The sequence below is a fragment of the Mytilus californianus genome, unplaced genomic scaffold, assembly GCF_021869535.1.
Source record: "Mytilus californianus isolate M0D057914Y unplaced genomic scaffold, xbMytCali1.0.p SCAF_1, whole genome shotgun sequence".
NCBI lineage: Eukaryota > Metazoa > Mollusca > Bivalvia > Mytilida > Mytilidae > Mytilus > Mytilus californianus.
In genome coordinates this window covers 83,900,775-83,972,863 of record NW_026262581.1, presented here as the reverse complement: position 1 = coordinate 83,972,863, position 72,089 = coordinate 83,900,775, and the positions used below count along the sequence as shown (strand labels likewise).

Genomic DNA, 72,089 nt, shown 5'->3' with positions numbered 1-72,089 from the left:
GACGACATTGCCTCTAAAATGGCCATTATCATTAATGCCTAGACCCCTACGAGTTTGTCAACAGGTTTGTTTTTTTGGGGGGGGGGGGGGGGGGGAGTCCTGATATTCTGATGCACATTGTCCAACTGGACTATTGCCGGCTGTACACACCTATAGATTATTCACGTTGGTCATGGTACCAGATGTTACCGCTAACTGTCTCATGATACATATGCCCTAAACCCGTACGACTTTTTCAGCATAGGGTGGAGGTAATTGGTTTTATCTTTAGTCTGAACTGTTAAATATGGTTGAAATCAATTGTATATAATATGAGAACTGTATAATTCTGAAAGTGATTTAAAACCAGTAAAAAATCACGTCGGCATGTAAGAGAATTTAATAAGAACCATTTTGTAATCATATATGGAATGTGTCTTTACTAAGAAGCATCTGTAGATTGTATTTTTGGTTCAGCTAAATGTTTAAATATAAAAGGCTATTCATTGATGTTTCAATTGGCATTTTTTATAATTTACCGAAAAATATTTGTAAACTATCGGTTTACGTAAGCGTTCCCTTTTTATAATTGATTAAGTAAACGCAGACCACGAAGAAGACACCCGTTGAGTTAAGAATTTATTGTTATTTGTAGCAATATCAAATATAATCAGCAAACATTATTTTATCCTTATAATTGATATTTTCTTACAACACTTCATCGAACCCAGGTCATCTCATGTATATTATTGCAGGTTGCCCTAGTGAATAGTAAGCGGCCGACTGTTATCGCCGGTTAGCTTCACAATAGTCATTCATGTTTACCGGTTTCTATGCAGGCTCATTTTTGGGGGCCGGCAAAGCCGTCGAAAATTTACTTTCGATTTCGTTCATAACAATTCTTTATTTTGGGTAGAATATTCATTTCATCCTGTTTTCGACATGATAGGTTATGTTCAGTTACCACTTCGTCTTGGTCAGCTTATTCATTCCATTACTTATTATCAGTTCTAACTAGTTAAAATTCCCCAACCGAAATAAAATAAATATACTAGTCAACAAAAGAAACGATACACAAGTTTGAACTAAAATTTATAATAAATAGGAAAATCTTTTAAATTATCCTATGAAAAACATTCATGTACAAAGCAAATGCATATGATTAAAAGAATATGACCAAATTAGAAAGTTACAAAATACCGAGTTATTGAACACAGGGGTCAAATTTATTTTGCAGAAAAGTCGGCACTTAATTTCGAAGATGATAATTAAGTATTCAAATATCTGCAAAGGCATTCAAAATTTTAAGCAGACCATGTTTAAGTTTAAAAGTTTAAAGTTCTAACACCGATTTTTTAATTTTTGGGTGAAAATACGATTTTTGAAATAACAAAAATTCCAGAAATTTTTTTTCGCGTTTTTGCCTTGGTTTTGATGAGAAAAATAACACTCTGAAAAATTAAACCAATAGGGCAGTTATTTACCTCGGTACAGTGTATCCATTTCATGATATATGGAAAATACATTCAATTTGCCTTGTATCGTTTGTTTTGTTGACTAGTATAGTAGTCCCTTCCTTTTTTTTTGATCATATTTGTGAATGTTAAAGCTTAATGGGATATATTTATATTTTTTTCTGTAAGATAAGTATTCACTATCTCAGCTATTCTTTTACTGTTTAATTTAATCTTTATCTTTGTAAAAATTTCTTACCGTTCATCAATATTCCGCCTCATTCATCATCATAGTTTTTAACAACCTTGACTGGCTATATTAGCAATACAGTCCTCGCACAGTCAACTACGACTGGCTATACATGCAAATACAGTCCTCGCACAGTCAACTACCCCCTCCCCCTGCCCCTCCATTGTTGTTCGAAGTTCATGAATATTCATAATGAATCTCATGAAATGGGCATAAAATGAAACTGAAAATAGCTTAATTATATATAATTTCTGCAATTGTTTGTTACATGATCATTAATTGTAAATAGATAAATGCTTGACACCTTATAATACAAGTATTTGTTGTTTTACGCATCAAAGAAGACTTAATATTTCAATTATTCTAAAGTAATACTTTTTAAAGGGAGGTAAATCATATTTTTTAAAGATTTATAACAAAAACTTTATTCCACATTTCCGTGCTTTTTAGGGTTAAACTGTTAAAGAAAAATGCTGCTTCACATTGTGTTTTAAAAAAGAAATTCCTTATTTCTCCACTCTTGTAGTGTTCTATATTTTTTTTTAATTTTTTCTCACCCTTTCAACGTGCAGCGCGGTGTGCTAATAAAATATACAAATGTCTTTTAATTCTTGAACAAAAAATGAAAATGTAAAATTCAGTGGAGGATTCAGATAAAGCGTGGTAGGTGTACGACACCCTCCCCTTTAAACGGAAAAATATCTTCTTTTTTTCGGCATATAAAATCGTTCAACGTTTTTTTGCAATCCTCCTATCAGCGGTATATGTATATGTTTTTGGCAATTAGCCCCACCCCCCCTTTCCCCTTCAAAAATCCTGGATCCACCCCTTAAACTCATGCATAGTGTCTTCGATTGTTAAATTAAAAAACGTTATGTATAGTATAAAAAAACATTTGAGTCTTATGCAACTTTTGGGTTTATAGACATATCTGAAAACTGGCTGCTAGCGGAGTGGCTGCTAGCGAGTGGCTGCTAGCTTGAGTCTAGCGACCAAATGACATAGCAGTTACATTTGTAACAACTATAGGTCACCGTACGGTCTTCAACAATGAGCAAAACCTATAACGCGTAGTCAGCTATAAAAGGCCCTGAAAAATGTAAAACAATTCAAACGAGAAATCTAACGGCCTAATTTATGTAAAAAACAATGAACGAAATACAAATATGATATACATCAACAAACGACAACCACTGAATTAAAGGCTCCTGACTTGGGACAGGCACATACAGAATGTGACGGGGTTAACATATTTGGCGGCATCGGATATAACGTTTCTTTTATGACCGGACGTGGCTGCGTACTTGTACATCCTGCACACGTACAGCCAAACGGATGCCCCATTCTGGCAAAGGTTTTACGGCCAATCGTAAGAAGACCTAAGTGACGATATTTCTATTCCCCAGTCATCCATGGGGACATTTTGGAAATGAATAGTCTGGACTAATACTAACTGTTAAAAGCAACCTTGTACAAGACATGATGAAAATGAATATTTTGTCCTACAAAATGCAGGACTTTGCATGAAATAGTTCTGTACAAAAAGTGTGAAAATAATTTTTGCGCTAAATAAATAAGGCGTACTATCAACTGGTGTAAAATGAATACTCTATCAGCAAAAGATACCCCTCCCACTGAAAATCAAATGGTTCAATAAGGCTATTAAATTTAATCATATTTTTAACTGAGCATTATTTTAGTTTTTGACATATAAATAGGTAAATAACTTAATTCATAATAGTGTTATAATAATTCTTATTCAATATATGTAACTTCCTTAAATATTCATAATAAAATCCACGTTCTTAATATCTTATGACTAGTGTAATGTACACTTAACTCACACAAGGCCTACATTGACTATCGACTGCATGTGGTCAAAGCCTGTTTTAAAGTACATGTTAACATTGATGTTTATCAATGGGAACATACAAGAGATCAGTTTAAGTATTGAGTACACTTACACCACACCGAGTTAAGCTCAATGTGAACACGGCCTGAGATTAATGCTACAACCATCAAATAAGAAGTTAAGGATGTTCGCTCCTCTGTTTTAAAATAACAAGCTTTTTAAGAGACTGTCATAAACTGATAATATATAAATAATGGAACTTAAAAAGCAGCAAAAAATTAATGTTCAATGTTCTTGGTTTTGAGATATCAGCAATTGAAATTTTCGCGGGAAATGATTCTCTCTAAATGTTTCATACATTTAACATTGACACCTTTTTTTCTTACAAAACCTATGAAAGAATAACAAGAATTAAAAAAAAAATGCCTTTTAAACTATATATGATAAATAGAAGTAGTGGTTACCGGGCAAAATATTTAATGACACTACATGAATAAACCTAGAGGATTCCGAGTATATGACAACAAGTCAAAAATAAGAGTAGCGAACCTTCTTAAATCAAGCCTTTCGTTTTTTTATGAATTGTACCTGTTTTAACATTGACACAGATAACACGTGCAAAACTGTTGATGTTGCATTTTTATACGTTTATAAAACATAACCTTTTTAATGCCTCGGCCAATCAAAATCAAGAAATTTTATGAAATTTCTTTGTACTGTAATTATGAAACAAAAAACAAATTAATTCTACAGGCATGATGAAAAGGGATATTGTACAATAAAACAGTATTGGTCTTCACTACGCTTGTAGCACCCTACACACTGAGATTTTAAAATTACACACTGAGATTTAAAAAAATGAAAAACACACACTGAGAATTCAAAATTACACACTGAGATTTTAAACAGACACACTGAGATGAAATAAATTGAAAAACAGACACCGAGAATTGTTAATTACACACTGAGATTTCAAAAATAATAATAAATTTCAAGACTTACATGTAACATCGTTTTTTGCCAACTCATACTCATAAGTCTGTTGCCTATAATTCAGATTATTACCAACAGTGTATCGAGATTTTGTGCTTAAAACTGTTTAAGAATGGGTCCCTTTTCAAAAGTCTTTCAACTGTTACCCTGATTTCGCAAGGTAATCTTTTACATTTTTATTACGTTTATATGCTATAATAGGCACTTGGGTAAAAATTTCACTGCGTTGTGTGTCTTTTTGCAGATTGTTCCAATGTTTTCTTATAATTCTAATAAAGTTTTTCACCATTTGGTTATGTTTTGTAATGATAGTAAGTGGGTATTTTTCTTGTTCTATTGGTCTTTAATAATGTAGTTTTTCTATACGTTGTATTTCTAATGTTTGTTTATACACTATTTTATATATAAAACATTTGGCGCAAAATTGAAGGACTAACGAGTTCTGTCCTCTAGTTGTTTTAAGCTTGTGATAGATTCAGATTAAGTATGCTAGTAAGATATGTGCGCATAAAAAGTGCGCTCAAATCTTAGTGTGAAATTTTAAATTCGCAGTGTGTAATTTCAAATTCTCAGTGTGTGTTTTAGGGTTTATTTCATCTCAGTGTGTAATTTTCAATTCTCAGTGTGTGTTTTTCATTTTTTGTAGTCTCAGTGCGTCTTTATGAAGTCTCTGTGTTTATTTTAATTTTCGGTGTGTGTTTTTAGGATTTTTGATCTCAGTGTGGTTTTTTTTTCGAAAATGGGTTAAACATAGTTTTGACGAGAACGGCTTGCCATAATTTTAACATTAATGATTACTTTTTTAGTCCTCATAGGTTATGATATTGCATACTTTAAATATATCAATAAATTGAGTATATCAATCATTTTAATATGTTGAAATCATTTTTTTTTCTTTTCTTGAGAATGTATGATTTTAAGAGGTAAATTTTTTACAGGTGACTTAAATACAAATGCCTTACCTAACACCAGGAGTACAGCATTAGCAGGTTATAGGTATAATTTCTAAAACAAAACCCCAATAACGTTTTTTGGAATAGTAAGAAAGTAATATGAGTGAGTTTTGTAGACCATTTAAAACAATTCATTACTCCCAGTCTATTTAAATGGAAGACAAAAATTAACTAAATGCAGGAAATGGAAAATTTGAATGATTTTCTTTTTTTACGCTAGGTTCTTTAATTGTGCTAATGCATGGCATTGCACCAAAAATTATTCCCTTTCATTGTGAATTTCAACCTACATTTTTAGCGCATGACTTTGACCTTCAACATTAATTGTACCTGCAGATCCCATCTATGATGATCTGGAACTTCTTTACTATTGTTGACGTCGCCAACAAAACCATATCCAAATATTACAAAGATTACAATGCTGTAGACTGCTTAGACATAGCGAGATATGTCCTTCTTCATTAAAACCAACCCAGAAGGAACAAAACAGTTTGTATCTTTTTTTTTATAGTTATCAATCTATACTACTAAACTAACAAGGTCCAATGTGTTAGCCCGCGGCATCACGTAAAAACGACGAATCAAAGAATTCAACTTTATATATAACTAATATAGGACAATGGTGTTGATTAAAAATTACACCATTTCAGGCCCTTTTGTTTTCCACATAATTAATATTACCAATAATATCCGGTCGAATCCGATACCGATATCAATAATACCTGTTACCTAATCTGTACTTCCGCCTCTGGTTCTGGTCGAATCCGATACCGATAACAATAGTACCTGTTACTTATCAAATCTGTATGTTCCGCCTCAGTCAGGCGCGCCACCAAACGGTGTGTTTGGGATTTGCTATATACACAGGTCATAATCACACCTGAACTTCGTCTTTGTACAGGTATTGACACTACTGAATTCAATCAGTGACAAAAAAAAATATATCTACAAGTAGTTTCCGGTTACAGAAAGAAAGCCATGATGGATTCAAATAGAAAGATTTTGAAAGCAAAGAAAACTGTGCACCTTATAATCAGCATGACTTTATCGATTGACAATACGAATACTAAAAATCCAGGCTGAAAATAAGGCGTTGTTACTTTAATTGAGTCACGGACCCGCGAGTGTGTTCTAGTACATGTGTTAAAATGGGTTTTTAAAAGATGTTCCGAATTTTGAGTTCTGTTATTATCGTTTTTGAAGATTTTTTGTAAAGACATTGTACTCTTTTTTCTCAATAGTATTGTATACTAATAAATCACTTTCCATGTAGAACTTGATTTATAGAAGAAAGAAAACATTTAAAAAGAATAATATTGACTTAACACTATCATATTTTCCAGACTACATGAAACTACAAGTGACCAGGTAAGAACTGCGACTATTTACATAAAATATCTTAAAATATGATCATAATTTATACTGAAATGTTCATGACTCACAAGCAAAAATATTTGTAAGATTCTTTTATGAAAAAAAGGACTGGTTTTATAGCATTGTGCACTGAAAATTTCAAGCGACCAGTATTTAACATTATAATCATGTGCATAACAGTGTAGCCGAGACCATTGATTGGCGCGCAAAAATATCCCATTGACTGGGTCAGATTAGGTGAACGTTCGTCTGTAACGTCCAAAACTCACGACGTATTTATTATAGACATTTAAACTGCGAGGTCACCAAAGGGTCTCAACGCCTAAATAAAATAATTCGAAAAACTAATCAGGAATAACCTTTGTGTTTTGATTTATATTGAATACTTACACTGAACTGCGGTCAAGCTTAGCGAAAGGTCGTGCAACATAATCAGTCAAACAAACTTTATTAGATTAACTCGTTAAGGAACGATCGTTTTCATTGGTCAATTCAAACCTTCGACCTCACACCTGCGAAAAAAGAACACGCGTACTATAAAGCTGAATGGACTGATCAGTACTCACGCAGCCGGTCAAGGTCGTTAAAAACTTCCATCGTCGTATTCCCGAACATGATTGTGTTCTTGATTATCGCATGGCAATTCTAGCTTTTATACATGTGCATGTAAAATTTTAAACTTTAATCTTAACAGTCACGTCGAAATATTTAATTCAACTGTCTCCTCTCAATTGGTCCTGGATTAAGGGAGCTACCATTTTATTTTGATTGGGGGTGAAGGACTTGGATGAAACATTTTGTCCTGCATTTTTTTTAGTTGTTATCTCTGTCCTGTCTTTCTATTTTTCAGTCTGTTAGGTCCTGACTATATTTATTCGTTTATCCTGATTTTTTACATAAATCGTCATCCTGCCTTTTTTTGTCAAGTTGCTCACCCTGCCTTATCTTTTATTCAATGGACTTGATGAATTAACGTTGTACTTGAAATGAAACCGTACTTAACTACAAAAATAACCAAATTACATACTAAAGATATTGCTCGATTTTTATAGTAAATGGGTTTGTGTTATAAACTGTCATGTTCATTATTCATATTCTTTCATAAGTTTTAGGATAGTGTGATTTTTTTTCTGATTTAGTTTACTTGATTTTGAAAAAAAAAATCCCGAAATTCTAAGTAAATTCAGAACATGTAACCAGCCATGCTTTGTTTAGAGAAAAAATGGAGATGGCAAACCATGGCACAGTGGAAGGAAATGTACTTTATAAACTCTAGCGATATACTTTCTTAATTTATAATTAACTGTTTTGCTATCCTCGGTTGAAAATTATATATTGTAAATATTTAAATAGTTGCATAGAAAACAATCAGTTTTAAAAAGTGTGGTTATTCACTAAATGTATTGATAAAAGGTGACTCCATTTTTGTACATACTTTTACAGTAGTCATCCTTAATTTCTTAATATTTCGTTTATAAGTTTATCATACATATATGATTTTGTATTTCATTTTAATACGCACGCACGCCACACGTTACTTTGGCGGATTGTTCAACAATGTTATGCAAAGCTCTATTCTTACGGTATGAAATTAAAGGATAAATTTTCAACCAATCAAAATCGAAAACAGTACATTTATATAGTTCCTTATAAACTACGACATTTCTCACAAGTATTTATTTATTTTTTAGTTCCACACATGCAAAAATAAAATCTTCGCCGATGAAACATTTCAAACCTTTTTACACCAACATGCCTTCACTGAATTCATTTGAATTTCGTGGTGACCATGATAGTACATTGCATAGTACATCTATATTCACGTGCACACATGGTACGATCTTTCGGGGACAATTTGCTCGTTTATGACACGTCATTTCTGAATGACCAAACGCTTAGCTTCTTTATTTTCGTTTTATAGCATGAAAACAATAAAAGAGGAATGTGCAACCCATCATAAATTTGAAATGGATCAGTATTATGAGATCCTTATTATAAGTAACTACGACATTGTCAGGATAATAACCTAGCGTCAATATGAAAGAAATTAAAGTGGTTCATACATTCATCCGTATAAAAGCGGCACATGTATTTTATTTTATCCTTATATTTTTCATAGTGCGGTACAAGTGCTGCATGCATAAAGAATATTACTTAACACAAATTATTAGTATAATATTTCGACCCCACTATTTGAAATTCACAAAATACTTATTTAATTATTTCGACCAAAAATCATTGTTTTTTACGTTCGTAGTAACGTAGTACATTCCATTGTCGGTCACCTGTGTCAATTCACGTGCACACAACAATTGTTGTTGTATTTAAATCTTTCGGCCAATGAAGTGAGACGTTACAAGTTGTTTGTTTGTGATACGCTAGAATGTTGTGAATGAATTATCAATCGCTAAACTTGACTGCATTTCAGTGTAAACGTTCTTTACTTGTGTTTTCGTTATGTTTTGATAATCAATTTTTATGACATCGCACGTTCTTTCAACAAAAAAAAAAAAAAAAGGATTTAACTGGCTTTAAAAGTTACAATGCATGTGTTGATTATTATCTTTTTTTTTCGGACGTCAAAGCGATTTAACAATTGCGGTTGCATGTCCAATTATGTCATCTTTTAACTTTTATCTGGTCAAAATTTTATTTTAGAACGAATGCATGATCAACTTTAAAAAGTGTGCGTACACAAAACATATAGACAAAATATACTTCTGTCCTGTCTTTTTCGTACTTGCAAGTTATTAGACAATAAAAAGGCTATTTGGATCAAGCCTTGTGGAATTTGCATTTACGTTTTTGAATAGGTAAAATGTATAGTTTGGTGAACTTTTCTGCTAACTACTATACTTGTGAAAAACCCTTGGCAACAGAAACATTTTCAGCTTTTTTTTTAATCGACCCAATTTACATAGTAATGGACGACTTCGTACATTTTATGATCGCAAATAAAATATGTATATAATATACTGTGCACTGTAGTTCGTATATATACTGAAACCCTTTGGCAACCCCACAGTTTAAATGTTTATAATAAATACGTCGTGAGTTGTGGGCGTTACAGACGAACGTTCACCTAATCTGACCCAGTCAATTGGATATTTTAGCGCGCCAATCAATGGTCTCGCCTACACTGTTTTGCACATGATTCTATTTTCCAGTTTTTCCCGACGGCCTGGTGAAAATGTTTTGTCAGGTTGTTTCTGTTCATTAAGAACGCTTCAACCCTTTATTTTTAGGTGAGGGATTCCGTTATGTTTGGAGTATATAGTAGTTTAATTATATTAAAATATAACTAATTTCGGGGCTTTACCCTGTAAGTTAAGTTTCCTTTTTTGTACAAGATATATTGTTTGTCATATTAATTATATTGTTACCGTATAATAACGGCATTACATTAACGTATTTCAATTTTTCCCGAAATATTGTTTAGCGGGCTTGTATGCATTTGGTTTTACTGCTTCGGGTTATTATTAAATGATATGACTAAATCAGTCTTTATATGGTTCAAATGTGATTTCTTGTATTTAACGGCAAGTTTCTTAGCTAGCCCCTGATAACGACTTGCAGAAAATTAAAAAAATTATAAAATCCTTCACGAAAGAGAATAGTTTAGCAGAAAATATATAGGCAATTGTCAATTCAAGTTCAACAGTTATACCTTATGAAATAGCAGTATAAAAAAAGTATATGGCACTTTTAATTACTAAATGTTTTAAAACTTTAAGTAAGTTCGTTCTAAATTTCAAACAAACAATATGTCATTTCCGGCATCCTCTTCCATCCCAAACATCTAAAGTAACCCATTTAGACACAGTTGAATAGAAATTCTAATTTATTTTTCAAATTATGTTTAACTAATAGGACATGGCAAAAGATCGTTCGACCGAAATGTGTAAAAGTAATTAACATTATAACGAATTGAAGGATCGAAACTAATTGCTATTGAAATGAAAATTTATTCAGAATACAAAATAGTTTATTTGAAAAGAAATATTATATACATATTAAATATATACTCTGTCTTAATGGTTATTCATATCATGCGTTATAAAGATAGAGAGATAGTATATAATTATATGTTTTAGATTTTTTTTTCTTTCTCGTTTGCACTTTCAACCGGCAAATGAGACGGTCTGTACTGAAACGGGGACCCATTAGTTGCTTACCTGTGTAACGAAATATTTGTGTTATAGATGCTTATTAATGAAATGTGATTAATATGAAATAAAAGAACAAATTCGAAATTGAGCTCCATTTTGTCATTAGTGACATTAAAATTTGAAAAGCATTGCATGGACTTTGGTCGAACAGTTTTCGAATTATTGCACAAAACGTCATGTTATGTGTCGTTTCCCATTCAATCAAGGAGCATCATTCTTGAAATACATAAGCGAAAATAGTCAATATCGATCGTTACCTACATCTTGTTTTTGTTATCCGTAACACCATATTAAAATTTCAAAAGCGTGTGAACGGTTGTCAGGTTATTACATGTAAACAACATAACATATCATGTTACAATTAATCAAAGACCATTTCTGCTGAACGGCATAATCAAAAATAGAAATTTACCGCCATATTGTCATCAATTGCAACATATTAAAATTTAAAAGAAGAATAAGTTGAACGGTTCTTAAGTTGCTGCACAAAAACAGCCCGAACCCTCTTCCGTACTATCCCAAATCAATAACAAGATTTCCCGTCTGAAAATCCGATTAAATATTAAATGATAATTTTTTATAGTAGGTTAAATAAAAAGTTCGTAGCATTACATTTATTGCTCAGACTGCTGTATTTGTTAATTATGTTTTGTCTTTAAAGTATTTAGTAAAAATGATTTTTCACCATGTTATACTTATTTTTTTCCAGAGCCAATATTCACGGTATGTTCTATGTCCGTCTGGAGCTTACGAAATCGCTGCTTTTTACATTTAACATGTTTAAGGGCATACGATAAAGTTTTGACCCAAAAATGATTTTTTGACGAAAATTTGAATGCAAGTTATTTTACCTAGTCAATTCAAATTTGTAATGAAAAAACATTTTCAATGTGCTACGTTTAGAAATAAATTGGGTAGAAATTTTAGACATTTACTGAAAATACTCTGTTTCTTGGATATTTCTAACCTTTAGACGAACATACCTAGTTTTTGTTTCAAAAGATAAGCCAAGCAGTTTTTTATAAAAGAATTTGGAATATCTTCTCTAAATAAGTATGCTTTAAATGTGGAAATAATTCAGTTTTATAAGATGTTCAGAAAAATAAAACGACATTTTCTGATGTATATTAATTTTATATAATTTAAAAAAAAACGCATCGGTAATTTGTTAATCAAAATGTTTACTTCATCATGTTCATATGTTCATACTACAGAACCAAGCCAAATGCCATTGAAACTTCCGACTATAAAGAGCCCGTGTTGCTCACCTGCATCCTCAACATTGGCCACTTTTCAAAAAAAAAACATTACTAGAAAGACTATTATGAGTTAACTGACAATTTTAGTCATGTTGACGTATTTGTAGATCTTATCCTGCTAATATCAGTTTCCCTTTTTAAGTTCCTATGTATTTATTACAGTTTAACAGATAATCAGATAATAGAATAAAATGCAAAAAATATGATAAAAATTATCATTCAAGGGCAATAACTCAAATAACGAGTTGACTGAAGATTTCGGCCTTTATAGCTTAATATCTGTGGATTTTGATTTGCTTATCTTTTTTTTTTTTGCTTTTTTACATTTGTAAGTTGATATCTTTCTATTAACGTTTTCAAGATAATAGGTAAAAATGCAAAAATTGGGGAAAATCGTCATTAAAGGTCAATTTTTTTTCAATAAGGAGTTGACAAACGATTTGGTCATACTGAATTATTTGCAGATCTTGTCTTGCTAATAATGTTTCTATTAAAAGTTTCTATCTCTCTAATGTTGTTAGATAAATGCAAAAAAAAAAAAAGATTAGAAAAAATCGTCAGTTAAGGACAACAACTACAATAAGGAGTAGACTAACGATTTCGGTCGTTTTGACTTATTAGTAGATCTTGTCTTGCTGATCATTTTTGCTATTTAAAGATTCTATCTTTCAATTATAGTTAAACATGGGAAAATCGTCATTAAAGGGCAATAACTTCAATAAGGAGTCTACTAACCATTTCGGTTATGCTGACTTTTTTGTACATCTTGTCTTGCTGATCATTTTTGCTATTCAAAGTTCCTATCTTTCTAGTATAGCTTTCAAGAAAATAGGAAAAATGAAATAATGGGGAAAATCGACATTTAAGGACAATAACTTCAATAAGGTGTCAACTGACGATTTCGATTATGATGATTTATTTGAAGATCTTGTCTTTCTGATAGTTTTAGCTTTTGAAATGTTCTTTAAATATAATTTTCAAGATAATATACAAGAATGACAAAAAAATTGGAAAACATCGTTATGTAAAGGCAATAACTGCTATAAGAAGTCGTCTGCAAGTGTTGGTGTCGATAGACATTATGCAGATCTCATCATTCTGAACATATTTGACCCGGTCAGATGTTCTCTATCTATAGTCGCGGTATTCAATATAATAGAAAAAAAATACATTTTACTCCTATGTTCTATCTATAGTCATGTCAGCAATGTTGTTTGACAGGCGAGATCATCGGACACATTTTTAAACTATATACCCATTGATGATTGTGGTCAAGTTTGGTTCAAATTGGCCCAGTAGTTTCAGAGGAGAAGATTTTGGTAAAAGTTAACGGACGACAACGACGACAGACGACGGACGCCAAGTGATGGAGAAAAGCTCACACATGTCGTATACCCTTCAGTATGTTTCAACGATTCACTTTCTTAAAACAGTTTATCAATCTTTCAATATAAATGTTTTGACATTTTAGCATGAAGACAGCAGTTCAAAACATAGGTAAGCTCGGAACTGAGCTAAATATGTGCCAAATGAATGGTAGGCTATATAGATGTGTTTTATTGATACAGCAGTATGTTGTTACTGTTACATTGTCTCTGACGGGATTTGATATGTGCCATAATAAAATTCAGGAAACTGCACGAATTATAATTGTCTTGAAATACACAATATGGCGACAGGTATAGCGCTCATTTATTCTGTTGTGAACAAAAAGTGTGAAATTGATCTTCTGTTTTATTGTGCTACAATATTAACTCACCATTTATTTCAACATAACACAGTTCTATGATCGGTCCATATGTTATTGTATCACCACGTTTGTTTAATGGCTGAGAATTGCCGGTTGTATCATAATATATGACATATTTCCCCATCTGATAACAAGGAATAGTCATAGTAACATTGGGAAACCCAGGTTTAGTATCAGCAAAACACAGGTAGCCATCAGGAGGAGCAACTGTAGCTGATACATTCGTCACATACAATGCGAATCCATCCATTCGAATCGCAGCTGAAATACATTAATTTGAAAAATGAATTAAAAGTATGGACACGAACATGTTTAAGCTGTTTAAATTGTTAATAGTGATGTAGACACACAAAACGTCAGAAACTGTCCTTACTCAATGTTGATAGATATGAGCTGTTAGATGGTAGCTTTGCCTTTGCACTAGTCCTTGATTGGTATGTCGTGTGACGGCTTTTTATAGGACAAACTGGGACCGTAGGACTGCAGAGCGATGTCCCTTTGATATATTTGGTAGTCAATTTCCATTTTATTTTTATATGGACTGTGTTCACACATTCCATAGCAAGTCATAAAAAGGCCATCGGACGTGAAAGCAATCTCGGACTATCTTTGCACACAACAATGAATACGAGTGACTGGAGGATAACTGTCGGTTTCAATGCTCCTATCAACGTCCAGAAAACAAGAACATAAGCAGACAGTATTCAAAGAACAGACAAAATATTGTGCCACTCTTGTAGATATTTGAAATAGGTTTACATATATGTATTTAAAATATTTTGCAATCCATTGACATGTCGACCAAAAGTGAGAAAAGCCTGCAGCAACTATTAAAACATTAACGAATTGCACAGTGGAGCCATATAAGCAAGATTACCAGACAATAGATTTCATCAATATAAAGAAAATAATAGGGTTAAACTTATCATCTGTTATAGCGAATCAATAACAAACAATAGCATTTTACGTAACCTAAAGTAGACCTTAAAGAATGATACCGAATAATAAAAAAATCCTTTTGTCAAACCTATTTATATATATATATATATATATATACTAGAACAACTCATAAATACAAACAAACAAAAACCAGCTAATAACTGCTTGATCGTGATTCGGTTGCTTCGTCTAATCGAATAATGAAATAAATACACCAAAGAACTGATTGATTTTGATAATGATATCTAAATAAGTCTAGTTATCTTTCAAATATGTAGTGTGTTTATTACTAATTTATCATAATAGTAACTAAAGGTTTACAGTTAGTAGACTATCGAAGTAGATGGCTATTGACAAGATTGGTCAATATTTTAAGGTCAAGGAATTGTTATGCTGAATTGAATTAAATTATTTAATGCAGTAATTATCCTTATAACTAAGAGAATATTCGTACAAAATACTTTATTAAAAAAGCTTGAAAAATTCAGTTATATGAAATATAACTGCAAAATGAAGAACACTTAGGTTCCTTATATTTACAACAAAATGTTAACTTACAGGAAAGCCATGCAATACATATGTTTCTTCATATTTAGTATGTTCGGCTGACTTCTTCGCTTTAAAATTGCTATCAAACACAAACTTTTGATTGTAAAGGATAATCAGATTTGTTTTCCATCAGCTATTAAAAGCTTATATTTACTTTATTAAAAGCATGTTGTGGCCATAGTCAAACAAATATAATATTTTTGTTGTATTTAATAGCTGTTCGGTTGAACCAACATATATGTACTTGTGCGTGTACCGGCTATACTTATGCATACATTTCCCATAGTTATACAATTAAAGTGATACATCTGTACTACTAAAATAACGAGGTCTAATTTACGACGAATTGAAGAATTCAACTTTATATGTAACTAACATAGGACAATGGTGTTGATTAAAATTTACACCATTCCAGGCCCTTTTGTTTTCCACATAATTAATATAACCAATAATTAACAAGTTCCGGGTCGAATTCGATACCGATACCAATAGTATATTTCACATGTTACTATGTCTTTATTCAGGGATTGACACTACTGAATTCAATCATTGACCAAATAAAATATATCGATAAGTATTTTCCGGTTGTAGTAAGAAAACCAAGAAAGATTCACACAGTCAGAAAGATTTTGAAAGCATAGAAAACTGCAAAAATTTATTTTATTCAGAATCAAGGTAAATATTAAAAAATCGTAAGGGAATTATGACAATTATCATTAGATTGGAAGAATTAAGAAACTTTTCACATTTCGCCGGTTTCCATCACTTCAAAGGGAATTTGTTTTAGGATACCAATATCTTATTTTGTATATTTCATAATAGATATTGGTATGCATTTTCCTTCTTATATAAGGTTCAAATACGTAAGGGCACACGATACAGAGAGATCTAACGTTAATGTTTCCATAATGTCTTACTCCAAATCAAGTTTGATATACACTCTCGGGAAAGCACTGAAATGATAAAAAATTGAGTTTTTACAAAACGTGCCAAAATAAAACTAAAGAATGGGGATTCATTTTTATTTTTCTAGGTCTTCATGTCCGAAAAAACCCCGAAAAGAGATGTATACTTTTTGTTAAGTGTTCCTGAGTTAAAACAAACTCTATTTTAGTTAAAACAAGAAATCCTCACGTGACTTCATACATATATACATAGTATCATACCTTTAAATAATTAGACTTTTCTCCTCGAGCTTTCCAGACAGACAACTTTAACATTTAAAAAGATGGGCTTGACGAGCTTATAAATATTTCACAATTTACATGCATCATTGGTTGACCATTCCTGAAATGGGTTACGAAACTACGACATTTCTATTTGCTACTCGTTAGGTCAATGATGACTTTCAAATGTCATATGGACAGCATTTCCCCCTTAGCATGCTTAGAAAGGATATTTGTGACCCTTCAATAATATACACTCGTATGTTTTACATAAACAAAAATAATTTTGTCAAATTTGAATCTATTCTGAATTTTGGAGCCTTCAAAAGCTTAAAAACGTCTGATGTTTTTAGAATAATCTTGATTCATGACACAATGTGCTCAAAGCCGTAAGCGTACTTACATTTGAAGTGAAGCATGCGGAACGAAAAATATATTCTCGTAATTTGATTCTGCTTTATTATTAAACTTACCACAGGTTCGTTTATTACGTTTTGAATTGAATCATCTCGAGTTGATATCAATCAATATCTAATTCTCACTCGCTATGACATCTATAATTTTCATTTATTTGAGTGTATTGATGATATTAATCTACAAATGTAACCAGTCTCTATTTGCTTTGAACTTTATCCTGCTAATTTAATCGCAAAAAAAACAAAACAAAACAATGTCGTGACAATAGGAAGTTACTTTTGAATTCATAGTTGTCCGTCCCTGCTTTCATATACAAAATAGCATAGAAGGTACCAAGAAGACAATTAAAAACCATATGTCGATGTAAAATAAGCAATCCTTGTATAGCAAAAGAGAAAAAATCGACAAAAAGACAAACTACATTCTACAAAACACTATAGACAGAGATACACGAATTCAATCGAACACTCGGGATAAACAGACACCTTTCGTGTTGATCAAGGCAAGAGAAAACGCGTTACTAAGTCGCATTCGGTAATGTCACAATAGAGAAAAAGTGGATGGGATTGTGCTACAATATTTGATTCATGTTCGTTGTCATCTATGACACATATATATGCCATGATGGTCAACCAAACCATGATGGTAAGACGTTCGGAAGGATGAATTTAGCATTACAGTTAAGAACCCCTTGTTTAATAGCAAACATATACCCAACAACCTTCTATCAAGGAGGATTATCGGTGGCCGAGTGGTTTATCTACTGCACCTCTAGCCTGTCAACACAGAAGGCAGGCTCTGGAGTATTGTAGAGAGTCGTGATATATCAAGCTGAAATTGGTCTTACTCAAGAAGGTGCTCCGTTATGGGAACTCGGTTGTTTTTTTAGCCTTTGATTTGTCCGAACGGCATCAATAATTTGTCTTCTCTGCATCTCTGCGTAATTTTCCATGTCATCTCGCTCTAAATAATTTGAGTCTTTCAAGCTTAATTTTCACATTGTTTTAAATAAACACCATTTGCTCTGTCGATTAGTTTCGCTTTTCCCCGTATAACAAACGGATTGTGGTTACTGCGGTAATTCTTTAAACCGACCACATTTAATCGATTTATTTTAAAGTCGTCAAGATAATTTGCATTCGATAACATAATCAATACTTCCCGGAAGTGATTGGCACAAGAGTACCGCCTAGCGCAAAAGGAGCATAACCGATTAATTAAAAAAAAACGCTTTAACGCTACGAGTTCGTCATATAAATTTCCATGACGTTAATTTGATTTCTAAATGTTTTCCTTTAAATGATTTTTCTTACACTTAGATATCAAAGTATTTAGAGCCAAAAAAAAAAAAAAGAGCTGTCGATGCAAGTTATTTAAAAACAAATATAACAAAATGATATTGAAAAGAAAGGACAGGTGTTAAAAGCTTCAATAAACCTTAACGCTATTTCGGAATTTATGACAATTAACCTGGTATTTCGCGACATTATCCAACTTATACATTTCACGGGAGCATCTGTGATGGTCAGAAATGGCGAACAAATAACGATAAGGTGTCTAATTTTTAAAGAACACCAATTGAGGATCTACTTTGTGACAAGTTTTGCACAACTAGCTGTGTTCGCTATTATCATGATTGTTCTTTGGGTTATATTTTTTTTTCTAGTTTTTGGTTTTTTCTAAAAAAAAAAAAGTTTTCACAGTGTTTTATAAAAGTATCAATAAAATAATTTGAATGAAGGTGCTTACTTAGTGCAATCGTAATATGTAATTATCTTCTCACTAGCCTCCTTGATAAAGATGTTTACCAGATACTTGGAAAAAAAAAAAAAAAAAAAAAACTCTCGATTTCTTTCATACACGGTGACTTGCCCAAACATAACTTTAATGTTGAGGGAACATTTTGTGAATACATGGAAACATGGGAATTTTCTTAATTTATGTATGTTGAGCGTTCCCGTTTGACAGCTTAATGCTTTTCGTACAGAATGGATATCAGGAATACCTCCCGTTCATTATGAATTTGACTATTTCAGGCCCAAAATTTAACTTCAGTAAATTTCAGTGTTCTCCAATTATGAAATGATGGTCAACGTTTTGTTAAGCTATATTTTCATTAAATAACACTAAAATAACCAAAAATTAAAAAAATGCCGGCAATATCACTTCAAACCAGTAAAAGTCTGAAATGGCCTATAACTGTACTCGACTGTACTGATTTTTACTCGACCAGTCTGAATTTGTCTGAAATTTACTTGATAATACTCGACTGTAGTCTGAACCATACTTAACAGTCTGAACTTGTACTCGACCCTTACTCAACCAGTACCATTTTATACGCGTCTGAACCATGCTCGACCTAGTCTGAACCATGCTCGACCTAGTCTGAACCATACTCGACCTAGTCTGAACCATACTCGACCAAGTCTTAACCAACCTAGACCTATTTTTTTGTATCTATTGTATTTCATCAATTTAGCTATTTCACCTGGCTAGAAATTTGAACAACAATTTGAAATTAAAAATGTATTTAATATAGCATTGAAAGCAAAATTTCACAATAAACATAATATAACTTCATCACCATATTCATCAACACTTATATACATACATATATATCACCTTTAAAATAAAAATAAAACAAGCTGATCAAATAATCTCAAAACTGAATTGTGACTAATATTTTCAATGTTATTCACAATTTTTTGAATGTTTCAGATATATTTTATGGTTACTGGACAATTTTCACCATTAACTTAAGCCTCGTATAGATTTATGGTGTCAGTTGAGTTTAGTTAATAATGCAGTGAACATTTTTTTTATTAAAATATATATAAAATAGCATATAAAGCAACTTAATAAATTAAAAAAATTACACCTTTGTTTTGTTAAACCAAGAATTAAATATAATCATGATAATTGAACTTCCATAGTAATCCTGTGTTAAACTTTTAAAAAAGGAAATGTGTTCCAAAGTTACAGTAAAAATTTATTTCAATTAAATTTAAATATTTTTTGTCAAAATTAAAGACATGACATACAAGAAGCACTTTGATAAGGTTTAATTACCTCAGTACATGTGTGTTTTACAGGTAAAAAGAAAACACTATTTTTCTTAAACTCGTGTATTACTTATCTAGTGAATTCAAAAGGCCTTGCGATTTAAGTTTCACAGGATGTTGCAATTTTGAATGCATTTCATTTAGAATTTAATACTCTCTGACCAGGTGTGATCTTTTTCATGAGTTTGCCCCAAGCAGGAAGTATTACTTTATACTTCACCACTAATCAGAAGAACAATTTCTTTAATTTTTATCACTTTTTGATATATATTGTATATCATATATCCCAAATTATAATAATGGATATATTTCTAAAAGTAAGGTTAAACAATTTCAGTGATTTTGTTGGCTGTTGTTACCTCATTAAAAAGATAATTATATAACTATTGTACATTTTTTGTCTGTAACCTTGAAACCTATGTAGTTTTTATTTAGGAATTTAGGAAAATTAATTAAAAAAAACACACATGCCAAACAAGGAGCACCTTAATAAGGTTTAATTACCCTCAGTATAGGTGTGGTTTTTAGGTAAAAGAAAATCTTTTTTTAACAAAACTCTAAAACTTTAAAATTAATATAATTAAATTATTATATAAGATAATTTGATTTAACTATCTCTATTCGATAAATCTGAGAATCATGTAAGAATGTAAAAATCTGTTTTTATAATATATCTTTATTTTATTGTGGCTGTTGTCATGTCAGTTAAAAAGAAATTTATTTCAACAGTTAAAATTTAGAAAAAGTAGAGGTTATTTGGTCAAGTATGGTTCAGACTGGTCGAGTATTGTTCAGACCTTTGGTCGAGTATGGTTTAGACTGAAAAAAATAGGTCGAGTACAGGTCGAGAATGGGTTAAGACTGTTTCAGACTGGTCGAGTAATAGTTCAGACTATTTTCAATGGCAAAGATAAGGGTCAAGTACAAATCAGTACAGTCGAGTATGGTTAAGACTGGGGTCGAGTTATGTCGAGTAAAATTCAGGCCAATTCAGACTGGTCGAGTAAAAATCAGTACAGTCGAGTACAGATATAGGCCATTTCAGACTTTTACTGGTTTGTAGTGTATTAAGGAATAACAAAACTGTACATTCATTAACAGTTGCTATATTACGTCGCTTCTGTTGAATTTAAAATTAGTCGTTTATACATACTGTCTTGTCTGTAGTATATTGTAATATCTGTGACATATGCAAGACCAAATGAAAATGTAAACATCCACCATGCTGTTTTAATATTTCTTCTCGCTTTGGTATGAGTACAACCAGATAAAAAGTCATTCGATACCGGTGGATCGATTGCCCGACCCGCTCCCCAGTCCGATCGTTGTGTACTACTTTGTCTAGCAGTTCCATTCAACATGAGGTTTTCTTTAAAACAAATATTAAGATAAATTAATGTTAATCAACCTAAATGTTAAATGTATTATTGGTTTTGAACTGTTTACAGACTCAATTTATGATATAGAAATATATGTTTTTATGGTTATGTGTTCGTCAAATAAAAAAGTTCGCAGCCAGCTGCAACAAGTTTAAACCCTCCATACTTTGATAATACTGAATTATATATCACACCTACAAAAATTCAGTAGAAAAATAATTAACTAAACTACTGTAACTGCCGACGCTGATATTAAGAACTCACTCCTAATTCTTCAAGCTTACGACTGTAAAATTTCAAAGATTAAATATGATTGAAGTAGCCATTTGGTAACGGGACGCATAAATATTTTTCGTGCCTTACTGATCATAAGTCAATTTATATTGAAAATCTTTCGGATAAAGGTTTTCACTTCAAATATCATATAAACATCACATTATCAATGATCCATGTAAACAAGGTCAAGGTAAGATGAACATTGCCAAACGGATAGTTACCCATTTCAATGACCAATTGGTTATAGTATCCCATATATGGAACTTAAACCTTGACCATTGATATATAAAATGAGGTCAAAGTCAGGTAAACCATATCTGACAGACATGTAGACATTGCAAGGACCTTACGTATCAAATTTAATTAGTATTTTACTCATAATAAGACAATTAGTCAAGAAAACAAAAATATTTTTTTAGCACTCGCTGAACATTTCAAACTGGACCAAGGACAATGAACATATGACAGACCTTAAATTAGGAACATAAGGTATTTGTATACAAGGTATAAAGCCTCCAGGGTCTACAGTCTGAAATATAAAGCAATATAAAAGCCAGAACGGTATAGTTTCGAATCCTAAATACCTCATTCAACGAATCAATATGAAAAACGAAAAATGATTGACAACGATGTTCGCCTGGTTATCTTTGAAAATCAATAACGCGCTGTGTCGATGTTCATTGCAGGATATATGTATATAACATAATATGTGTTATTTTTTTTATCAGTTTGTTACAGCCAACGATTAATTATTCTGATATGACGTGCTTCTTTAGTTTTGTAAACAAAACCGTGATAAAATTCTCGATATATCTATACTTAGCGCAGACTCAGAGATGTACATAATAATGGCTGTTACAATATACCTCCTACATAAATCCACATGTATCGTAACCTATATGCAAACGCTATGCCGATTTTGCTGTGTTAAAAACTGTAATTGAAAAAAAAACTACAGAACCGTTATTCTGATGTATAACAAAAGGAATTAATACATAAGAGCTCGGAAAAATGTACAAAATGAAAATGAAATTAAATTCCGCGAAATTCCATTAATGCTTTTGGAGGATGAAAGTCATTTAAACAAATGACGTCATACGAATGAAAACACTAAAGCTGAAGGTTTTTCCGTTACGTGAATCCCCCAAATTCGGATAATATTGCATTAAAATGGAGTTTTGAGGTATGTGTTGTTTTATTTTCTATTCTATTGCATCAGTCGTACATTTACTGATTTCAGTAAGTCAACATGGCGGCTCCTTAGTGATGAAATGTCAACTGTGGATTTTACGGTAGCTTACGAGAAAAAAATGTAAATTAAAAATTGCAAACGTTGGGGTTGAGATTTAAAAGAAATAAAAACATATTTTTTTAAGAAATAATTCATGCAAGCTATAGATTTATTGGACATTTATAGCTTTATCTAACAGAGGGTAAAATAGAACAGCCACACACACGGCATACCCACCCTCGCTTCAGTTTGTTAGATTACCGTATTTGTCCTATTAGAATCGAAATAATTCATAAAAGCCATAGATTTGTTGGAAATTTACACATGGCCTTGACCTGGGCCATGTATAAATTTCCAACTAACCTATGGCTTCCATGAATTATTTCTTAAGTTTATCGATTTACTTGCTTTAATCAATCAATTGTCGAATTGCACTTTTCATACATTGTAAATTTAATATCGCGGTGCGATTCTTATATCGAATATTAAATGAATTGAATTATACACCCCATATGGCAAAATTGGGGGTACTTTGCTAATTTCCATAGCGGCAATATTGCCCTATCACGAGGATAGCCATTACAATAGGATTATACCTGCCCCTATAATACAATTTACAATTATGCCAATTCTTAAGTCACGTCAACAATTTGTTCGCATATAGGTGAATTGTACATGTATTTTTGCCTTTGGATCGTGTATAACATGATAAATGAACATTGTCTACTTTGAAAACTTTCGGCCTTTTCAGTTTAAAAATCGGAAACGTATTCGTAGTATATTTGCTATATAAAATAACGAAAAATTGTAAAAAAAAACAAGATTCAAAGTAGAAATCAAGAAGACAGTGTTCATGATTTGTTCGCATATAGGGAAACACCTTGCAGGTTAAATTATCAGGTAAAATAACTGTTATCTCACCTGCTTTCTTATGCTTTCGGCTAAATTCTTTTAATAACATGATGATTTCATTCTTCCCATTTCGTAAATAGTCAAATTTTAAACATTTTCCCTTAGAACTTACACAACATATTCGTAAATATCCGCCCAAGGAAGTTTTTAAAGACACGTTAGTTTTAGACCCAAGACGTTTAAAGACTGGATTATCCACAAGTGTTATATAGTTTATATTTTCAATCTATACTTAAGGGAGGTAGTTTAAATTAAAAGGGCCAAAGTCACGTGGTGCTAATCATATGAATAAAGTACCTGGGATTTGGCCATATATGGCATGCATGATACAACAATTTTCCAACGTTTTTTAGTCTTAGATGCATGATTTTTATATTAGTTGTTATTGGCTTTGAACTAGCTGTCAGTGACCGGGGGTACTCTCAGATCTGTACTTAGTGTTCTTTGTTGTTGTGGGAATGTATAAATACCTTGCCACGTTCGGTCTGTGTTTTTGTTAGATGTCATTCTGCTTTGTATCGATCTGATGAGTTAAGCCCTTTTCAACTGATTTTAATAATTTGTTCTTATGTTGTCCTGTTACTCCCCTGTCCCAGGTTAAGGGAAGGGTTGGCGTCTTCAAACAAGTTTAACCCCGCCACATTCTCTATGTGCCTGTCCCAAGTCAAGAGCTTGTCATTCAGTGGTTGTCGTTTGTTGCTGTATATCATATTTGTTTTTTGTTCATTATTTTCTACATAAATCAGACTGTTAGTTTTCTCGTTTGAATTGTTTAACATTTGTCAATTCGGGGCCTTTTATAGCTGACCATGTGGTATGGGTTTTGTTCATTGTAGAAGGCCATAAGGTGACCTTTAGTTATTAACTTCTATGTTTCTTGTGGAAAGTTGTCTCATTGGTAATCATACCACATCTTCTTTTTTATATATATACAATACCATACATTAAACGAAAAGTATGAAAAGGCCAAACTTACCCTGTGCAGTTACTGTCAGAACAGCAGATGTTGTAAGAATCACAACGGACCACATTGCTATCTGGAAATGAAATACATGACACAATAAAGGTCAAGAGAAATATCACTTAGATGAGTCATCATAACAGGGTAGACGTCTTCGAATAAAAAAAATGACCTTGTGTCAAATATATAATTGCTAAAACTGTTAATGCACATTTTTTTTATTCGTAAATTTCTTGATTTTAACTACCTTTTATTAAAATGTTTAAATAAAATGTTAAAATATCAATTATCGTATACATCATAATGTACTATAAAGATAGAAGTCGGACAATTTTTTCCACTTCCCTTCTGAAATAAGTTGTTTCTAATATATTTAGAATAAAACAATCTATTCAAAATCAAAATGAAATTCTCCTTTATTTATTACTGCAAAATGACACACTTTTTTTAAAATCTTATCTATTATCTGTAAATGTTAAGAGCTTTTCTACATCAAACTGTTTAAAACGAGTTTTGAGATAGAAATCTTCTTTTGAAATGCACCAGGACAAACAAACATTATTTTTGAGAAGCCTAACACATGCATATTTTAATACACCACGTAAACGTCAACTTTCCTTTGAGGGTAGTTATACCACAAATTGAGTCTAAATAAGAAAAACGCAATGAGACATGCATAGTCTTTTTAAGGAACAAAAGAATTTTCGCCCACACTTTAAACTACTGTTTTGAATATGAGCTTACACTCAATGCTCTACTTATCTGTGAAAACGTTGCATATTGCATACTTTCCACACAACCTTTATTTCCGGTTGTCTATGTTTTGATATCTAGTATTTAACTATTGTCCTCCATTAAAATGGTTAAAATTGATTTACCGCCACCCTTTTTACACGAAGTCATTAAATTGTACTTAACATACATCCTGTGAATATTGCATTTTCCCCACGTGTAATTCATACCATCTGATTGGTTGAGTTCTCATGAAGGTTCCATTTTTCTTTGTGTAATTATCAAGCGGACCTTCCTTCGTTCAGAGTACTCATCATCTGATTGGTTTAGCTATTCTTATAGCCTTTTACAGAATATTTTCAAGAATATTTTTTCTCAATTCTAAGTCATTATGGATAAATATTCACTCATTCTTGCTTGAAGTTTCTGGTTATAAATATGCGGATTGTAAGTGCTGCAACTTCCTAAATTAAGCGTCAAAATGTAAAAAAAAATACTCTTTTTCGAGTTGATATATGGCCTCTCTTAAGACCATTAACTTTAGTCGTTTTTGAGTTTGGATTTATCGTAACAACTCAAGTGATAAATGGCTTAAACAAGGGAACACTTTTTTAAAGCATAACAAATCATATATACACCGAACTATTGTACCAAAGTTTTTTTTTGTTTTTATAAAATATTCATCACAATATTTCTGCTGAAACAAGGTAAACAGAACAAATTATTGATTGAAATATACCCTCAGTAAAAATCTACGTTCTAATTGTTCATACACAACTCTGAAAAAAACAATGCACTAGTGAACTAATTTTAATCAGAAACGGTCATTTTGATCTTAACACCTCTTAAAACCCCCAAAAATAAAGTATTAAGTCAGTTTTGAGAATACAGTTATGATAGAATTGTACATGACCGTATGATCATATTTGTGGGATGCTAGCTATGCAATTAATCTTTGTCATAGATAAATGAAATTACATGTATTTTTTCTGGCCAACATTTGATAAATCATGGAACTCGCCACTATTTTTCAACCGAAATTATAGAAAGATTTTTCTATGCGAAATTATCACATTTCAAAGTAAATATGGATATTGCTGAAACCAATAGACATTCTATACAAATAAGAAGATGTGGTATGAGTGCCAATGAGACAACTATCCATCCAAGTCATTCTAGTCTTGATTAATGAACAATCGGAATTGGAATTACCATGTAATCACTATGAGAGTATCATATGTTCCATTTTGTTTTGGTTTGATTTTTTCTCTACTATTATTTCATGCTCGATAAATTTACGCAAATATAAAAACATTATAGCTGTTTATCGATTGACAAGATACATACAAAAATAGCTGTGTAAATTTTATCGTTTCTTTTTTTATTTTTTTTTTTAAATTCTATCGTTAATTCAAAATAAACTAACATCATGTTTTTATTTTAGGCGTAGTGACATCTATGTTTAACCGGAAGTTGTTTATAGGCGGATAGCTGATGTTCAGAAAACGAAACCAAACATTTCCTTGTGAAACACTTGATAAATCAATAAAAACAAATTGAATTGTGGATATATACTATGCCATATGTTAAAATGCACAACTGATTACAAAATCACTCTTTTGTTTCTTTTAAAGCCCAATGATTTCTCTGTTGATTTGCTGATGATATATTTCAATATCATCAAATTGCCATTCTTCAAAATGTTTTGTTTTTGTATAACAGTATTTAAAATTTTGTTTTAATCAAATCAAATCAAATCAAGTTTATTGTACAAAAAAGGCCTCCAGCCCACGGTACAAATATTATATTACACAATTTATAATTTTGCCATCTACAGTTACATATTACACAATAAACAATAATCACATTACATATTCACATATCATCATATTTATAAATCAGTCATCAGTAGTGTTCATTTCCACTTATATTTTACTATACATTCAAAATGTCAAAACTTCATCTCGAAATACTTTAGCTTTCATAATATATATTGCCAGATTTTTTAAAATACAAAAATCATCAGTTTTAAACAGATTAATCAGTTTTTCTTTGTTAGGATTATTATGACACCATATGGGTAAAAAATTTCTCCTTATATCACACAAAATCGGACAAACAAGTATAAAGTGGTATTCATCTTCAATTTCATTTGTATTACAAATTCTACATAATCTATTTTCCCTAGGTTGATTTTCATGTCTACCTTGTTCTATAGCAAGGCTATGATTAGAACATATAATGGAAAAAATTTCATGTTTGAGCTTAAATGACAGCTTTTGAATATTTTCATTAATAATAATAACATCTTTAATTTTCGAATAAAAAGAACATTTGGAAGAATTACCAATATAATCTGACCAAGTTTGTAAGTTCACATCTTTTAGTCTTTGTTTAAATAACAACATAAACAGTTTTATATCTCCAACACTTTGGTTTTCCCATACATATCCAAATCCATATGAAAATAATAGTTTTTGAATTTTCGTACACCAGTTTATTTGTCCATTTTCATTCATTTTGAACATCATACGGTAGCATTGTTTTGGTAGTCTGCTATCATCAAGGTTTTGTAGACTTAGAAAATATTTAATAGGCTTGCACATATAGTTTACGTAGAGTTCATAACGACCACATTCACCTCTTGCTATGTGATGATTAGTTTTTTGACCCATTCCAAGTAGCCATTTACAAAATTTATTTTGAACAGTTTCAATGTCTTTCACTTTATCTGTACCCCATATTTCCGCACCATAATAAAGTATTGGAGCTACCATGGAGTCAAATAATTTAAATCCAAGACTTATGTCTCTAGTTCCAAGTTTACATATACAATGTTTTATCATATTAAGGGCTTTATCACATTGCATACTTAATGTTTTGCAGCAATAAGTCCATTTAAGTCTGTTGGAAAAATAAACTCCCAAATATTTATAGTAGCTGACCACTTTCAAAACTTCTCCTTTAAAATACCATTTCTCATTAGAAGATAATTTTCCACCATTTTTAAATACAACAATATTAGATTTGTCCATATTCACAGTCATATTCCACTTATCACAATATATTTCTAAGCAATTTAAACGTCTCTGAAGATCAATCGGAGTATCGGCTATAAGCGCAAGATTTTGTTTTATATGCAAATTTAACTCAGTAAAAAGATTATTCAAAGAATAATTTCGGCTGTCATTATACATTTAGCTGGGTTACATTTGTGAATTTTTGTTTCACTATATCATTTAGGGTTTGTACAATGGCAAGCAAAAGGAAAGGGTCAATAATTTATCTTTTTTTTTGTCAAACACTCAAGTTGTAATGTTTATTCTTGGTAATTTACGTGACAAATATATATTTATATATTTCATTCATATTTCCGCGTCAAACCTAGCTTCTAAATGTAAGAAAAAAGAACAAAGCTAGCATTGAGATGTTGTTCTTATGAAATGTTTTTAGTAGGAATTGTTAAGGTTCATCATAACAAATGATCCAAACATGAGAAAAGTATTAAATGTATTTCATTATATATTGATATATTTGTAACTCATTATAAACTAATGTGTTCGTAATGCACATTACTATTATCTGGTGATATCTTTTGAAATATCAAAGATCATACAAAGGAAATATTTTACCATGTATAAGTCCCTTAGTAGAAAAAACGCCATTTGAATTTTCTTTCTTTGAAACTCTTAAAAATAAAAGAACATTCTTTATAGCTATTCCTTTGTCCTACCAAGGTTATTTAATTATTGCTTATTTTATTTCAATTAAATTCTAAAGTAAGTCATAGGTTTCAAATTGAATAAAAGAAGTCTCTACTTCTATATTTCAACTACTTTTGCTAAAAGCATGTTTAGCAGGTTTTCAAAGTATGTGTAATGGTCTTAATATGAATATATATATGGAGTTAGAATGCAATAAAAAATGATCAAAGAAACAATACCGTCATTACATTTAAACTAGTATGTTATCATTTTGAACAAGATAATCCAAATTTTAATTGCAACAAGTTATTCTTAATAGTTTTAATGCTTATCATCTCCCTTTCTTACAGATCTAAATTAAGGTAAATAATATACATATCGACAGTCAAGAAAATTTTAAAAGGAGGAATGACAATAGAGAAACCTAAGTATGAAATACTTGATTATTCAAACGTTAAAATTTAGCTTGAGGAATAAAATGTAATTTCAATTAAAAAAAGGATCTGATTTATTTCATTACGGTAAAAAAAAGTGGTATGTGTCAGTTACAAAAAAGTCAATACAAATCATTAAAAACTTAAAGTTAGTAGTGGAAACAATGTTATGACCATTTACGTAATTATCAGGCGAATAACAAAAATGGCATTATAGAACATGACTTTTTGTATCCATAGTCACAACTGAATGAAAAAGTAATTAGAAATGATAATGTTCTAGTTAATATATTTCTTAACGAACAAAAAAGCTTTTAGGTACAAACGCTAGGTCCCCTACTTATTTTTTATTTATATCTTACAAATTGCATTTAAATAGGCGTTTGTTAATATTTTTGGGATTATTCCAATGTTGGTGTTTCGTATACTGAGCAATGAAAGAGATAAGGTTTACGTGTAGGCTCAGCATGTAAAAAGTGTCTTCCAGTGTACCTTGAAGGACTGATCTAGTATACGACAGACGCACGTTTTGTCTACAAAAGACTCATCAGTGACGCTCGAATATTAAAAGTGTAAAAGGCCAAATAAAGTACGAAGTTAAAGAGCATTGATGAACCAATGCAAAATATGCTTGTGTTAGGCATTCATTACGTAATATATTTAGTTATGTATACATTTTTACCACTTCACATCAAGTCAATGTTTTCAGATTGAACTAATTAGATCATCACACCAAGTGTTTGATAATTACCACTTGTTAAGTGTTGAACGATACAGTGATTAAACCAACAGGAAATCGTGGTTTATCTTACACTTCAGAAACATAATTGATTTTTTCTGCAATGTTATTACAAGTATATCATTTAAATTAAGGTGTGGCTTTCTACCCAAGAGAATCATATTAAAATTGGTGTCATATATTATGTTATGATTGATTGCTGGGTGTTTAACGCAACTTTCAGCACTATTATCTATTTCGTATCGCTCAGTTTGTATTGGTGGAGGACGCCGGAGTGCCCGGCAATAGGAATCAGACTCAGTCATTTAAAATAAGTGTCGAACTCACATGCCACGTGCGGGATTCAAACTCACAACCTCAGTGTTGACAGGCTAGTGATACAGTAGTTGAACCACTTAGACCACTCGGGCACCGATGCCCTTCCGATAATATGTGTTTCAGTAAAAATTGAAGGACTTTTGAAAAATTACCCTTTTTTGCTATGAATTCATGAAAAACATATCCTCACCCCATTGTTATTGTTATAAACGGTTAAAAAGTTATGATTTAATCAACAAACATAAATTATAGGCAATCTGAAATTGTTGTTAGTGTTAACAATCACTGGATTGTGACAAAAAGGTAAAATTTAGGGAAAGCAAATATGCATGTAACACAATCTAAACCTTGGAAAAGAAGTCATATAACCCAAAAGTTTATTTGTATCAGTATATTTTACTTATTTATTTCAGTGAAGACCCTTTTAAGAACGTGCAACAAGTCGATAAAAATCAGATAATGAAGTAAAAGGGAAAACCGAAAGGGAAGTAAAAATTCAGATAAAAGTGATATATAAATAAATGAATCAGATATAAAAACTACATTGTACAGTTGTAGAAAGGTATACAATCATATACTAGTACATTATAGTAACGTTTTTAATGTTTACTACATCTAGGACATGCTATTTTCCTAGTATATTTTAAATGAATAGGACCAGATAAAAACATTGTAATATATATAAAGGCAACAGTAGTATACCGGTGTTCAAAAGTCATAAATCAATTGAGAGAAAACAAATCCGGGTTACAAACCAAAACCGAGGGAAACACATCAACTATAAGAGGAAAACAAAAGAACAACAGGAACACCGAAGTGCAATACAAACAAACGCCAACACACATAGAAACGAACTATTTGATAACAACTGCCATATTCCTGACTTGGTAGAGGACATTTTAAGAACAAATGGTGGGTTGAATATGGTTTCATGGCATGCCAAACCTCCCGCTTTATGACAATGTGTTAAAAAATATCGCTAAAACACTACGTGACAGAAATACAGCACAAATACACGCAAGAACATTCATGACAGAGAAAAAGACAAATTTACAAGCAAAAAAAAAAAAAAAAAAGATATAAAACAGTACCGTTAAATTCTCCACAAAATTCACATAAAAGGGGATTTAAACTAGGTGTTGGATCAAGGTTTAGCATGTGCTATTCATTGTAATGCACACTAGTTTGCTATATGCATGGTATGGCTTCAACAAAGCCAAATTGACCGAACCACTATTAGCAAGACACATATAATTTTATTTTTTTTTATGAAAAATTTAATACATGATCAGATGTTCACTACATGTAAAAACAAAGTTTAAGCAACTATGTTTTAACTGCTAACTGTAAAAAATTGGCTAACTTATTAAATTTTAAAAATTATTAATTTTGTTTGATCCTCAAGTAAAGACGTATACATTCAAGACAGAAACTTGTTGGTAGACTAATATCACACATGTTCCAAGACGGAAAAGAAGATAGTAAAAAATTAGAAAATGGTATCAGCGCAAATCCGTTTCAGTTCATAAAGGTGGAGACGAACATGCTCTGTATTAGGATTTTGATTATCTAGAAAGTCGATCATTTACTAGAAGGCTTTAGAAGCTCCTTCTTGCCATTCATTGGTTTATAGATATAAGTTTATATGAATAATGTCTTTATTGAGATCTCTACAAACGACATTACAGTAAAATAAGATGTTATATCCCATTTGTATACGAAAAACCAACATTGGAATAATCCCCAAAAAATTAACAAACGCCTATTAAAACGCAATTTGTAAGATATAGATAAACAAATAAGAAGGGGACCTAGCGTTTGCACCTAATAGCTTTTTTGTTTGTTAAGAAATATATTCACTAGAACATAATCATTTCTAATGACTTCTTCATTCAGTTGTGACTATGGACACAAAAGGTCATGTTCTATATTACCATTTTTGTTATATGCCTGCTAATTACGTAAAAGGTCATAACATTGGTTCCACTACTAACTTTATTTTTTTATTTGTTTGTATTGACTTTTTTGTAACTGACACATACCACTTTCTTACCGTAATGAGATAAATCAGATCCTTTTTTTAATTAAAATTACATTTTATTCCTCATGCTAAATGTTAACGTCTGAATAATCAAGTATTTCAGACTAAGGTTTCTCGATTGTCATTTCTCCTTTTTAAAATTTTCTTGACTGCCGATATGCATATTTTTTACCTTAATTTAGATCTGTAAGAAAGGAAGATGATAAGCATTAAAACTATTAAGAATCACTTGTTGCAATTAAAATTTGGATTATCTTGTTCAAAATGATAACACAGTAGCTTAAATGTAATGACGGTATTATTTCTTTGATCATTTTTTATTGCATTCTAACTCCATATATATATTAATATCAAGATCATTAAACAGACTTGGAAAACCTGTTAATCCTGCTTTTAGCAAAAGTAGTTCAAATATAGAAGATGATACTTCTTTTATTCAATTTGAAACCTATGACTTACTTTAAAATTTAATTGAAATAAAATAAGCAATAACTTAATAATCTTTGTCATGTTTGTAGGACAAAGGTATAGCTACAAAGAATATTCTTTTATTTTTAAGAGTTTCAAAGAAAGAAAATACAAATTGCGTTTTTTCTACTAAGTGACTGCTACATGGTGAACTATTTCCTTTGTAGGACCTTTGATATTGTAAAAGATACCACCAGATAATAGTAATGTGCATTACGAACACATTGGTTTATAATGAGTTACAAATGTATCAATATTTGATAAAATAATTTAATACTTTTCTCATTTTTGGATCATTTGTTATGATGAACCTTAACAATTCCTACTAAAACATGTCAGTAGAACAACATTTCAATGCTAGCTCTGTTCTTTGTTCTATTTAGAAGCTAGATTTGACGCGGAAATATGAATGAAATATATAGATATATATTTGTCATGTAAATAACCAAGAATAAACATCGCAACTTGAATGTGTGTTTGAAAAAAACAAACTTCCTTATTACTGTTAACTAATATATACAACTCTTTTTTATATAAATCCTTCGTTTTTTAATTTCTGCTTATAACTCTGAAACAATGTATCGTCCGTGAATTCTTGTACAAAGTTCCTCAATCTATTAATAAATAAGCTGTAATAAACAGTTTATATATATATATATCGTAAATGACAGACACGTAAAATAAAGCTTTGTTAGACAAAGGAATCTTTCCATGATACTTGGTTTAAATTGAATTTTTCGATTTACGTACTATGAAAAATGACTACGAAATTAATTCCCTCCGAGACAATTCGCTTAGGTGTTTGCAAAGAACGAAGGACGCCAACTGATGGGAAAAGACAACTGTTGGGAAAAGACAACTTTGGTTCATTTTCCAAACCTACTTGTTATAATTTTCAGAACTATATTTGATTTACGTAAATATATTTTTTACCACCGTTAGTTTTCTATGACGTCTTTTGTGGATATTTTCGTTTTAAGCCCTGGTGTTGTCACTTTCGTTTCTCCTTGACTTAATAGTTTTGAATTTCCCTTTAGTATCTTTCATCTCTTTTTAACAGGGTCTGTTCTATCGAATTTCATATTTAATATAGTCCGTGTGAGTTCTTAACTTTTATAAAAAAAAAAACTTAAATCCAAATGTTACATAGACTAGCTGAATTTGTATTCTTTATTTTTCTAATTGTCATACAAATTCGGGTTATTTATTCTAGAATTTTTTGTCAATAAGTTAAAATAGATGCCCAATATGTCTCTATAGCAAATATGTACTTCACAATCCAACCTTTACAAAGGAGGTACAGTTTGTAACCACAACAGCCATTTAGTTGTCCTTAGTAGTGCCATTCATTGTAATGCAAACACAAGACCTTTGACCTATATTATTTCCTTTCATTCTCAAATTATGTTGTTCAGAAGGATGAATAGAACACCTGACCAGTTGCTACCAACGTCAACTCATTTTCTCCATTACCGTTTTGTTTTAGCGTATTCAGAATTTTTTGACATTATACCTAATGGACGACTTTATATTTTACTAAAGCAAACATTCTGATAAATTATCAGAGTTCGTATACTACATAGATATGATTACACTGCAAAAAAAGCAGTGCAATTAATCATTGTGATTTTTTAGAATTTAGTTTTGAAGATTTGTAGAACTCAAACAGATTATTCAGGAATTATTCAAACTGCATATTCATCGTACAATAGTTCATGTAAAATGAAAGGCATGCTTGAACATGTTGAAGACTACACTTTCCGAACATCAATTATTATGAGAAAACATATGTTGTAATTTTTCTTTCTTGTTATTTCATTTATTGTAATATGGTTGATGTAATTTGTTTTTGCAAAACGGAGCCTCGAACAGACGATTCAGGAATTATTCAGACTGCTTTATCAAGCACTACAAATTGAATCGGTTAAACCGTAATAATATCTTTAAACATATGCATATCTTGTGACATTATGAATACTTGTTTTGATTTGTAGTCGATGTACAACGTATGTTCTGTTGTAATTTGTTTTAAAGGGTGATAAATACATATACAATATGATATATGTATGTAGAGTGTTTGTTTGTTTTCATACAATTTCAGTGTTTTTATTCTGCAATTCAAATTCACGCGTATACGAGGAGAAAATTACATGACTTATACTATCAAATGTACTATATTGTATTGTTTATTTGCGTAATTCTCTGTCCGTAAGGTTATACTGTATTCATGTCATGTAATGGTGTCATTTTAGTGTTATATTTAACATTGCCATAAACGTGTGAGGTTTGGCTGGCCACAAAACCAGGTTCAACCCACCATTTTTTTCTTAAAATGTCCTGTACCAAGTCAGGAAAATGGCCACTGTTATATTATAGTTCGTTTCTGTGTGTGTTACATTTTAATGTTGTGTTTCTATTGTGTCATAGTTCTCCTCTTATATTTGATGTGTTTCCCTCATTTTTAGTTTGTAACCCGGATTTGTTTTTTTCTCAATCGATTTATGAATTTTGAACAGCGGTTTACTACTGTTACCTTTATTTAAGCGCCGACCACAAAGGGGACCAAAAAATCAACTGTAACGTATATAGTAATTTCAACATAACCGTTGCACAACAAAGATACAAATAGATATTTTTTGAATACACTACAAAGGTGTAACGTGTATGGTGTAATGGTGTATGGTTAATGGTGTAATGGTGTATGGTGTAATGGTGTAATGGTGTATGGTGTTAGTGGGAAGTTTACACCATCCAAGGACTGTAGTAAGCAAATATATATGTATATACCTGATTTGCGTATAATAGCTGGCTGATAGCAGGTCAAATACTTTATAGCATTTTTTTATTTTTTTATTTCACTAGATCATATTACTAATAAAATTGAGAATAGAAATGGGGAATGTGTCAAAGAGACAACTACCCGACCATAGAGCAGACAACAGCCGTCTATAATTATAGTAAAAATGATATCAAATATTCGGAAAATACCAAAAAGTGTACTTACCACGTTCATATCGTAATTTTTCCTGAATTTTTCACATATATTCTATAACATTCGCTCATCATTATGTTCATTCGTTTACTTATTCGAATATGAAATAGCATAACAGAAAGATTAACTTCCTTGATAGAAGTTGTTTCCTTTTAACAAGTTTACTCAACGGAAATTTATTTCCTTAGAATCCCCTATTTTTTTACTGCTAAAATTAGAAATAGCCATACTATGTTGCATCTATACGCATATTTGATAAACCCATGTTACGTCCAATACGTTGCTTATCTTAATCACGATTACACACAGTTACGCGGGACTTGTTTAAGCATGCCTTTTTTTTTAAATGTTTAAAACATTAACATTTTAACGAAATTTTTGCAGTCTGATAATTGTCAACTGGGATCATCAAGATTTGCCAGACAAAGAAACTATAATGTATGGAAAAATATATAAAAAAAACCTGGGAGAAGGAAACACAACAGATTGTGTGATAAGTGTAACCCAATAATTTCAAGTATATATTAAAAACAGAAAATATTGCGACACTTGCGATTGTATGAAGTAGATATGAAACGGATTTTTAGTCTGTTTTCAACTGAAACTATTTGATCGTCAGTGAATGCTAGATGCATTACTTTTTCGATTTCATTCTCTTAAACTTTGTTTATTAGTTTTAAATCATGTATTTCTTGTGGAACATTCAAAGGTGCATTTAGCATTTACAGAAGATGTTAACAAGAGCGAACATGTGAAACCAAAATGTCAATCACAGGAAAATTTTTAAAACATACTCACGCACACACAACCTGTGATTTAGACATAAGATAAATGTTTACGAGATAACAGCCAACCAAGAAATATTTTATTATCAAAATCAATGCAAATACAGTTCAATTTGCACGTTATATAGCCCACACTGTATAACACACGTTAAATGGCCGAAAACAAAAAGGACAAACAAGCAACAAGTCATACTGAGTAGAAAAAATTGGAAAACTGTCGCAGAAGGTTCCGTCTCTGATTCTGGCCTAGTTGTTACAGATCAAATAATTATGGATCTTGTTTTGTACATTTACATACTGATTTGGACATCTGGATGATTGAACGCACCGGTGTTAAGCAAGCCCTGTAATAAATTTTGGGTGTTAATTTTACAGTTTTTTGTGGTTTCAAAATTTACAATTTAGGAAGAAATTTTTGTATTTCCAAGTATTTTTTGTTTGGCGGGTGGGAGCCAATATATTTGCATTGAGCACATTTTTTACGTGTATTTTTCTGGCGAGTAATTTTTAGCAAATTTTTTTGAGTTACATCCTTCACCTTTTGTTTTTTTTGCATCGTATGTTACGAAATTCCTATGTCGCATACAAAATCATGTCGTGACATATGTCGTTGCATGTTGTGGTCCTTGATGGGCAAATATTAATTCGAAACGCGGTTTAAGTCCCATGATAGCCTTAAATAAGATTACATAAACAGTTTCTCAGATTAATTTGCTCTTCTCATGAGTGCAAATTGGAGCCACATTTTTTTAACGGTCGATCCATCAAAATTGGCATTAATGTACCTCTGGGGATAGGTACAACAATACAATTTTGATTTGGGTAAAGCTCGCCTGGTTCGGCAACACCAGCGAAAATAGTGACACAATCCTGTAGGATATTACTTTCTCCTATATGATTTCTTACAATCCTGCAGGATATTATTTTCTCCCATATGATTTTTAAAAATCTTCCAGGATTTTAAGAAATCCTATAGGATAAAGTCATAATCAAGTAGGATATTTTTAATATCCTACAGGAAATTAAAATTCTACGGGATTTATAATCCCTTAAGAGAAATAAAATATCCTACAGGATATATTTTCTCCATTAGGACTAAAAAAAATCCCTTAGGAGAAATAAAAGCATTTCCTACAGGATATTTTTTATCCTATAGAATATTTTTCTAATAAAATAATCCTGTAAGACAAAATGTAGGATAAAATGTATCCGACAGGATTAATAAAAATCCTAAGGGATTTCATTACAGAAAAAATATCCTGTTGGATAAAAAAAATCCAAAGAGACAAACATAAATCCTGAGGGATACGTAGTAGAGAATTGATAAGAAGTAGTGGATTCGTAAACGATAATCAACGAGCGACTTTAGTCGCAAGTTGATTATCGTTTCCGAATCCACTACTTCTTATCAGTTCTCTAGCTTAACCCATTTCTAGTAAAACGACTGTCTGTTTTATGTTTTGACAATGAATCAACGGATTTTCATAAACATAATTTTGTATTTTGTCTTTTTTTATTCTATAATAGCTGGAAATGATTTTATCCACACGGATCACAACTATATTTAAGTTAACATAAGTTTAATATAACTTAAATAGGTTGTTAGCTCCCCTTTTTAATACCAGATTCCATATTTGTATATAATTATTTCATTTAGTGTTTAATCTTTACGAATTATTTGAATTATATAGATTTATGATCTATTCAAAAAGAAATATATTATATACTGAATTTATTTATCTTTTTTTGAAAATTACCAAAATTTAGAAACCTTTGAAATTTACATATATAGTATTTAGCAATAAGTATTTGTTTACAGCTGATTAAAGATTGGCTACACCTCAGACGTACTATATCAAGTACGTAAATTAAGCGTATTTGCAACAATTTTGCCATATCATGGTGCTTCAGTTGATATTTATTGCCTTCCCGAATTAAACAAAATTAATTGCTTAATTTCTTACTTGAACAATTATACATGAATTTTGTTTAAACTGGTTCCCTATCATTAAGTGTAGATTATTTTAATGTTATTACATTTGGCATCCATCGTCAACCAGTCAATAAACTAGTATTATCTGTGGTACGCATTTTGAATCCCCTGCCGAATTGCTCTTGCTACAGATGTACAATGTATAATTATGTCAATGTTTACTTGTACATTCGAGCTGTTCATAGCCGTGATCGTCTAGTCGTTGGTACCGAAAGACATAACAGTGACATTAACAGTGCCAAGTTCAAACCTTGTACCCGGAACGAAATTTTTTCATTGTAATTTTTTTCTCTGCCAAAATATTGTTTTAATCTTAGAGGTATTATATATTTTATTTTCAGGGCGATGATTTTTCTTCTGCTTTTACAGTCAGAAAAGCAGTTTTACGGTGACGTAGTAGCTTATATATCACACTTTATTCAAATTAGAGTCCTTTCGATGTTGATGTATATTTGGACCATCTTTAATCAAACAAAGAAAAAATTATTGATAGTGTGATATCTTTATAAGACTAAAACCATAAGTAAGCATTTGCTACATTTATGATGAAAAGGAAAAGTCCTTGTACGTTAAAAGTGACAAGTGTAATAGGCATATGGATGTTTATTTTATCACGGAATTGTACTAATATATACAATTCTTTGATTCTGCAGTGTTTAGAACTAGACTAAGTGTGTATAATAGCCACAATCGTATAAAGATTCATCAGTTCATTATAACGATGTTGAAAATCGACCAATGTTCAAACCTGACATTAGGAATAAACTCTTTTTTTTATGATTTTAAAGAACAAATGTTTTATTTATTTTTTCTCTTGTAGTCATTTTGTATTTCCATACTGCTAAATAACTATACTCAAGAATGTTCAAATGTAGAACATAATCTTCCTTAAAAAAAATAACTCCCAAAATTAAACAATTTAAAAACGTTTGAAAAGAACATGAACAAATCAAGACATAATATGTATACTTTGTTAGATAACAAAAGCGAATTATCTATGAGACCGAAATACAGTTTATTGACATGTTATGACAGTTATGCGCTTTAAGAGTGTTATTTAAATAATGATTTATGTCATCACTCGTGGTATAGTGGTAGCATGCATAGACTGAAGACTCTACTGATTATGAAGAAAATACACGCGAGTTCGAACCCTTCATATGCCACTCGTTTTTGAGAGGATTGTATATGGTAAGTTAAAAGTTTAAAGTTATGATATAAGTTATCTTAAGTTAACACAGTGGTCAGTTGATTCTTGAAAAATAATCTACTGTAGGACAAATAGACTGACGTCAGAGAAATGGGTTAAAAAAAATCCTAAGGTGGAATAAAAGTCCTATGGGAGATTAAATTAAATCATGAAGGAGAAAAAGATTCTATGGGAGACAAAAAATCCTATGGGAGAAAGAAATATCCTATGGGAGAAAAAAATATCCTGAGAACAAGACCTAAGGAAATAGAATACTTTTTATATGTTCTGTTACTTAGTAAAAGTATTATTTTATTTGAAATATTCCAAGATTCCATTTTTCAGGAAAAACCAATTTTACTACCAATAACACAAAATTCCCGATAAAAGTACTCCAAGCCTGGAGCTTGCATGTCAGTTACTGCTAGTAGTCCTGTGTTCGTTTATGTTTATTATTGTCATCTTCTGTTACCTACTCTAACATCAGACTCGTACTTCTTCTAATTTAAGTTTTACCCGTGTGTTTTGCTGTGTGGTTGTTTATTCCACATTTGCTAAAAGTAAAGGGGGAGGGTTGAGATCCCGAAAATCATGTTTAACCCAGTTGCATTTTTGCGCCTGTTCCAAGTCAGGAACCTCTAGCCTTTGTCAATCTTGTGTGTGTGTTTTATTTTCTAATTTAGGTTCATTTGTATGTTTCGGAGTTTACTGTAGCGTCCATTTCGCTGAACTAGTATACATTATTGTATAGGGGCCAGCTGAAGCCAGCCTCCTGGTGCGAGATTTTCTCTCTGCATTGAAGACCCATTTTGAACTTTCAGGGCACATGTACTAATCCCTATGGTTTTACTGAAACAAGACAATGACACCATCTAAACCAAAACTTAACCTGTGACAAAAAATCAGAAGCAAATTCAAACAACACATGTTGTTGAGGCTAAGTATAACACCAGTTCGTAATTTAAAGTAGGAGCAAGTAAAAAATATGTGTCCAAAAGATCTTAAAAGTAATCATACGTTTGCATTCATCTCTGTTTAGATGTTATCCAAATAAGAGTTCACTGTTTTATGTATGTTCTGAGAGATAACAATCTGTTGAACTATTAATAAGACAGACTGACAGACAGACAGACAGACAGTCAAATGTACAAAAAGAATGTATATACTCCCCGCTCCTATAGTGGGGGTATGATTATTTTTTATGACTAAAAAGATAGTTGTCTGGTGACACAAATACACATAAGAAAGTTTAGATGAAATATTTTCAATAAATGAATAAATCATCCTCTATATATACAATACAATACAATACAACAGTCTGTTGTCATTATGGTTAATCAAAACTGACTTTTGTCAATAAATCATATAGTTAAATACTCTTAAAAATTGTCACATTTCTTTATTTCTCACAATGTTGCATCTTTAGTTAGTTCTCTGTACCCAGCTAATATATATTTGAAGCGATAGCCTGTAAAATAAAGAAAGATCATAGTTAAAGTTTGATGGAAAACAACAAGTTAACATAATATTATTTTTGACAGCCAAGGTTCCTCAAGATGATGTTCAACAAACCTATAGGGAGGCTGAGCTAAGTTTGCTGTTAATATACAACTCAAGTTGAGGAAAATGTCATTTATTGAAATGTTATCATTACTTGAGAATGACATATTAACAATATTAATAGTAGCAAATAAAATGCAATAACATTAAAAAGCAAAGGTTGGGTTTAGAAAATGCCACAAATCCCCAAAGGGGAGCCCTATCTATAAGCCTTACTTGAATGTTAATTTGTCGTTTCTATAATGATGTTATGATGATCTCAATATTTTTTAACTAGATTTCTTTTTGAATAAAAGTTAATTTGAATATAATGTGCATAATGCCGAACCAGGCGAGCTCTACAAAAAACATGTATTGTGTTATCTATCCCCAGAGATATATTTTTGCCAAGTTTGACGATTCTACCATTAAAAAAAATGTGGTTCCAATTTGCACTCATGAGAAGTGCAAATTAATCGAAGAGACTGTTCATAAATACATCAAATTTTACAGATAATTCAAAATAAAAGATTACTCAAACGGGTCTAACGTATGATTCGTCAAGCGAACGTACCTTTCTTCGAATTGTATGAATGCCTTATTATGACACCAAGAGGGCAACATCCTGATATTACAAATTATTAAAAAGCGTTATTCGTTAATCAAAATATAGCGGCTTACCGTGGAAGAGTTATACGGCATGTAGGAAGTATGTTTGTATCAAGAAAACTAGGTCAGTCCTTATTTCATTATGCACGGAGTATTTTCAATTATCGAGATGGTTATACATTAATTTTGTACCTCGATACTCTGATACAAATGAATTACTTTACACCTTCAAAAAAAATCCCAAAGGTATTCTATATGTATTACTATACAGCTATTATTTTCCACATTGATAAGGAAAACAACACTCCTAGTTTGTTTTCGATTTTAGACATTCGAGGTCTAGATATAATCCTTGTGGACGATGAATTTTATCAAAAGTTATAGGATATACTTGTATGAAAAAATGTCCAAGAACATATACATAGAGATATATTATGTTACAAATTCGATGTCGTCGGCTTTGGTTTTTAGTTGTTGTTTCGTTTGAAATGACCAGTTTGAAAAAAATGTTGTTTAAAGAGATATAAACAATTAATAGGTATTAAAAATATCAGAATAAACCTTTGAATACTATCCATTCTGTGTGGTTGTAAACTATATCCTAGCTGTCAAAATATATGTTTACTATTCGATATCACTACGGGAAATGGTAAGACAAAAGCTATTAATCTGTCAATATAAAATAAGGATATGTGGTATGATTGCCTTTGAGACAACTATACACCAAAGTTCAAATAAAGTGGATGTTAGCAATTATAGACAACAGTAAGGCCTTCAACAATGAGAAAAACCTATACCGTATAGTCGGCTATAAAAAGCCCTGACATGAAAAATATGAAACAATTCAATTAAGAAAACTAACGGCCTAATTGATAACAAAACAATTTTCGAAACTAGTAAAAAATATTTAAACAGTATGATGAATGTTTAATGACTACATATACTGATATTATCTAGATATTTAAGTTCAAATAAAACAATTTAGATATCTCTACCATGTCATATAAACGAGTCGAAATCTACCTATGTTACATCAAAGTATCAATTTTCACATAGATGCGTTCAGATGAATACATGTATATATGACCCAAGACATCATCTACATGGACTTTCTATCTACATTCACACCTGGGAATCTTTATACTCTCAACTGAATGCTGTAAGTGAGTGGTGTCAATGCGGACAAACAATGAGGTGGATGTTAAGCAGGGTGAGAACCAAAACATTTTAAACATGTTAAACGTCAAATTGAGAGATTAAAAACAGCTTGGATATTTTTATTTGTAAACTAGATTTACACTGTGTTACATTTATTGATTTGTATAACAAAGGTGTACGATACATGACAACCACTGAATTATTGCATGCACATGTTAAAGATAAAAAATCTTGAAGAACTTTTTGATAGATTTATAAAATTGTTTTTATTTTTGAATCAAAGGAATGGACAGGTAACTTTATTTTACGTTTTTATCTGATTATATATTCAAACGGAATTTTCAATGTATATGCTCTATACATACAATTTGAAACGTCTTGTACAACATTTTCTTCATTGGACATATATTTAAAAAAAATTATTATTTAAATAACAAAATGTGAAATATTCGTAGATTTCAAAGTCTCGATGTTTGATGTACATAAAACTGTTAAAGTAGTACGCGAACGACCAGAATTAATTTGTCAAAAATATGGGGAAATATATGGAATGGTTGCTACTAGTAGTTTTTGAGCGATGATTTTAGTATGAGTACTGAACTAAATATTTTTTTTATATTATGGTCAGGTCACTATTGTGAGTGGTTTATGTTCATGTGTCTTTATATACCCCTACCTGGTATTGGTTTAATTTCATTGTTTTGTGGAAAGCGATAAGGAATTCTGCGTGTATGATATTCACATTTCTAAAATGGAACAGTGTATAATAAAAAAACATGTTATACCATACCTGATGTGAGAAGGAGACTCAAAGTATATTATGTGCTATTAATTCAAATAACGGTATAGATACAAATGATAAAGCATTGCAATATCAAATGCATCTATTTTTTATTAACAACATACATGTTTATAATAAACTATATTAATATATGTGGATGATAAATAGAAAATTCTAAATAACATATATGCAAATAACAAAATCGTCTTCATAATCTACAGAGGGTTGTTTGCAGTATACAACGCAATTATTTCTGACGAGAAATTACTTAAATACCGACAGTGCGAGGGCTTACTAGCCAGTCAAGGTCGTCAAACACACCCAACCGTGTTCGAGATCTACATCATGTATAGTTATTGTTGAACAAGAAAGATTTCACTTTTACCCACTCAATTTGAGAAATGCTGCACTGTAATTTCTGGTTAAAAACACACGCTTTTTATATCCGACTATAAGGTATGGGTTTTCTCATTGTTGACGGCCGTACAGTTGCCAAAAATTAATAACATTTACTTTATTTGAATTTTTGTGGATAGTTGTAATATGGTAATTAATCATTTGATATTCGTAAAATTCAATAGCCATTGTGTACTCTAGAATGAATGAAACCGAATAGAGTAACGAATAACGCCGTCGTAGATGTGTTGCAAGAGATGATGAAGGTAATTTGTAGCAAAGTGATTGAAACATATATGTGTTTATATTTCGACCCTCATTTATTGTATAACTAGAAATAAATCACATGAGCACTGTGCTTTTTTCATTTCTACAAAACAAAAGGAAAATCGTAGCTACACATTTCGTGTTTTGGGTCATGGAAAAAAATCTTACCTTTGTGATTCCGACAACAAATACATCAAACAAAATCATCAAAATGCTCATTTTTGTTTAATCCTAAATATATTTGGTGGATTTGTTTTCAATATGAGTCGATTTCCCAATTGGTACTATTTGTGCACCACTACCGACTAACTTGTTGTTGTTCTCATATATGTATCGGATTTCATACATAACCATCTTAAAGGCCAAGAGAAAACACTATTTTGCGAAGTTTTGTCGTATAACTAATTAATTCAATAACACATAGTTCATTGAGTGATTGTGTCCATATATCCTAGTGAATTTGAAACTAAGAATATTACCAGAACTAAAATATATTCATATCTGGATCTATGTTAGAAGTTGATACAGATGGTCGATTTCAAACAAAGATCTATGACAAAAGGGGCGATTTCAACTTTCATATAACGTTCTTACATGTAGCTTACATATGCTTATTTTCAACTCTACATCATCATGATCATCGTCATTATATATTACCTAGTTTTCATGCCTTTTCAATGAATGACCTTCTGCCATTTATACAGAAGCCGTTGGGAATTCGTCCATTCCGCATGAAGCTATATTCACCAATTTTGGAAAGTTTCTTTACTGTACAACTTGTGCTATTTAACTACTGTTGCAAAGACCAATTCAAACCAATGCAAACAGCAGATATCATCTCGGATATAGCTTTTTCATACAGTTTGGCATTTGTAATGATGAATAGAGAAATGTTATTTTCTAAAACTCTCCCTTGCCAACAAAGATCTCGACGTCATCAATTTGAGCAATACTCTTAACAATAAATCTGTTCAATAGAAAATATATCCTTTCTTTAAAAATAAAAATCAGTCTGTTCCTACTATATCTTATACCTATACCAAACCTATATCAACTAAAATTTTCAATGATACACACATGATTTCAATATTGACGATTTCAAGTCTAAACTTGCAACTGTGCCAGTTCCATATTTACATATAATACGACTGCCCATGTTATCCCTGGTGATATAAACATTGTCAACAACACTTGTCTACAAAATGTGTTAACAAAAGCAACGAAATATCATGAGCCATGATTATCAATTAATTTATAAACATAACTTTAAAAATAACTATGGATCGCAACAAAAAATGAAAAACTGGATGTTCCTGCACTTTACTGGGTACCATAATAACATAATTATCCTTAAACATGTTAAAAACAACGTTCTATTAATTTCTTGGTCTGTCAATTGCTCCAAGAAACCTATTTTAAATCTATAAACTTCGATTTTATCGGCAATCTCAGTCAGGCTTCAGAGGTACATAACAGTGAAGAGTCCTTCCTCTTTTACCAGTATACACCCATTGCACTTCTTCAAGCTACCTTTTAAAGTAGTATTTTAAAATCTAAACTTAAAAACAGATTGAAAGAATGAGTCCTACATTGTTTCATGAGAAAGAATAACTAACTTAGATACAAATATCTTGTTTTAGGAATAGATAAATTTATACTTTTGAAAAGCACTCGGAATCAAGCATAAAATTTCTTGAGACTAGCATCATCAAGATGTTTAAATTGTTTCATTTACAGCATATTTGTTACATTGGAAGGACATGTTTTTCAACAAACAGTCGGCATTCCTATGGGAACCAACTGTGCTCTCCGTGTTGTTCCTTAATTCATACGAAACAGACTTCATACTGTAGCTAATCAATACGATTGAAAAGAAGCTCGCGATATTCCTCAACATCACGTTCCGATATATAGATGATTGACTGGTGTTTGACGCCACTTTCATCACTATTGTGCTATTTCGTTGCGTTTAGTTTTTGATGGTGGAGCAAGCCGGAGAGAACTACTGACCTTCAGTAGGAAAACTGACAATCCTAGTCAAATAAGATTCGAGTCCAGCGCATATGCCGCGTACGGAATTCGAACTCACAACTTCAGTGTTGACAGGCTAGTGATACTGTAGTGCGACATCTTAGACCAATCGGCCACCGAGGTTCCCTGATGTATATATGAAGTTCTCTCACTAAATAGTTAATGACTTTATTTAACGCATATATCCCATCGGACGTGAAAATATAGGATACGACAGATACATTTTTTTCTGACTCATATTTTGACTTAGATCTAGAAATGAATGATGAGGGTCGGTTGTGATCAAAACGTTACAACGAATGATTTGAGCTTTCCAATTTTGAACTTTCCATTCCTAGGAAAGAACATTCAAGCAGCGCCTGCATGTGTAGTATACATCCTCAGCTGATACGATACTTGTATTCTAGAGCTTCAGCTTTTAGCATTAATTTCTTAATAGGGGATTGCTGCTTTGAAGGAAGCTTTTTCAATCTAAATAGGGTTCCAAGTAGTAAAGTGGAAGTCACCCTATCGCATTTTTTACGGATGGCACTTCGGGTTGCTTAACCAGTATGCCATATATGTAACTTTTTCTCGATTGTGACATCATCAAATGAGACGCATCACCAAAATTTGTGTTTCATATGAATAATGCGACGGGTACCTATAGTGGAGCAAGATATGCCTACCCTTCTGGAATACCTGCGATCGCTCCAAGTGTTTTGTTGGGTTCGTGTTGTTCAGTCTTTATTTTCTATGTAGTGTTTTGTGGGCTTGTTTATCTTTCGTCGTACTTGTTTTTTACCATGGCGTTGTCAGTTTATCTCAACTTATTAGTTTTGAATATCTCCTAGGTAGATTCTGTCCCTTTTTGTAGTTAGAGAGAGTTTTATGTTTTTTCGATAAACAATCTATATCGTATGCTTAGTATGTTAAACATGATTAACAACTATTTAGCTAGAATAACATAAACGGTACCAATTTTTCTGCACCAGATGCGCATTTCGACAATCAATGTCTCTTCAGTGATGCTCCAGGTCAAAATATTTGAAAATCCAACGCGTATTATAAAGATGAAGAGCTATAAACCAAAAAGGACAAAAACGTATAGCCAAAGCCGGTCAAGGAATCAGAGTTTTGCATGTGGGAGATGCATTCCTTAATTTTAGATAATTTCATACATTTTGTAACAGGAAATTTCAATAACTCAAAATCCGTATTTTCATACTAGTACCGAAGTACTGGCTACTGGGCTGGTGAAACCTTCGGGTACTATCAGTTAACCATCAGAGGCATCGACCCAGTGGTAGTAATAACATAAACGGTACCGATTTTTCTGCACCAGATGCGCATTTAGACGACATGTTGAAATCAGGATTTTTTTGTGAAACAACGCATTCGCTTGAATATACAGATACAATTAAAAACACGTAATAGTAACTTCACCCTTATAACTAGGGACATGATTAATAAAATAGCGTTCACCGTTGAGGGTATACATACTTAGCACGTATTACTTTCTGATCACGTGAAACACATTATATATGAACTTAAATGACGTGTACGTGTTTATAGAATTATCTGTGACGGTGAATGTATCTTCTATTACTCCTGTTTGGATACAAACTGAAATACTTAAAGACACAATTCAATCACAATTTTTTATTTTTTTTAAGGACAACTATAATCACGAAAACAATCAAATTCAAATAGACAACCGTACTGTATGTATCCGAATGGACACAGTGTTTCGGTGGATTATTTTGTTATTTTTGAGGATCAGGATTCATCATTGAACTTTCTTAGGTTAGTTTCACTTAGTCACTCAAGAGATGAATTTACTATCGAACTGTGAATTTTCCATTTCTTCCTAGCATTATTCCAGCAGCACCTGCATATGGAGTATATATCTCCCAGTTGATACTATATTCCAGTGCTGTGTTCCCTATCATGATTTTCTTAATAGAGGGTTGTTGCTCACAAGGAGGTTATTAAAGTAAGTGTTCCAAGTGGTTTATTTTATTACAGGGAATAGTCTTAGTTAAATTTGGCAGACCGGGATCAGTACTCTTCCACTGTGTCTAAACTACCCCGGCAAAAAATGTTTGGACTCGATGGTATCTAATATCCGGCACGGTGACGGAACATCAATAGACAGCGAAGTAGTTTTCTGTTTATTTATTTGCTATTGTTATGATATCGAAGAATATTTATACATATATACCTGTTTTCTATTGTGAGATTTAATATTTTCTACAACAGTTCTAGATTAACGGAGAAATAAGTAAAAATGCACGTCAAAATGACGAATTGAGTGAACCTTGTCTCGAATTTGTTTAATTTCTTCTTAAATTGTTCACATGGTACGGAAAGAAAGGTACGGAAAGAAAGATATTGACATGGAGATTGCAAAACTAGTCACTTTGAGCACCTCAATGCTTGTATTTCTGCGTATGGAACGAAAGCAATGGGTCATGTCAAAATGGAAGCACCCGGTTTTGTCAATGTGAACAACACGGTTTTGTCCTAGATTTCACAAGGCAGAACCCGGTTTTTTCAAAGAAAAAATGCATTATCGCATAACATAAATGAACTTCAGCAGTTAAAAAGAGTTTGGTGGCTGGTTGGAAAAAGATTTCTTACAGAGGACAACCTGTTATTTATTTGAATCTGTAAGTACTTGGATTCCTACTTTATTGGAATAAAAATAATTATAATTTTGCTTTGCATTCAAAAAAAAAAAAAACTCTAATTGCGAAATAGACAGAAATGACGGTTAAACCGCAAATTGAGTTTTTTTTTATATGAATTTATTATTATGTAAATTTTAGTATTTAAACTTAAATTTAGAGTTTATGGTCTTAAAAATTGAAGGACGCACATTTGATATGTGATTTTCTTGCACAACAGGATGGTTATCTTTATAAGTAATCCAATCTACCTAGGGGTGTAATATTTCCTATGATCGTTTAAAATAAATCTTCGAATTCTTAAGGCTAAATGTTCATTATAAGGCATGATAATCAAACAAATGTATATATGCTTGCAGAATCGCCATAGAATATGAATGTTTATGGTGAGAAAAGGATTACAATAATCATGCATTAAAAATCAAATCTATCTATCCCTAATAGTAACTATGATACTAAGTATAAATTAGTATTATAATAGTCTCAGTCCATTGTGTTACAAATGTATGATTATCGTACATTGACGTTGGTCAATATATTATTGAAAATATAGGGACGGATTCAGGTTTTTTCAAAGTGGGCGTAATTCAAACAGCTTACATACCACAGAGCGTAGAGAAGAGAACAATGTTTTGGACGAATTATGCAAACAAAATCGTAAAATTTATTTTTTTTATTTTTGGGGCCATCAAAGGTGGGGTGGGGGCATGTGACCTATACGCCGCCTGGATTCGCCACTGATGTTATATAACTAAATCGTATACCAACTTAAAATTTTATAAGAAATGAGAAAGCAGGGACACCCGCGAAATTGGATGTATGTGAGTAGGATTATCATGTTTACTCTAAAAATTCACATTGATATTTTGGAATTGTCGGAATGCGGGACCAAGGGATGCAAATTCGTGGTGGCTTGAACCATTTGTATGAAGCTTCATATGTCAGAAGTTAGAAGGCCTGCCTGCAACATACCTAACACACAGATCTTTTATGTAACAATGTTTCTACCTGTCATATGTCCATTGCCCTTGACCTCATTTTCAGGGTTCAGCGATTTCCTAACAAAATGTATAGCTGATAATGGTTGATATCTATGATCAAGGTTAACGTTTCGTGTTCAAGTCCGTATCTCTAATACCATAAGTAATAGGTCAACTACATTTGCTCGTATGGCGCACATGACTATTTAAGTAACCTTGAACTTATTTTCTTGATAAATTGGTAAATGTTAAGCTTTTTTTGGTTGGTTTTAATGATTATAGTGTAATGTGTTCATGTCCGTCTGGCAGGTTTCATCAGACCTTGACTTTTTTATGGTTCCATGAACAATGTTGATTTTATTAGATACTTTTATTAAATTATTTATCTTACAGACCTTCAAAATAATTTCGATAACGATCATTCCAGCAGTCGCGACATGTCAGTGCGTACAGTCACTCCTGTATAAATAATACGTAAAAAAATTGAAGTTGTTTTGCCATGTCTGATTAGTTTATCTCGTTCGTGTAAGCCTTAATTATGAAATGTTAGACTTTTTTTTTAATTCAAGAACGGTGAAATCTTGTTTGGAATTCTTGGTTGGTTTTAGCTCCTGACCCCAAGGGAAAAGTGAGCTTTTTTCATCACTTGGCCCCCGTCGTCCGTCGTCTTCCGTTAATTTTTTACATAATCTTCTCCTCTGAAACTACTGGGCTACAATACATTTAACAAACCTTATCCACAATCTTATGTCTGTTTTAAAAGGTCTAACGAACTTATGTTTAACTGTTTTTCATCATCATTGGGGTATCTAGTTTAAAAAGTTTTTGATGACCCCCGCTTGTCAACAAAGATGGTCGACATGTCTTAAAATAGAACATAGGGGGATGCAAGTTTTGTCTATTACTTGAAAACAGCTATAGATAGAGAAAATTTAACAGGGGCAGATATGCTCATAATGTTGAGCTCTACCTTTTGTCCATACACATTAAAACTTGAATTCTTATAGAAGTTAATGTCCTTGAATGACAAATTTCTATACTTTTTTCCCATTTCTGTTTATTATCTTGAAATATATAAAAGTTATATAATAGCAAAAATGATCAGCAAGACAATATATACGTATAAGTTGACTTGGTCGATATCTTTGTAAGAATTATTGACCTTTAATTACGATTTTTGCCATTTCTTTGCGTTTTTGCCAATTATCTTACAAAAATCTTCTCCTCTTTAACAATTTAATTAAACTTGGCCACACGCTTTTTTGAGGTATCTGGTTTGAAAACCCACATGATCAGCCATTTGTAAATTTATTTTTTTTGTTTCAGGGTACCAGTGTTAACGTTGTTTTTAATAAAATTAACAAAACCGGGTTCTATACATAGACAAAACCGGGTCATTGTGTAGTAAACAACATTGACAAAACCGGGTGCTTCCATTTTGACATGACCTATTTCTTTCGTTCCATACGCAGAAATACAAGTATTGAGGTGCTCAAAGTGACTAGTTTTGCAATCTCCATGTCAATATCTTTCTTGCCGTACCTTTCTTTCCGTACCATGTGAACAATTTAAGCAGAAATTAAACAAATTCGAGGCAAGGTTCACTCAATTCGTCATTTTGACGTGCATTTTTACTTATTTCTCCGTTAATCTAGAACAGTTGTAGAAAATATTACATCTCACAATAGAAAATAGTTATATACGTATATATATATTCTTCGATATCATAAAAATAACAAAAAAATAAACAGAAAACTACCTTTTCGCTGTCTATTGATGTTCCGTTACCGTGCCGGATATTAGATACCATCGAGTCCAAACATTTTTTGCCGGGGTAGTTTAGACACAGTGTCTTCATAACAGAGATAACCATCAAGCGGAATAGTTGATGTATTGGTCACATATAGTTTAAATCCATCCGTCCGAAAAGCATCTGTAATAAATACCAACTACGGTTCAAAGTCGAGTAGTGTTATGCTCATGCTATTATTTATTTTATTGTCAATTAACCTGAAGAATTTTAAGAAAGTAATTGATACGTATTTGATAAAGATGGTAACTTATGCATTTAAATTAAAATTGAAATTAAAATTAAAATTGAAAACAAAATGGTAACTCTCATCGTGAAGTAAAATTTGCAAGATTAAAGATTTCTTTTAAAATTATTACTTATCCAACCGGGGATCGAAACCGGGATCTCAGGATCATTAAGTCATTGCTAAAGTTAGACTAGAGAAGCACTGCTAGTTTCTTTTTAAGTTGCATCCATTTAAGATCCCAATCGGGTCCGTTTCAAAACATTTCTTTAGATAGTGGTGATTTTTCTGTCTTTAATTTAAGTATTAAGTAGTTTAAATCGAACGATATGCTCAACACTCCAAACATTTGTCTAATGATCAGACTTGTCAGGCTAATCACAGGGTGTTTTATTTAGTTCTAATGCAGACATATAATTAGGTCTACTACATCAAATTATAGCAGACTACGGAGTTAAGTAAAAATTGAACCAAAAGTTGGGGAAATTCTCTTGGAAGGAACGGATTTTGCAGGTAGTTTCAATTAACAGACGTCACGTGACACGTGATCGTCGCATATATTTTTTGTGTCTATAAATGGTTTATTCCTCACAATATGTTGATTCCTGATCACACATAATTTTTAACGACATTTTTATTGATGAGATTTGTAATAGGTCAAGAAAGCCGAATTTTTTAGGTGCATTTCTACTGTAGCCTGTCTTGCTGCTTGTGTTAACAGTGACCACATTTTAGCCTGCGATATAAGGGAAATTTCAAACTCCGATTAGAAATATTTATCAGTGATGTCACCGTGAAGAAAATGATCATAGATATTACTATAATATTCATATATACTTAAAGTAAACAAAATGGGAATTTAAACCAACAAATTTACATAATGCTCTTAAAAGTGAACATTTTTTACAGTCACTATAAATGCAACCGGATCGCATGATTCTCAAGTCAGATCTATTTATAAATACAAAAGCGACAAATAAGAGAACATCTGTAACAATGTCAGATTTGCAAATTAACATGAACATGACATTTTTACTCTGATTTTGGTTAACTATTTGATTAGTTGCTATGAACTGTATCCATCTCGAACTTAACATCCTCAATACGACAGTGTACCAGCACCTTTTCCCGTAATATTTGACATTTTTGTATTCTTTTGGATGTCAACAAGTGAGAAAAAGAGTAGAAACAAACACGAAGAAAAAATTGGAAATTCAATAAACACTTAGCTTTCATGTTAGTTTTCCTATAATTTAGGAATGAGTCGAACAAGCCCAGTCAACAATTTTAATTTTACATTCAGATGTCAGAGTTTTTTTTAGATTCTTAAAAATTCTGTCAAAGTTCAAACTTCCCTAATGTTTTAAGAAATTGAGACAATGTAAAGTCTGCCAGTTCATGATGATGACCGTAGAACATGTGGAATAGTTCACAAGTCAGTTTACGAAACAACCTTGCTGAAGTACGATACCTCTGTTAGAGAAAGTGTCACGAAGGCGGAAAAACTATATATAGCTAGGACGTATGACATTAATTAAGTGTTCTTTTCATTTTTTTACAGACCTGTGTCTATACACTGCTGGTGCACTATCAGTTCTCGAGGTTGTCATCATATCAGTTGTCAGTCCTTCGGTACTGACATGATTTATAACAAACCTTTCCTTAAATTGTCCGTTTACAGACTATGTATTTATTAAGAAACTTGAGTTTCAAGTCCTTCCGGCCAAGTTGCATCTTCGCTAGCCAAGGGTTACGATTCACTTCCCTGCTCTCCACCCTTGGCGGATTGAGATAGAATTTCGGAGACACAAGGTAATGATTTTCATTGGTTGCAGTCGAAACTCGCTGCATCCAATCAAAAAGCGCCTATAACATGATCACGTGTAAATGTAGAAAGTGTATGTTAACAATTGCCACGTGCTTACTGTGCAACAAGTCTTTACATCCCTAAACATACGACTATATTTAGTGACAATTTGAATGTTTTAATCAACTAATAGAAGTTCCTGTGTATGTTTCGCGCACAAATGCATGAATGTCAACGTATATTTTTATGCTTTACCAAGTGTGTAGAATCTAGGCGCTACCGTGTTTTTACCTCAAAATTGAAGAGTTCAAGTGCTACCACTGGTCAAAAATAATGTATTCGGAATGGGCGTGTCTTTAATCTACCGATAGATGGCGCAACATTGTTTTAACAAATGTTGGTTTAATCTGCGAAGGGTGGAGAGGAGGGAAGTGGATCGTAACCCTTGGCTAGCGAAGATGGCCAAGTTGTTTTTGGCTATTATTTTAGATTCTTTTTGGTCATATAGTTCTTTGACTGCTTCGGCTCTTATACATCCTTGGCTTTCAAATATTCGGCTTTTGGCGTTTAAATTGAGAAAAGCGCAGACGCTGGATATATTTATAAAGTGTTTTTTTCGAGGGGCATATTAGGACATTTCAAACATCAATCCTGCCAACTATACTGTTGATTAAAAGTCAAACATTTTTTTAACTTTTAACATGAATGTATATCTTTTTGGAAAACGTGCATTTCTTTACGAATTATAGTATATCTGGACACAGAACATCACATTGGTATCTGCTCTCAGCATACTAACTAGAGCCTCTAAAGAGCCTGTGTCGCTTACACAGGTCTATATGCATATTCAACAATGAAACCTCTCCTACATTGTAGACTAGAATATAATTCATAAAAAAAATCTCTTTTTTGTTGATCTTGCATTGCTGATCATTTGTCCTCTTTATTTTCTCTATCTTCTTTTAAATAAGAGTTTGCTAAAAACACAAATGAGGTAACACAAATTGTCATTTAAGGGCAATCACTCCAAAAACAGTCTACAAACTAAAACGACAAAATTCGGCTTGTTTGTAGATTTTGTCTTGCTGGCCATTTTTGCTTTTTACAGTGTCTATCAATCTATTATAAATTTCAAGAAAAAAAGGCAAAAACACTTCAAATGTATGCTGATTAATATTTGCTTTTTTTAAGCTTCTATCCACATGTATTTATTGTAGTTTTCAGATATTAGGCAAAAACGCAAAACATGGTAAAAGTCGTTATTAAAAGGCAATAACTATTTTAAGTAGTCGTCTGACGATTTCTGAAATTTTGATTTATCTTGTCTATCTGATCATTTTTGCTATTCAAGTTTATTTCTATCTATTATAATTTTCATGTATAACCAAACATGAAAATAAATGTTACAATTTGTCATTTAAGGGCAATTACTCTTTTAAGAAGTCGTTTGATAGTTATCAGACAAAAGGTAGAGCTCAACATTCTGAACGATTATGCTTCTGTCAGAATTTCTCTATTTATAGCAGTTTTCAAAATAATAGACAAAACTTGCACTTATTCCATGTTCTATTTACATGTATAGCCATGTTGGCCATTTTGGATGGGAAGCTTGGTCATCGAACACATTTTTGAAACAAGATACCCAAATGATGATTGTGGCCAAGTTTAATATTAAATTCGATCTGTAATTTTAAAGGAGAAGATTTTTGTAAAACATATGTTGTTTATTATAATACTGTATTATCAATAGTGTATCAGTCAAAGGCAAGACAAAAATTTTATGATCAGTAACTCAAGAATCCTTTATTTCCGAAAGGGTGTTCAAAGTTAAAACAGTTGTGGTGATTGACAAGATACCATATATTTTGGGTAACATACTACCTGTTGATATGTTATGAATCCGTATATATGCATTTGCATTAATATGGTGAGTGTCAAACAACACGTCAAATATACAAGGCGCATAATTTGGTAGATTCAGACGAACGTTTGTACATGACCAGTGGTGTTCGAATCAAAACAGTGGGGAAGGCCAAATTGAAAACGATGTAAAAGAGCATTACACACTAAAAATTCCAAAAAATTGTATCAAACTTGGCTGAGGCAATCTTTGGCTGGGGTTGAAAAAAAAACGTATTTTTCGATTATACATTTTAGTGTTTGTACGCCAGACGTGCATTTTTTTCTACATCATACGCATCAGTGTCGCTCGAATCAAAATACGTATAAGGCCAAATCAAAAAACGAAGCTGAGGAAAATAGAAACAGAACATTTCGATAAGTTGTGCCGAAGTCAGGTAAGAAAATTTGCACTGCATGAAATGATACGATTACAAAATTTATTCTCATATTAAATTTCTAGTTTTAGATTTAAGGTATGATTTACGAAAAATTATTTTAGTAGTTTATGAAAATTTAATGCTTTTGTTAAATTTCAAATGTTCTTTCTTCTGTTTAATCCCGATATATGGGTTATTAAATTTGTTATTTATTTGAAAAATAAACCAGTTTAAATTTGTTATTTAAAAGGTTTAAATCTAGTTTATCCTTGTTAAACTTTTAGTTTACATACGTTTATTTTTTAACAAAACTACTAATATTAGACAATTTAACTGAAATTTATATTGGATTAAATAACAAGTTTATACGAATGTAACTTTTTTCGGTAAATCTGAAATTTAATGGCAGTTTTTGTAACGTGTTTATATATCTTGTTTTATTTAAAATGATTACCTCTTCTTCTTCTTTGATTCAACAAGGCTTTAATACTGAAGAATACATGTTGTACAAAATAAAATCGAGCGTTATTAAGGGAAAAAAACCCCAACATAACGATCCGGCTTATTAAAATTGTCCAAACAGAAAAATGAAAGTTTCGTTGCAAATATATTAACAACTAACGTAAGGAAATATTCAAATCTTGAATATCCCAAAAACTTTTCAGAATGTCAACCAATGAGGGGTATAAATAGTTAAACCAAAGTAAAGACCGTCCTTGGATTTCCATAGACATTCTGGTTATCTTTCTCAATAACAGAAAATACAAAAAAAAATACAAAACAGAACAAATAACAAGAGCTTAAATAATGGCTAAATTTCATCGTTTGTTTTTATTGGTTTTTTTTTTATGAATTGTTCAGTTCTGATTAGTTCAAAAACATGTATTTATTGAAGTACATATGTACAATACAATACACAAATACAATAAAAGTTTAGAAACAATAGTAAGGTCCTCCAATATAGGGCCGACCGAAATGAAGTGAGTTCAATTTGGAATGCCACTGGAAAGAGAAGGTATATTCGAAAGGGTAAGAAATTTTGTCGTGCAACAGGCCACCTACGGCCTCAATATAGAATTTTTAAAGGGTTCTTAACGTGCATAAAGCTTGGCACTCTATCTACATGAGACATCAGAAATAATGTCCCCGTTCTGACTAAATGAGGCTGTGAATTTATGCATCTCGCACAGACAAACGAATGCCTCAATTTGACAAGTTTTAATCTGCCGGTTTGAAGAAAACCAAGGGTCGATAATTTTTCATTACCCTAGTCAATACTTGAGATTTTGATGAAGAAGATTTTCTATTCTTAACTTATTATATAGATAATGCTAATAATGTCCCTTCTTAAGCAATAACACTGTATACATCATGTACATGTTGTGTTATCTATGTTGTGTTTTTAGAGCAAAACGCTCAAATATGAAATATATATAATACAAAACAAATATTTATTGAAAACATAAAAAAAAAAATGAAAGTAGACGCACCCAAATAAATATTAAGCATTCTTATCGGAAACTATAAAAAATATATGAGTTCCTGCGATTAAGTTGATATTTGAATTATGACTGTGTTATATTACGTCTACTCAAGATAATTTTTGAAATTAATTATTATGCAAAACTACAATCTCTCTATGTTGTGATGTTACACTATTATTTCAGATAAGGGTAAAGGTTTGGTACCATTAAAACGTTTAAACTCGCTGCAATTGTTTGCACCTGTCCTAAGTCAGGAATCTGATGTTCAGTAGTTGTCGTTTGTTGATGTGGTTTATAAGTGTTTCTCGTTTCTCGTTTTTTATATAGATTAGACCGTTAGTTTTCCCGTTTGAATGGTTTTACACTTGTAATTTTTGTGCCCTTTATAGCTTAATGTGCTGTGTGAGCCAAGGTTCCGTGTTGAAGACCGTACTTTGACCTATAATGGTTTACTTTTATACATTGTGACTTGGATGGAGAGTTGTCTCATTGGCACTCATACCACATCTTTTTATATCTACTTACCATATATGTATGTCCTTTTGCATTACGTGTTTTATTTTCATACTCCCATTTAATAATCCATTGATAGGAGAATTCCATGAATTGCCTATCACATATTAAATTTTAATAAGTGTATATATATATGCGTGGAGTTAAGTGAACATGAGATACAACAATGATGTAAGGTGTATAATGATGCAAAGCAAGTCATGATGATACATTTGGATATTCAATTTTCATAAGGTAAATTTTTGAAAGTTTAAATTAATTTTATTCTTCCATCGCCAATTGAATTTGTTAATACAATTTCGTATATACATAGGTGCCTATGCATGTTGTTTACGATACATAGGTAAGGGTATATACACATTATCCAAAACACAAGAAAATAAATACAAATTATTTAGCAATGTGCTGGATGCAATTAAACAAACATCATAATTTTACATTTTCTCATTTATGTTGTGTTTAGCAATAGTTTTCAGATTTCACACCTAGTACAACGTTTATATAATCAGTTTTGGGTAGCATTTGTTAGTACAATACATGAATACAAGCATGACATTGACAATTAAGAATGAAAAAGAATTCCTTTAGTCGAGTTTTCAAAAAGTAAAATAACAAAAATTCCGAAATCCAAGGGAAATTCAAAAAGAAATGTCCCTTATCAAATGGCAAAATTAAAAGCTCAAACACATCAAACGAATGGAAAACAACTGTCATATGCCTGAGTTGGAACACAGTCAGTGTAAAGTAATGTCACAAAACTTGTAATATCATTTATACATTGACATACAACGAATCGCCTTCAAATAGTTGTTTGGTACACTTGTAACACGTGTATTTCCTGAAAGGCAAACGAAAATTCAATTTAAACCTTTAGTACCTTGTTAATATGGTCAACCATTTAAAGGTATTCGGCGTCGTAATTAATCCGACAGCCTTCACAATTCACTTGAAAATATTTAGATATTATATAGGCTGTTATACGTTCCGTCATATGCTTTTATTTTGTATGAAAACAATATTTGTCGCCCATGATTTTACTAGCATTATTTGCTCCACCAACAAACATTTGCTTTTTTTTATTTCGGAAATCAGAAAATATAAAAAATACATCGTTTTCAAATTGGCACGAAATGGAATTAGGTGACCATTACATTTTTAATATAAGCGCTTCCGTATTTGATGCAAAATGTAATTGTTACTGTTTCATTTTGTTTAAATTGTAAAATAAAAAACAGATTTCAATTCTATGATGAATTGAAAAGACGTATTTAGCTATTCTTTAACACAAAACAGAGATATAAATAAAACATAGAATCTTGATGAAGTGGATTCTAATAGCATCCAGTAAATGATAACTACAGTTTATAAATTAGATTTCATTCTTCCGACAAACTTTTCTTTGTTACCTTCTTCAGGAATGCTCAAACCTAAACATTTCCAAGCCAGCAATGTATAAAAATTGGAAACTTTAGAACATACATGACGTAAAGATGACATACAAGAAAAAGCCTCATTTATCTACGGTCATCTTTGACTGGGGGAGCTGCAACCTTAGTATCTTAATAATTTATTAATTTTTCAAGTATAATTCTTAATAGTAGGTTATAATTCCAAAAAAAATCTTCAAAGTTCCTGAAACAATTTCCTTTGCTAGCAGGTTAGTTTGTCTCCGTTGACAGCTGTTAACTCCAAAATCTATATACAACTCGTACATTTTGCAGTCTTTATATGGTCTTTTTTTAGGAAATAAACAAAACAAACAAACACATACAGATAACCTTCGAACGGAATGATTCAAGAAGTAAGTCATACGGTTGTTTCTTAATAATATGTTTGCTCGTTTTGGAGATGACCGTCTAGCTATAATTTTATATTGGTTCCAAGCATTTAGGTGCAGCTGTATCCGTTTGAGTGATAACCACTGTAATAATAATCATTCGATACCTTAAATATAACTGACCTATTGCGTTTAAAAGTATTTATAAAATAGAATTAATTATCAATACTAAACACATTTTACTTAATCAACTGCACGCGAATGTTTTGAACAGTATTGAATTAACCGCGGTGAATAAGTCTGAAAAATAGCTGAAATACTGAACATAACTTAAAACATCTGCTGGTGGACTATCAGTTCCCGAGGGTATCATCAGGTCAGTAGTCAGTTCTTTGATACTGACCACAATTATAACAAACCTTTAAAAAAAATTGTCCGTTTACAAATTTTGAAATTAAAAAGACGCTAATGTTGTATCTCCCTCAGACAAGTTGACCTTCAATGGATTTGGTAATACGAAGAAAAATGAATAATAAGTAAACCTCTGGTTGGTTTTTGAATGGCCACGCTGAATTATTCTGGAGCTTAAATGAATTTTTAAACGTATGTCAACCGTTCATATTTCTTTTCTTTTTACACGAGAATAATTCAAATCGCCATACTTTGTTTTCAATCTTCCATTTTCCCTTGGTTTTGATGTAATTGTTTGGTACGCATATGAATAGCGTAACATTACTTTACCTGGTAAACGGATCCAATCTGTGGCGTTGAAAAGGCGACGTCAGAATTATGAAAACGAAAATAGGAATGCACCAATCCTCTGTAAATACGTGTTTTTGATAAATACAATTCACAAAGTTCAGAATTTAAATATGTTAAAATCGTAGTTGTAAGTGTTGACATCATGCAACAAAAGTTATTTGAAAATTATTGCTGCAATAGGCAAAGCATATTTATCACATCTGAAAAGGATGGTCTTTAAAAAAAGGAGGAGTTAAAGATTTTCACTGTTTATGATGACAAATGTATTTCTTGATTAATAGTATCATATTCTTTGTAAGAACAATAATTTTTAAGAAATAAGAGATTTTCCCTTTTTTTTTTTGTTGCAGTGTTATCTCGTAGCCAAGTCTGAACATATACTATAAACAATATTTAAGATGAGAGATGAATGTTTGGATCAATGGAAGTTGCAATTTATAGCCTTATTACCTATCATACTTTACACATATAATTCAGTTTCAAATGGAGTAGTGGATATAGCTCCAATCGAATGTTAGTGATACACAATTGCTTCTGTATGATGAATGGTCGGTTATTGGAACATCACGAAGTGTACGTGTGAAGCATATTTACAAGTCAAAAACAGGCGGAAGTAACCGCAGAGAAAATTTGAAATCAAAGAGAAACAAACAAAACCGTGGCAAAAGTCCAACACGAGTATTAGTTTTGTGTTTTTTTGTAGGTTGCTAACTCACATAGAACATATTGAATGATGAGGTAAATATTTATCAATACATAACATTCGAATCAATCAAAATGACAATGTATTGGCAAAAATGAAAGACGACAAAAAGAAAAACAAGTCCACAAAAACTACCAAAGAGAGACGTTTTGATCTATGTATTCGTTTTCAACACACTTGCAATACGCTAGGTGTTAAGACGTTAGTTTTTTCCATATATTTTTTTTTGTGCATGATGTGGTTTAAAGATCAACTACCTCTACTGTAATGACGCAACAATTCTTGACATAACAATCCATAAACTTAAGATTTAGATTTCTATCAAATACTTACAAATTCTAATAATAGTTCTAGCTTCTTATCTGCATTTCTCGAACTACTCGAAAACATTTACTTCAGCGTATATTTCCATTTTCATAATATCAGGTTCAGAGTAAAGCAATTCCTCACATTTGCTGCATCGTTAATTACATTATTTCTATTTATAACTGTTCTAATTTCGGAAACTTTAATTGATATAAAACGTTTTTCAAGCAGATATAGTTAATATGAGTTTTCAGGTCCGGCAAAGACAGTGTCGTTGTTAATTCCTGCATATCCACGTTGTTTAATAAGTGCTTGTTATTTAATAAATGTTTGTTTAAACGCATTTTAACATTTAAATTAAAGGTTTCATGTTTTCAATTAAAATCAATGCAACTGCATATAAAACAAGCGTCCAAATTGAGACATATGTAACAAATAATTTACTTAGGTGACAGACTTGTTCTTCCTGATAAACTATTAATTCATACGATTTAATAAAAGATAGACTTAATTTGTAGGCTGCTCTAAAACTATATCTGAATTTTTCTTTTGCAGTAAGTCATAAGAGATATATACAGCATTGTTCCCAGACATGTCTATATTTACATTTTCTTGCTTTACAATATTTGTAAATATATATATTGGAAATAATGTGTATCGTCGAATTATCGAAATCATAATGGGTGCTTATTGTACACCTCTAAATGCAGGTATTCAGTCTATTCAACATCGATCTAATAAAATATTAAGATTTGAGACATTTATTTTTGGTACATCATCGTGAAATTAAGATTTAAATAGACGACAAAAATCACTTTTTTCAACTTTTCCATTATACAGTTCCTTTTTTCAAAAAACAATTTTCCTATGAAAGCATTCTATAACGTGCATATTATTAGTTTAAGTTAAGAAAGTTTAAGGTATCTTATTTACGTGAGTTTAACCTGGCATCGACACAAAAAACGGTTACAAATACAACATATTTTAAATACTTTCAAAGTATGCTAGTTGGAGTAGAATGGAAGAACGATCTTTCATTGTGGTGGATTAAATTTCTACACATACTTAAGTAACGTGAAAACCGTATCCTGATATTTATATTTCTAGCTTTTGGTGTTTTATTTTGCTAAATTAATCGTTCATTGACGTTATTTCCGCACCTCCTAAATAAAACAAAAACATGAAAAAATACAAAATGTATTCAATTAAACAAAAAATCCGACAACGAAAAAATACAAATACGGAAAACATCTTCTTTTCTCTGCAAATTTTATTGAATCCAAGAAAACCATGTCTCAAACGCTACCATTGACATTATCCGTTTATGCATAAATTGTCAAGGAATATGATAAACGACAGTTTTTAACTTTTAAAGAATATCATGACAGGTACCAGGACATACGTATCCTCAAGAACATCTAAGTTCATCGTTACTTTAATTTTACTTTTAGTTGTGTATAAAGTGTTTTGACGAGGTTTGTTGGTCTTTTCATTCAATGCATATCGGTCTTTGTCCATCATTGTAAAACAGTTAGATATTGTATTAAACTATTGAATTTGTTAAAACTTTTAGTAGTATTTACTAAGTAAGCATGTGGAATACCATGTGTATTTTTTTATCATTATTTCTTACCATCAATGGGCTGATAAGATGTATAATTAAAGGATCCAATTATCAAGATGCAAATACCATATGACGGGTTTTCAGTTGTACACTCTTGTAGAATTACTGTAATAAAGATATTGTGACTTTCCCATTTGAAGATAACTGATCTTAATTCACTTTACAGGTATAACAAGAAAGAAAAAGAAAACAAGAATAGCAATAGTTTAAGTGATACTTATTATAAAAAATAACCATAAATGGAAAATATACTATTTGAAAATATGAAGTCACATTGCAAAACAAACATAATACTTATTTGCTGAACTAATTAGATGCGATGAGCATTTTACGACAGTAAATTGCTTTTTTTAATATATGTTAAAAGGATCTAAAATCATACACATCAGTACAAGGATATTTATGAGTTATCGTTGTTACTCTCATTTCGTTACCCTTTCTGTAATTTGAACAACATTTTGAACTTAAAGACATTATGAACATATTGCACTCCTTTTCAATAATTGATCATTTAAGATATGCCAAAAAAAAAAATAGGAATTAACTGGATTAAGAAGAAAGTTTCAACTATGAAATAAGCTTTATACTTCTAATGTCGACTGTAAAAACTAAAAACACATACTCAATCGATGGAAGATACCAATAAATAAAACAGAAACTCATTATAGTGAATGTAGACACATCTACGCTATGTGCATATGAAAATCACAAGGTTATGTTAGTTATGATGAGCACTTTACACTTAATAGTAAGTAAGCCAAGCTATCGACACATAGAGACAAAAAAAAAGCATTCAAACATTATTTTTTAGCAATAAGATAACAACGACATAAAATGTAATTGACATCGCATAAGGAAATGGCGTCTATATTGTATATGCATAATATATCATGAGTGTAGTTATATACTAATATATCTATAATTCATATTTGTATAAATAGACGTGAATATAATAATATATGATAAATAATAAATGTAGGTAACAATTTCATATCAATGCAAAAAGCACATACATGTATAAATAACTCAATAAAACGACATACATAAAGAAATAAACATGTAGGTGATATATCATAAAGTTTATTATGTTTGTGTATGTAGATAAAACGATAGCAGAGCAATATATTAATTAGTTCTGTCCACGTTTATGTGGAAAGACCTTTTAATTTAGTACTTTTTTTTCATCTGTCATCTTTTGATGTTAACATTTTTTGCACATGCTTTTCGAACAGTGGTTACGCTTATGTAATTAATCCTGTGTTACTGTACATTTTTTTCCTTTTTCAGTTATTTCCCTTACATTGTATTTCTTTGATCATTTATACTCTGAATGTTCTGTTCAAGTATGGCAGAAGAGATCTCGAGACTCCATATGAGAGTTATAACATTTCTGTGTATCTAGCTGTTACTTATAAACCATAAGGGAGTAGACCTACAGTAACGAAAGGAGGTCTTTGGTCAAATAAAATTCAATTGAGGTCAAGTTCAACGTTCAAAGTCACGTTATCAATTTGAAGTGTGTTTGTTGTCGCTAGGCTTTACAAACACTAAGAGTTATCGACAAATATCATATTGTTGGTTACGCCATGACGCATGTTCAATATATTTGGTTTAAAGTGCATTTGTGTCTTTTTATACATAAGAAAATGCCTGTACCAAGTCAGGAATATGACAGTTGTTATCCATTCGTTTGATGTGTTTGAGCTTTTGATTTTGCAATTTGATTAGAGACTTTCCTTTTTGAATTTTCCTCGGAGTTCAGTATTTTTGTGATTTTACTTTTTATCCCCTTAAATATATGAAATAAGCTATTTGGCTGTGTAATCATTAATCATTCACAATAAAGATATATGTTTTTTTGTTTGAAATCCGTGACTAATGACTTTAAATCTTTAGTTACGGTCAAAGGTATATAACAAGTGTAGCTGTATTTATTATAGTTTAAAAAATAAAAAATGAAAAATGAAAAAGATTAAATAAAAATCGTCGTCTTAAAGCATTAATTTCCATGAATTCATATGCCAATGTTTGTCAAATAGACAGTAGTTAGATCTAGACATTTTGAAAACATCTACTCCTGTACGATTTTGTCTATTTATAAAGATTTTCAAGAAAAAAGATAATATAGTCATTTTACCCCTTTGTTTTGTTTGTAGCTATGTTTGCCAATTTCGGAAGTCGACAAAAATAAAATTCACAAATGTAATTCTAGACACACTAAAGATCTTTCACAAAATTAAAATTTGTGCAGTAGTTTAACAGGAGAAGATATTTGAAGAAGTAAACGCCGGACACAAATTGAGTTAAAAAAAACGAATGTTTTGGTTGAGAATTATATCGATAAAACACATTTTCCAAGAGGTTATTTATGTGTAAACTGGACCGCTGAGGTACTAACTATACATACAAGTTCTTTTGATTTTTTTTAGTTTGTGAGTTAATTGGCCTAAGTAGTCCCATCAATAATCTCTAAAAGATGTGTTTAATCAAATAACAGCGATTATTTAAAAAAAAATACTAGCATGGACGCCACTCCCTAGCTAATCAAGGTACACATCCAACAGTACAAGCATCTACGTATTTATCGCAGGTTTGTTCTAACAATTTTGTTGGTCACATCCACATACACAAGAATCATTTTCAGGATGACAGTGTAGACATTTGGAAACAAAAATACTCCATTACGATTTGCTCTATATACAACGATTTCCAAGATAATAGACAATATTTTCACTATACCTTTTTATTTTTTTTTTTTTTTTTTTTAACTATGTTGGCCATATTGGTTAGTGGGCAAAAACGTTCACAACTGTTATTCTTAACATCATGAACATATTACAGATCATTCACACATACTTTGCTTGAAAGTGGTTCAGTAGTTTCAAAAAAGAAAAGAAAGATATTTGAAAAAGTATACGTCGGACACATCAATGTTAGTTAAATTGAGCTAAAAAAAAAGAGTTTTGGTTGAGAATTTTATCGATAAAACATATTTTCTACGAGGTTATTTATGTGAAAACTGGACCGCTGAGACAAAACTTTACATGAACGTTATTTTGCCTTTTATTTAGTTTGTGAGTTAATTTGCCTAAGTTGTCCAATCAATAATCTCATGAAATGATGTTTTAATCCAATAACAGCGATTAATTAAAAGAATACTTGTATACAGAGTACTCACTTAACAATTCAGATGCACATCCTACAGTACATGTATCTGTGTGATTATTACAGGTTTGATTTAAACATTGTTGTGGGTCAAATCCAAAAACACAGGAACCATTTTCAGGATGACAGTGTAGGTCTATACACTTTGATGAACATTCTTGGAACAGTTTTGTCCCCACATACCTTTTGGCCATCCTACAATGTTTTGAAGGTTGAAGTACGATGTTAAATATACAATGTTTTATATACAAAAACAGGAATTATATGTACCAACAATATTGTACTGTTGAAAATAACAACCCAACCTCTTCCCTGAACACAACATAGTCGTGAAAGCTTGTTTCAACCCGATTCGCATTTGCATTGTCCACTAATAGTGTAATCAACTCAGTGCTAGCAACTGAAAACAAATATAAGTTTCAAGAGTCTAGCGTTTTTTAACTTATTTTCAGCAGGAACGCTGAAGCCTAAACACTAAGCATGGCATGTACAAAATACTTAAAATGTTAGGAGCTATAATAGCAATTTGGGCACATAAATAGCCAAATACATATGAGGTTAACTTTGCCTCAGGTAGTTCCGATCTTAATTTCTTATTTATCTTCAACCGAAACCCTCAATCGAATCAATGGTAAGCCTCGAATGTATATAACATAAAAATGTAAGGAGCTTGATAACATCTTTTTTGCATATCTTAATTGTGTTGCAAGGATTAAATATTGAAAATGCAGTTTAAACTAATCAAAGAAAGCAGGGTGACAGTAGGACTAATTATCATCAATGGCAATCGAAACAGGACGGTTAGAAAGCAAACATCAAATATGAAGATGATAAACAGTAGAGTAAAATAAAGATATGAATGGTAAAAGTTGTCCAACCCAAGTTTATTAAATTAAAGCAACAGTAGTTTAATAAAGGCAACAGTACATGTAGTATACCGCTGTTCAAAAGTCATAAATCGATTGAGAGAAAACAAATCCGGGTTACAAACTAAAACCGAGGGATCTCTGTAAATTTTTCATAAATCGATGGAAAAACATATCAAGGTAACCAGATCAGCTCAGAATTACAAATGGAGCTAGAACGGTAGCGTCGACAGGGTAACCATCCTGCTATTCAAGCAGCACCTGCTATGCAAATACAAACTCAGTCAAAACGTCAGAAACGCAAAAGGACACAGTCGTTAAAATAACAGATCAGTCGACTTTACTGGTATCTAAAATGACAGTGAACTTATGTCATTAGTAAGTTCCGACTCAGACAAATCGTATCTGCTTCCAACGTCGTAAAGGTGACTGTAAAACTATTAAAGAGTCGATTCCAGCTGATCTACCGAGCGGTTTGTGTAAGGAGCAATGATTTGTGTGAACAAGCACGAGAGTTATGTATCAGTTGAGATAAGTAAACGCCATACGATAGGGCAGAGGGTATGCTACTGCTGAGAAACAAGGAAGTTGACAATTGACAATTGGAAAGTTTAAATCATCACGTTTGTCATATATTCTTGTTTGTATTCGTCCATATGTGTCAAAGTACTGGAAAAAAGTAAAATCACAAAAATACTGAACTCCGAGGAAAATTCAATCGGAAAGTCCCTAATCACATGGCAAAATCAAATGACAAAACACATCAAACGAATGGACAACAACTGTCATATTCCTGACTTGGTACAGGCATTTTCAAATGTAGAAAATGGTGGATTGAACCTGGTTTTATAGCGCTAAACCTCTCACTTGTACGACAGTCTTATCAAATTTCGTTATATTTACAACGATGCGTGAACAAAACAGACATTATAAATAAAATAGTCAAAATATGGGTACAGCAGTCATCACTGTGTTACAATATCAAAACAAACAATTATTTACAAAAAAAGCACAAAAGCATCTATCAAATTAAGTCCCCACATTCATTGCTTCGAAAAGATCAAGATACATGTATACAACAAACCTTCTACGGGTTGTTTCGAAAGAATCCTTAAACTCATCTTCACTCTAAAATGTGGGTTAATATAAAACGGCATTTAGAAAATTGTAAAGCAAATGGATACGTAATGCCATCGTTGGTTATTGGCTCATACGTAGGTCATATGGTATAGTTATAATATTTTTTCATGAGGAATCAAGTGTTCATTAAAAAACATCAGACGTGAAAATGTAATTAAACAATCATCTACATGATGCATTCCTCAAATTTAATAACACTTAATGCAGTTGTTTTTATTTCCTTAATGTTATGAGTCTAAGTGATATCTAAATGAACTTTGAAGAGCTGAAGCATTTAAAAAATAAGAAAAAGTATGAGTCAGATATGCTTTAAAAAGATGCGCATTTGAAAAAAGAAAAAAACTAGAAACATGATTAACAGTAACATAAAACCAACCCTCAATAGCAACATAAAATAATTTCATCAAATGTCCGTTATCTATTTCTCCTTTTGTATCCTAATAAATCGCGTATTTTCCAAGCTGATGACAAGGTACGTGTGTCTGGTAATGCACTCAAAGATGTTGACTGTGAACCATTCACTTTTGACAAATAGTTAATTGTATGAATTATGTTGGTAATACTCCTGGGGGCCGCCAACATGAGTTATCAATGAGATCATACCTTATTATGAAGGAGACATTGGAAGTCAAGTTAAACCAGATGTAATGTGTAATGCTGTTAGTTCAGCTGAAAATAAAATAACACAGACTCACCATCGATAGCAATGTAACATAACTCAACAACAGGTCCGAAAATAGTACAAACTTCATCCGATCCTCTATCATCGTAAAAAATGACATATTTTCCAAGTTGTTTACAGGGAATAGTCTGAGTGATGTTTGGGAGACCAGGATCAGGATCTTCATAACATAGATAACCATTAGGTGGAATAGTTGATGTATTGGTCACATATAACTTAAATCCATCCATACGATGAGCAACTGTAATAAATGAGATACCAATGCAATATTATGAGGATATTAGAAATTCACATCATCGTTCTTTTTTAAATGTACAGGCTTTCTTTGAATTTATACTTAACAATTACTTGAATTTGAAATAATCTGTTTGCGTAACATGTCAGCAGCAACATTAACTGGTGCTGTTATTACTTGATTTTACAAATACTGCTTATCCTTCAGAAGCGCCAATCGTAAAAAAATAAAAATAAATGGTATGATTGACAATGAGACAACTCTCCACCATAGACCAAATAACATAGAAGTTAATAACTAAAGGTCATCGTACGTCCTTCCACAATGAACAAATCCATACCTTCATAAAAGGCCCCGAAATGACAAATATAAAACACTTTAAACGGAGAAAATAATGGCCTGAATTATGTACAAAACAATAAAAGAAAAACAAACATGATACATAGCAACAAACGAATTAAAGGCTCCTGACTTGGAACAGGCACATACAGAATGTGGCAGGGTTGAGCCTGTTTGCTGGTGCCGAACCCTCCCCCTAACCTGGGAATATGATGTAACAGCACAGCATAAGGACAGAACTTTGCAAATCAGTTGAAAAGATCTAAACTTCTCAGATTGATACAAAGCACATGCAAATCCTAACAAAAACGCAAAAGACACAAAGTACAGATATGAGAGTACTCGCAGTTACTGAAATCTTGTTCAAAGCCAGTAATAACTAATAAAAAAACTGTTTAATAGAATAAGTGTTGCTCAATATTAAGTTTCTGGTAATGGTCTTAGGAATATTGTGTTTTTACGTCATTTTTTATCGACTAAGCTGTCTTTCCTTTAACAATATATTACTACTTTTTTCTTCTAGATATCTATTTAATTATAACAAATGTGTTAGTTTGCAATACATTTCATGTTTACCAAACAATGATTTCTTTCTCTTTTTTTTTAAATTAACATGACGGTGATTAAACATACTCATAACATAGCATACATAATTTAAAACGTAATATTTTAATGAAATGAAAGGAAAAAAAGTCAGTGCGAGGATAGAGCGAAAACGCATCAGAATAATTTTTCAAATTAGTAATAGGAACTTCTAAACTCTTAATTGGGGGGTTCTTGATTAATGTACTATGCATAAACCCTGGAGATGAAACTTGTGGAATTACATGTTTTATATTTTTCGAAAACATTTTGCATTTCACAGTGAGCAAATGCCATTTTACTAATAATATATCAACATATAGAGATATGTGGTGAATGTATGGCTGACGTTAACATAAATACTTTGAATTCATTAGTAATGTGACTTCCATAATCACAAGGAATCATTTTGTAAGGAGAGCGAAAAAGCTCTCCCGTTCACTTTGATCTAACTGTATTGTGTGAAGTAAACTTGGAACAGGTCAGTCATTTTCTGGCATTGCACGGGAAAATTTGTGGATATCCACGTGAATTTTTGTTTCACGATCTGGCTGCAAAGGCATTGCCTCCTTTGATACAACTGTAAACAGTGCTAAATGTAGTAGGATTTTTCGATAGGCTGCTGTAGAATTTATATTAGAAATACGATTTTTTAAGCATGTGGATATCCTAGAAGTAGGATTGTTTTTTAATTTCTTTCCATTACGTAATATCATAATAATATAAATATGGGTACAGGAAAAATAAAAAAATGCAATATGTTATTCATAACATTATAGTTTTTGACACCAACAGTGATATATAAATAAGAGAAGTTACTTATCACAGTAGCATACGGTAAGGCACTCAACTTTGTAAAAACAGTTATCAAATGGATCGTTAAGCACATAGCATATTCTATATCGCCGACAAATTATGTTCACTGTATAAAACATAAATCAAAATACAGCCCCTCCCCTTACAGTTCTTTTATTCCAACAGTTGCTCCATTAAATAATTACGTTACATTAAATTATAATAATAATTTGTATTGTCATAT

The 72,089-nt window shown here is 31.5% G+C and overlaps 1 protein-coding gene and 1 long non-coding RNA gene across 3 annotated transcripts; both read right to left on the bottom strand.

The window, feature by feature from the left end:
* Nucleotides 1–14,025: 14,025 nt before the first annotated feature.
* LOC127738204 (uncharacterized) lies at nucleotides 14,026–36,451 on the bottom strand. Its single transcript, XM_052249369.1, has 4 exons — nucleotides 36,366–36,451; nucleotides 24,941–25,001; nucleotides 21,320–21,535; nucleotides 14,026–14,294 (listed from the first exon to the last, which is right to left on the bottom strand). The coding sequence occupies exons 1-4, from the start codon at nucleotides 36,372–36,374 to the stop codon at nucleotides 14,026–14,028; spliced, it is 555 nt and encodes a 184-aa protein (XP_052105329.1). The 5' UTR covers nucleotides 36,375–36,451.
* A 22,794-nt stretch (nucleotides 36,452–59,245) lies between these two features.
* Nucleotides 59,246–70,131, bottom strand: LOC127725153 (uncharacterized). 2 transcript variants are annotated; one of them, XR_007992784.1, is made up of 3 exons: nucleotides 69,908–70,131; nucleotides 67,220–67,401; nucleotides 59,246–65,473 (listed from the first exon to the last, which is right to left on the bottom strand). It is a non-coding gene; the product is annotated as an uncharacterized LOC127725153 (long non-coding RNA). The 2 variants fall into 2 exon arrangements; XR_007992790.1 differs by having other exon boundaries at nucleotides 59,246–64,146.
* Nucleotides 70,132–72,089: the final 1,958 nt, after the last annotated feature.

Coding starts and splice junctions, on each gene's coding strand:
- LOC127738204 (XM_052249369.1), bottom strand. Junction 21,536..24,940: donor TCTGACAGTAACTGCACAGG/GTAAGTTTGGCC, acceptor TTTGTTTTAAAG/AAAACCTCATGTTGAATGGA. Junction 14,295..21,319: donor AATATACTACAGACAAGACA/GTATGTATAAAC, acceptor AATGTATTTCAG/CTGCGATTCGAATGGATGGA.